At 34.8% G+C, this 72,089-nt stretch overlaps 1 protein-coding gene and 1 long non-coding RNA gene across 2 annotated transcripts; both read left to right on the top strand.

Moving 5' to 3' along the window:
- Positions 1 to 50,097: 50,097 nt before the first annotated feature.
- On the top strand, positions 50,098 to 52,029 carry klf17 (Kruppel like factor 17). Its single transcript, XM_030159585.1, has 3 exons — positions 50,098 to 50,237; positions 50,342 to 51,428; positions 51,538 to 52,029. The coding sequence occupies exons 1-3, from the start codon at positions 50,178 to 50,180 to the stop codon at positions 51,711 to 51,713; spliced, it is 1,323 nt and encodes a 440-aa protein (XP_030015445.1). The 5' UTR covers positions 50,098 to 50,177; the 3' UTR covers positions 51,714 to 52,029.
- Positions 52,030 to 52,267: 238 nt separating this feature from the next.
- Positions 52,268 to 71,368, top strand: LOC115436680 (uncharacterized). The gene is made up of 3 exons (XR_003937862.1): positions 52,268 to 52,889; positions 62,790 to 62,797; positions 71,359 to 71,368. It is a non-coding gene; the product is annotated as an uncharacterized LOC115436680 (long non-coding RNA).
- The last annotated feature ends 721 nt before the right edge of the window (positions 71,369 to 72,089 follow it).

Raw genomic sequence — 72,089 nt, 5'->3', positions numbered from 1 at the left:
AGTTTTCTTGAACTATTACAGTGGAAAGGTGAAACACATATACATTGTTGAGTATTCAACCTTGCGATGAATCATCATGTCCTTGATGTCTGGTAGTAGAAGAAATGGTGGTGGCGTCCTCTTTTCTATAATTTGTCCATTTTTCCCACTTGTTATCAAATTGTGACTCTTGCAGCCTCAGTTTGTGTGTAAGTCTCTCCATAACATAGATCTCTTTCACAGCACACGCCCACTGGTCCATGGTCGGGGGTGTTAGTTTATACCACAATCTTGCGATGGACTTTTTACTTGCAAATAACAATATTTTAACTAGAAGCACTCGGAGAGCGCAGACCGCTGCCAAGGCTGATCAGTGGCGCCCCCCGTGGGCCCCCCCACCCCCGATCACCACCAAAATTTAATCATTTCTTCCTTATCCCATTTCCAACAAACCCTGAAAATTTCATCCAAATCTGTCCATAACTTTTTGAGTTATGTTGCACACTAACGGACAGACAAACAAACAAACAAACAAACAAACAAACAAACAAACAGACAAACAAACCCTGGCAAAAACATAACCTCCTTGGCGGAGGTAATTAGGTACTGATCCTCTTTTTGTACTACCTCATATTTTGCTTTTTTTTAAAATGGAATTATGCATTTTCAAACATTTCCCTGTGGTCTCCATAAACTGTAAATGCTCTGCTTGGGTCTGAATTCTTCATTAATTCAACTCCACAGGTCCATCTTCAACTCTATTTCTGAGTAATGACACCAGAAAGGTGGTTTTGAGCGCTGGCCCTTTAAATGCACATGAGCCACTTCAGGCCCCGCCCCCTCCAGATTGTTGGCTGTGCTGCTCTGTCCTGTTCAACCGACAACTAAACATTTTAGGTAATCGGCTCAAAGTTTGGACATATTATCATTTTTTACTACAACCAATGTCGTACTTGTAGAAATGTTCGTCAGAAGTCTTGACCTTATATGTGCAAATGTCGTGACGTAACTAGTTATAAAACATAACAAATTAAGCAGGAATTAAAACTGGTTGTAGGAATCCCCTCGAATTTTGCCAAAATGAATATAAAGATTACTATTACTATTACTATAAAGAAAACTATTAGGGTCCAAATACACAAATAAATGAACCAAGGACTAATAAAAGTGGGTTTAGCAAAATATGAGCCCTTTAATACCTGTTGATCCACTAATCCTATCAATACGTGTAAATAATTGGTGTAAAATACAGTTTGTCATCTTTTCATGGTCATCAGATATGATCCATTTGGATGTTCAGAGGCTCCGTAGTTACCATGGAAACACCGTCATCTTCTACAACATTGATTCACCAGTAAAACCCATGGAGTTGGATCAATGACAGTGGATAGAGACACTTAGTTTATGTTAGGTTAATGATATATTTTCCTAAAAAAGTCACGTTTTCTTCGGGTTTCTCTGTTTTTTTATATAATAACCCTAAACTTTACTCTGAGCTTTAATGAACATCTATGTGATCAGTGAATTAAATGTAGGAAAATATATAATTTATAATTAAAAATGCCAAATACAGAGTATATTATTAGAAGAAATGGTGATAAATCAGTTAAGAAAGGTTGAAAATACAGAAAAAATCATTTGGGAACTACCACAAAAGTATCACTGGGTCTTGATGAGTTAAGTGTAATGTGAATTTAACCATCACTGACTGTTTGTGTGTAAATGCTGGTCACTGTACATCAGAGGTGTCGAACTCATTTTAGTTCTGAGGCCACATACAGTCCAATATGATCTCAACTGGGCCACATCAGTAAAATAATAACAGTAAAAAGTAAAATTATGTAATGCAAATAATTACATTTACAACATATCTTTTAAAAAAAATACAAACAACCATGAACAACCTGAAATTTTAGAGGAAAAACAAGTGAAATTTAAATGATATTATACCTCAGCTTGTCATTTACACATGTGTATTACAATCTACAAAGGTACAAAACATTTAGTAAGAGACCGAATATTGTTAAAATTACATTTACTTCTTTTAAGACATTTCAGGTCGTTCATATTTGTTCCGGCTTTTCACATTTTTTGTGAAAGGATTCTTAATGCGTACATTTTTCACACTAAAACAAAGTGAAAAATTTGAAGTTGTCAGTATTTATGGGTTATTATGATAGTATTTTACTGGTCTGACCCACTTGAGATCAAATTGGGCTGCATGTGACACCGTAACTAAAATGATTCTGACACCCTTGATTGTTAACCCTTTAGGCGCCCGAGTTTTTTAAGCAAAAATATTCAGTTTTGATATCAAGATTTCAAAAAGCTGTATCTTCAAAGTGTTTAGAGATAGTCATACTGTAAAGGAGAAAAACATGAGATATGACTCAAAGTTTATGATGGAAGTAAGTTTACTCATTTAATTTGCATATTGTGGTGTCATTGGGTGGCGGCCATATTGAATTGCATAACTTTTGGGGAAACTGAACTTTGAACATATTTACATGGAACTTTTCTTTGTGTTTTTGTTTTTTTCCATCTCATCCTCAAAATAAATGAACTTAAACATTAGTAGGAAGTAAAATACAGTAAGTTTTAGTAGCTTTTTATCCAAACAGTAAATCTGTCCTTATGTAGCCAAACTAAAACTAAATCATCTTTACTTAACTACGTTCTAAACCAGCTCTGGACCACCTCTTTAAACTGGATTTTCTTCTTCACTTTGAATGGAAACATGTCCTGAAATGGTGTTAGGATTAAAGGGCCACATGTCCACTGTCTATTAACGGGAGGTGGTAACAATATTTGGAGCTGTGGTCGGTTTAATTCACGTATGTTACTTGTTGGAATATTGCAACGTTAGCGCTTAAAAGGTTAATATCTTGTGTAATTTTTGCATTTCACAAATTCATCCCACGGGCTGTTTTGGACCCTTATGCCGTGTTTCCGCTACGTGGAACCAGCTCAACTGGGCTCGGCTTGACTCGGTATTCCTGGAGAGCGTTTCCATTACAAGATACTACCGACTTTATAGTACCTGGTCGTCATAGTGATGCAGCGCGTTACTTCCGTGTCGTCTGTTCAGAGAGTTGCTGATAAACCCGCTCATTGCGTGTTGTCTCGTCCGAATTTTTACATCGGCACCTAAGACTGAATCTCCTCGACCGACCATGATGTAGTTTTGGGCTGTTATCATGTAGATCAGGGGTGTCAAACTCATTTTAGTTCAGGGGCCACATTATGCCAAATTTGATCTGCAGTGGGCCGGACCAGTGAAATAATAACATAATAATATATAAATAATGTCAACTCCAAACTTTCTTCTATGTTTTAGAGCGAAAAAAAGTAAAATTATGCAATGAAAATGTTTACATTTACTAACTATCCTTTAAAACAATGTGAATAACATGAACAAACTGAAATTTCTTAAGAATACTAAGTACAATTTTAACAATATTATGTCTCAGTTTATCATTTACACATGTAAATTGCAACGTACAGATCACAGTGGATCTACAAATACACTAAGCGTTAAATAACAGTTAGAATATTGTTAAAATTACACTACAGACATTTCAACATGTTCATATCTGTTGAGGTTATTTGTTTTTGTGAAATATTGGTTTGTTTTAGTGTAAATACAGTAAAATACAATGAAAATGTTTACATTTACGAAGGGAAAAATTTGGAGTTGTGAGTATTTATAGGCTATTGTGATTGTATTTTACTGATCAGACTCACTGGAGATTAAATTGGTCTGTATGTGGAGCCTGAACTAAAATGATTAATACAGTCTACTCTCGTTATACCGCCAACTTCCATTCACGGCCAAATTGGCGGTATAGCGAAAATGGCGTTACAACGGGTTGCGTCCATAATGTGCATGTCTTTACTATATGATGTCTACGCTGCCTCCGTTAACCCGTTCTAATTGCGTTTCTAAATAAATCTTGATTCTGTTATGTTGTAAGGGATCATTTAAAGTGGGGAAACATTTTAAGCATTATTATACCGTGTCGGGAAATGACACCCCATCATCTTGAGGCTTTGGCTTAATCCCACGTCCTCTTCCCGACATCCTGACCTACTGAGTGTTCTGCGATAAATGAACGGTGGCCGTTCCGTAGACCTACTCGTAGCTTGTCGCGATCAGCGTCTGGCGCGTTTGTTTCAGTGCATTGTTAAAATTTATGTGTACTCGATGGCAATCACGCTGGCGGTATAACGGTCGGGAAATCAATGGTATAAGTGTTGTTTGTGCATGGAACTGGGCTGGCGGATGGCGATAGGCGGAAATGGCGGTAGCTAATGGAATAATGCATTGGGGATTTTTGTGCAATGGTTTTGGTCGGCGGTGAGCGAAAATGGCGGTATAACGGCGGGCGGTTTAACGAGAGTAGACTGTATCTTCAGTGTAATTTTTGCATTTCACAAATTCATCCCAGGGGCTAGACTGGACCCTTTGGCGGGCCAGATTTGGCCCGCGGGCCACATGTTTGACACCTGTGATGTAGATTAATGTACCGCTATATTTACTGTCCACTTCTGCATCTGTTTTTTGTAAAACGGCGGGTCACAGAGAAAACTGTCTAACCAATCAGTGGTCTGCAGTGTGTACCCATCACATTTTAGTATCTGGTCCCCAGTCCTGGAACCTCGGCGGAGGTGATACCAAAAAAAGTAGTACAGGGTACCAGATTCCAGGTCCTTTTTCGTAATGGAAACGCAAAAAGGCCGAGCTGAGTTGAGTCAAGTTGAGCCGATACCATGTAGTGGAAACGGGGCAATAGTGGGCCAGATTTGGCCTGCGGGTTGCATGTTTGACACCTGTGTCTTACATGCTGTGATTATATATTAGAGAAAAAAAAAGAAGGAGATGAAAAGCAGGAAGGTTTATCTTGGCAAGAATTGTTAAAAGAAAGAAAAATTATTCAACATTCACTTCAGACCACATAAATTACCTGGTTATGCTTTTTAATTTTGTCCTCAGGGTTAATGTGCGATCACACGTTCATTCCTGTGTTGTCATGTTAACATATTCACATGCTTTCATTACCACGGAGAAGAAGAAGAAGAGCATAGATTTGCGTCCAAACTTCAGTGTGAAATGGCATAATGTGATATGACGCCAGATGACACCAGCATCAAAACCAGATCACTGTAGCTGTGTTTAACAGTCTGTAGTGGAGGTGTTTGTGGGCAAGTCTGAACCTGCTCCCACACCTGTAGGCAGATATAACTGTCAATTAGCCAAAATGATCCTCCCCGCAGCACAAATTTATCCACACATTTGGGATTCCAAAGGTGATACAACCCATTAAACATCTTACGTGCAGAATAAAGTGCTGATTAAATTGTTGTGTCAAGACGAAGCAGCTGAAATCGGGGTTAAAATGGCAGAAATTGCAAATACACACCTTTCTTCTTCAATTCTGTTTCTCCAGTCTAAACTAAAAAACTTAATATAAATATAGATGTGGAAAAGTGACGCTATTCTTCCTACTTCAATGTCAAAGTCAGTAGAGAGTAGATCTGGCTGAATCTAAACACCGATTGGTATTTGCAGCTGTCAATCATGCATTTAACACCTGTACCTGTCTGAAAAGAACTGGAACTGGAACAAACTATGTATATTGTTGCAGCAACAGTCCATGGACATGGGTAGAATTCATTTCCCCTCCAATGACACCACGTTGAAAATGTGCAGTAAACCATATCCCTGTTCAACCTGTAGCATAATCAACATACGCACAACCGTAAATAGTATATATAGCTTTTTCGATTTGTCTTTATTTTTTGATTTTGCACTTTGTCTCTTCTTGTGTGCTTTTTGTGCTTTGCTGCTGTAACCTGGAATTTCCCCTTGTGGGACAAATAAAGACTTATCTTATCTTATCTTAACACTGGTAATTTAATTCTGGTTGGACAAATACATTGTTGGGAATTTTTAAAAATTTATTTATTTATTTATTTATTTATTTATTTAGACATCCTCTGCATTTGTGATTTATTTTGTTAATAATCGCTCTCAAGTCATTGAATTCTGCCAAGCATTGTTCTATTCTCCAAACCTACACGCTCCCTTCTGCACATGCTCTGTTGCGCTGAGGTCAAAACTAGATGTTTCAGCAAGATAATGAAACATATCCAGGACATGACACATTGAAACTGCCAAGGAGTTAGTTTAGTTTTTTTTTTTTTTAATTCTTGTTAACAATGAACAAAAAAAACATAATTTGTTTGTGTCTGATTCAACCATATTTTCATATTTTAAAACACAAAAAATATCTGCAAATATTTAATGGTAATAACAGACACTGTGTAAATATTTAAGGGTGTTTTTAATACTGTGTACAGGAAAATGGTTTGTCGTTTGTCAGTGTTGAGTACCGTGTTACAAAAGGATTGTATTACAGTAGCAGATTACTTTTTTGCTGTAATGCAGTAGTGTAAGGCATTAATAATTCATTTTCAGTCATATTTTATTTGGTAGATTTTCAATCGCGCTTGTGTCACAACACACTTTTCACCCATAATTTAATTGCTCAAATTAAAAAAACAACAACAAAAACTGCAAGGAAAGTAAAATAATAATATAAGAATATATATTTAAAAATATATATATAACAACTCCAAACTTTTCACTATGTTTTAGGGTGAAAAAAGTAAAATTACACCAAGAAAATGTTTGCATTTACAAACTATCCTTTAAAGAAAATGTGAAAAACATAAACAACCATGAACAAACTAAAATGTATTAAGAAAAATAAGTGCAATTTTAACAATATTATGCCTCCGCGATCTACAAAGGAACAAAACATTTAATAACAGACATAATATTATTTTTTTATTTTTTTTTTTTAAATTGCTCTCATTTCTCTTAAAACATTTTATATTGTTCATATTTGTTCAGACAAGGACTGTAAATGTAAACTTTTTCATGTAATTAAACGCTTTTTTTTTTTTTTTTTTTTACCTAAAACAAAGAGAAAAATTTGGAGTTGTCATTATTTATGGGTTACTATGATATTATTTTACTGTTCTGACCTGTTTAAGATTGAACTGGGCTGAATTTGGCTCCTAAACTAAAAATGATTGTTAATATCTTAAGTGAAATTTTAACATTTCACAAATTCATCATATGGGTCAGCCTAAACCCTTTGGGGGGCCGGATTTGGCCCCCAGGCCGCATGTTTGACAATTGTGTTGTAAGGTAAAGAATTTCTTTGAAATTCCTTTTTTTTTTTTAAATTACAGTTTGGAAGTAACTTGCACAACACTGTGTTTTTTCATCTAAAGTGAAACCTGCGACTCTGATCGAGTTTATTTGCACATCTCATTGTTCGCCCCTCCTCCAGTGACAGGGATCCTGGCCTGGTTCCAGTCACTCATCCCACTCTGCTCCCCTTTGTCTCTGCTCAAGGGGGTGGGGGGTGGGGGGAGTTGTGGGGGTAATTGGCCGATCCTACTCAGGTGAAAGCAGACCTCTTGTCTGGGGACACAAAACCGTCTCTCTGTGTGTCTGCAGCGCTGCAAGGTCAAAAGGACACGCTGTGCTCGGACACACACATACACAGAGCCCCCTTCACTCATCCTCCAGCCCCCAACAATCAGCAAAGCTACCTGGGAAAGGTAATTATTTGCTCTCCTGTCTGTCTTCCAGCTTTTCAGAGCATTCAGCTGCCACGTCTGAGAAGAAACAGAGACTGGAGAAAAAAAAAAAAAAAAAGGTTTGAAGCTAGTCTTCACTTCCCTGTTGCATTGTGGATTTCTTTTTGTAGAACTTTCTTTACTATATTGGGGCGATAGCTGTAATCATACTGTCAGTGAACTTGCAGGATGCACAGGTCAACCGCTGTAGGCAGCTCAATGTCAAACAGAGCATGATGTAAAATACCAGCTGATGCTTGTGCAAACAAGAAGCAGAGGCAGAACGTCTCTGCGGGCAAAATGCATCCCATTTATTAAACTTCAAGAACCTGCTCCCTTTGAACTAAGACACGGCAATGCAGCGACTTTAGCTTGTTAAAAATGTGAACAACCCAGTTTCTTTTCTTTTTGCTGATTTATAGCCATGTTTGTATCAAGGTTATTATCGTTAACAAAAACTAATGAAATGACGAAAATTGAGAATTGACAAAACATTTTTGTTAACTGAAATAAATAAAAACTAAAATTAAAGAAAAAACAATAACTAACTGAAACTGTATTGTGTGCTTACAAAACGAACTAAAACATATAAAAATGATGGCTCCAATTCCCTTCGTTTTCATCTTTGTCAATGTCGGATTGATACGAAATCAATTTATTTTGCTCTAGCAATTTTAGCTCGTGGCACCATGTGACACTTCACAGTCACTTCTCCTCGCTTGTCGTTTAGTCGTCTTCTGGTCCCCACTCTACCTGGAAACATGGAGACTAAAGTTGAGAGAAAGCAGCTGAGTCCTATCTGGGATTTATTTGAATACAACGGTGAGGAAGATAAAAGATATGTATAAAAACTAAACTAAACTAAAACTAAGCATTTAGGGAAAAAAATGAAAACTAATATAAACTAGCAAACCTGCTCTAAGAATGAATTAAAACTAACTGAATTAGAGGAAAAAAAGGTCAAAACTAAATAAAACTATAATGAAAATTCCAAAACTATTATAACCTTGGTTTGTATCACATTACTTGGAAAACCATTATACGCTAAAGGATGTATGTTAGTTCCTAAAGACTATAACATAAATGTCACTGCAAAACTAGTAAAAGTTTAACCCATTTGTAGTTGTTGCTTTAACCCTTTATAGTTCACTCATAGAAATATTCTGAAATTCAAAATTTCAACCATAGTGTGTTATTGGAGGACATAATGCTGCGTTCAAGGCCCCCCAAAACTCATGTTTTTCCAACCTTCTACTGGTGAAAATGCACCGTGACTTCCTACTTGTGAATTTGTACTAGATCAATGTACTCCCAGTTCTGAGCTCTGACGTCACAACAATAGGAGCCCCCATGGTTGTGGTGTTTAAGTTAAATTGTTTATTAAAACAAGGTATTGCTCTGATGTTATTTATCTGCAAATGTGCATAATTACGGAAGCGTATTGCATTCACAAAAAAAAATAATTTCGGCTCTGTTTTTCTGAATTAATGAGATAATTATCGCATAATTACGAGAAAAAATAAGTTTAAAAAAAAATCGGCGCTGTTTTTCTGAGTTTATGAGATACTGTTTCCTGAAAAAAAAAAAAAAGCTCTGTTTTTCTGAGTTTATGAGATACTGTTTTCAAAAAAAAAAAAAAAAAAAAAAAAAAGCTCTGTTTTTCTGAGTTTATGAGATACTGTTTTCCAAAAAAAAAAAAAAAAAAAAAAAAGCTCTTTCCCTCAAATAAGTAAGGAACGAGCACTTTTGTGATAGAAATGACTGTAAATGAGCATTACATATGGTCCCTCATGCTGGTTGGTTTACATCTGCCACACTTCCTTGCGCTCAAGCAGTTTGGCGCGACTTGCCTGGAACGCTAGAAAGTCGTGAGTCGAGGTTTGAAGTCGTGACTTACAGGCTCAAAAACCTGCCTGGAACGCAGCATAAGACTTCATTGCTTTTGTGAAATTTCTTACTTTTTTATTTTCATGTAGAAAATGAAGATCATTGAAGTTACCGTATTTGGTTCCTTGCCCATATGTGGCAAATAAATAAATACTAGCAATACACATGTAATATGATAGGAACATGTATTTTAGAACATTAGAACATTACTTTTAGAACATTAGACCAACATAAGTGCTGATCCAGACCCCTGTCCACATCCACATGATCCCTTTGAACATCATTCCTTACATTAGTACCATTACTTCATGGTACCTAATAAAGAAGGTACACTCACTGTTCCTGCAGAGGTGGACCTTACAGAACCTGGAGACCACATTTTGGCCTGGGATTGTTGCTTTGCAGGAACTATTGCTCTCACTGTCTTGTTACAGTCACGGAAAAAATTATTAGACCACCCTGGTTTTCTTCAGTTTTTTGTTCATTTTAATGCCTGATACAACTAAAGGTACATTTGTTTGGACAAATATAATGATAACAACAAAAATAGCTCATAGGAGTTTAATTTCAGAGCTGATATCTAACCATTTTCCATGTTCTTTTTTGTTTTTTTTGTTTTTTTTTTTTATAATAACCAAAATCACTTCAGTTCTTACATCAATAACTATGGCATTGTACTGACAAAAACAGTGCTTTTAGACATTCCATGTTTTCTTTTCTATTTTTTTTGTTTGTTTGTTTGTTTCATATTTTTTATTGAAGTGTATACAAGAGAAACAAAGATACACACACATACCAGGGCACACTGATGTCAACATTAACCATGTTTGTATACACCATTAGATTTAGATTTGCATATTTTTAATAACAAATGACAATGAAACCTGACCAACAATATAATGAAAAGAATACCAAGACAGTCTGTATGAAATAATTAAACTGGTCACATAAATATAAGACAAATAAATTAACTAATTAAAAAAAAAAAAAAAAAGGGAATTACGTTGTCTCAGAAAATTGATTTTTTGTTTGTTTTTCTGTTAGCAAGATAACTCAAAAAGCTGTGTAAGGATTTTGATGGAAATTTTCAGGAAATGTTGATATTGGCACAAAGGACAAATGATAAAATTTTGGAATTTTGGTAGTGGTCGGGGGGGAATTTTCAGGAAATGTTGATAGTGGCACAAGGAACAAATGATTACATTTTGATGGTGAACAAGTAATTATTTCATACAGTCTGTATGAAATAATTAAACTGGTCACATAAATATAAAAACAAATAAATTAACTAATTAAAAAAAAAAAAAAAAAAAGGGAATTACATTGTCTCAAAAAATACATTTTTTGTTTGTTTTTCTGTTAGCAAGATAACTCAAAAAGCTGTGTAAGGATTTTGATGGGACTTTTCAGGAAATGTTGATATTGGCAAAAAGGACAAATGATAAAATTTTGGAATTTTGGTGGTGGTCGGGGGGAATTTTCAGGAAATTTTCAGGAAATGTTGATAGTGGCACAAGGAACAAATGATTACATTTTGATGGTGAACAAGTAATTATTTCATACAGTCTGTATGAAATAATTAAACTGGTCACATAATATAAGAAAAATAAATTAACTAATAAAAAAAAAAAAAGGGAATTACATTGTCTCAGAAAATTGTTTTTTTGTTTGTTTTTCTGTTAGCAAGATAACTCAAAAAGCTGCGCAAGGATTTTGATGGAAATTTTCAGGAAATATTGATATTGGCACAAAGGACAAATAATAAAATTTTGGAATTTTGGTGGTGGTCGGGGGGGAATTTTCAGGAAATTTTCAGGAAATGTTGATAGTGGCACAAGGAACAAATGATTACATTTTGATGGTGAACAAGTAATTATTTCATACAGTCTGTATGAAATAATTAAACTGGTCACATAAATATAAGAAAAATAAATTAACTAATTTAAAAAAAAAAAAAAAAAAGGGAATTACGTTGTCTCAAAAAATACATTTTTTGTTTGTTTTTCTGTTAGCAAGATAACTCAAAAAGCTGTGTAAGGATTTTGATGGAAATTTTCAGGAAATGTTGATATTGGCACAAAGGACAAATGATAAAATTTTGGAATTTTGGTGGTGGTCGGGGGGGAATTTTCAGGAAATTTTCAGGAAATGTTGATAGTGGCACAAGGAACAAATGATTACATTTTGATGGTGAACAAGTAATTATTTCATACAGTCTGTATGAAATAATTAAACTGGTCACATAAATATAAGAAAAATAAATTAACTAATTTAAAAAAAAAAAAAAAAAAGGGAATTACGTTGTCTCAAAAAATACATTTTTTGTTTGTTTTTCTGTTAGCAAGATAACTCAAAAAGCTGTGTAAGGATTTTGATGGAAATTTTCAGGAAATGTTGATATTGGCACAAAGGACAAATGATAAAATTTTGGAATTTTGGTGGTGGTCGGGGGGGAATTTTCAGGAAATTTTCAGGAAATGTTGATAGTGGCACAAGGAGCAAATGATTACATTTTGATGGTGAACAAGTAATTATTTCATACAGTCTGTATGAAATAATTAAACTGGTCACATAAATATAAAAAAAATAAATTAACTAATTAAAAAAAAAAAAAAAAAAGGGAATTACATTGTCTCAAAAAATACATTTTTTGTTTGTTTTTCTGTTAGCAAGATAACTCAAAAAGCTGTGTAAGGATTTTGATGGAAATTTTCAGGAAATGTTGATATTGGCACAAAGGACAAATGATAAAATTTTGGAATTTTGGTGGTGGTCGGGGGGAATTTTCAGGAAATTTTCAGGAAATGTTGATAGTGGCACAAGGAACAAATGATTACATTTTGATGGTGAACAAGTAATTATTTCATACAGTCTGTATGAAATAATTAAACTGGTCACATAAATATAAGAAAAATAAATTAACTAATAAAAAAAAAAAAGGGAATTACATTGTCTCAGAAAATTGATTTTTTGTTTGTTTTTCTGTTAGCAAGATAACTCAAAAAGCTGCGCAAGGATTTTGATGGAAATTTTCAGGAAATATTGATATTGGCACAAAGGACAAATAATAAAATTTTGGAATTTTGGTGGTGGTCGGGGGGGAATTTTCAGGAAATTTTCAGGAAATGTTGATAGTGGCACAAGGAACAAATGATTACATTTTGATGGTGAACAAGTAATTATTTCATACAGTCTGTATGAAATAATTAAACTGGTCACATAAATATAAGAAAAATAAATTAACTAATTTAAAAAAAAAAAAAAAAGGGAATTACGTTGTCTCAAAAAAATACATTTTTTGTTTGTTTTTCTGTTAGCAAGATAACTCAAAAAGCTGTGTAAGGATTTTGATGGAAATTTTCAGGAAATGTTGATATTGGCACAAAGGACAAATGATAAAATTTTGGAATTTTGGTGGTGGTCGGGGGGGAATTTTCAGGAAATTTTCAGGAAATGTTGATAGTGGCACAAGGAACAAATGATTACATTTTGATGGTGAACAAGTAATTATTTCATACAGTCTGTATGAAATAATTAAACTGGTCACATAAATATAAGAAAAATAAATTAACTAATTTAAAAAAAAAAAAAAAAAGGGAATTACATTGTCTCAAAAAATACATTTTTTGTTTGTTTTTCTGTTAGCAAGATAACTCAAAAAGCTGTGTAAGGATTTTGGTGGAAATTTTCAGGAAATGTTGATATTGGCACAAAGGACAAATGATAAAATTTTGGAATTTTGGTGGTGGTCGGGGGGGAATTTTCAGGAAATTTTCAGGAAATGTTGATAGTGGCACAAGGAACAAATGATTACATTTTGATGGTGAACAAGTAATTATTTCATACAGTCTGTATGAAATAATTAAACTGGTCACATAAATATAAGAAAAATAAATTAACTAATTTAAAAAAAAAAAAAAAAAGGGAATTACATTGTCTCAAAAAATACATTTTTTGTTTGTTTTTCTGTTAGCAAGATAACTCAAAAAGCTGTGTAAGGATTTTGATGGAAATTTTCAGGAAATGTTGATATCGGCACAAAGGACAAATGATAAAATTTTGGAATTTTGGTGGTGGTCAGAGGGGAATTTTCAGGAAATTTTCAGGAAATGTTGATAAGGGCACAAGGAACAAATGCTTAAATTTTGGTGGTGAACAAGTGCTTTTCTCATTTTTTTTTTTTTTAATTCAAATTTTTATTTGGTTTACAATACAAGATTTACATATTTTATACTTTGATAGTTTTTTTTTTAATATAAAAGAAGACAAAAAACAAACGAACAAAAAAACGGACAAACAAACAAAAAAACAAACAAAGAGAACAATTGAGTAGTAATTGAACAATGGGCATCAAGTATGTTTTTTTTTTTGTTTTTTTTAAGTATTTATAAAGTCTATCCACGGTCTCCAGCATTCCTTGAATTTGTCATGGTCCAGTCTTAGTGTAAAGGTGAGTTCTTCCATTTGAGCGATTTCTTTAACAAGGTCCTTCCATTCATCCAGCGAGGGTGTCTTGTCTGTCAACCATTTCCTAGTGATCACTTTTTTGCCGGCAATCAACAAGATATTCCACATATATGTTTTACAAAATCCTTTTATACCACCTGGTCGTTTACCTAAGAACATATTCTCAAAATTTAAAGGCGTTTTTATTTTCATGACCTTGTCAATACTATTCCTGATTTTTTCCCAAAAGGGAGATAATTTGGGACAGCTCCAAAAAAATATGATGGTGATGAGCTTTTTTCATCCCACACTGTCTCCAGCATGATGTATCTACATTTAAACCTTTTTGTGCAGGTGTTCTAAAAAAAAGCGAATCACACTTTTCTATGCAAATTCTCTCCAACTAAGTGAAGATATACTTTTCCATATATTTTCTTGTATTTTAGTCCATTCTTCCATAGTCAATTCAAAACTGCCCTCCTTTTCCCACTTTTCTTTGATATAAACCATATTTTCAGCCCTAATGTTTTGTAATTTGGTGTACAGTCTTGATATTAGCTTGTTGTTTGGGTATGATTTATAGGATTTCAGTAAAATTGTCATTATTCCACTAAGTGGTTTGTCGAGATCTACTTTGTTGCTTTTCTCATTTTTGATGACTTCTGATGGTCTAACAATTTTTCTTGTGACTATATATGTGCGGAAATGACCAAAAATAGTCACTTGCCTGAGAAAGGGTTAAATTAATCATCATTAATAATATTTCAGCTTGGACTCATTGTGTCACCACTATTCCCCAGATGTTTTAGAGTCATTCAGTGGAAATCTAACCTCAGATCTCTAACACAATGAGTTTTACCCTTATGACGACATGACTTCTTTACACATATTGAGAGCGCAACGTAAGTTCTACCTTCTTTTGTGTAATCTAACCCTAAATCTAAGTCTGTCATAAAAGGCTTTTCTGTGGCTCACATTTGTCTGAATCAACCTGAACCTCAGTATTAGTAAATGTACAGGAAGCGCATAGGCAAATGTGTGAGTAATGGCTCATAATCCTCTGTTTGAACTGTAATGCTTGTATTAACAGTTTACCGTTTAAGTGCGGCGGAAGGAGCAGTCGAAATGCAGGTTTATGCAAATATTACGCAACTGTCAAATTTACACATTAAGAAGAGCAATGGGGCACACAAAGCCGATGCAAATGTAATCCCCTCTGTCGATTTACAACGACTGCAACGCTGAAAAGACTCGGATATTTTAAGCAAAGTCAGCGTTTTAGTTGATTTAAGACGCCTGTAGATACATATCAGCACAACAAACAACCGCCAACCTCGAAAGCCTCACACCTTTTGTAGTCACAGAATGGATTTGTTACTCATCCTGGGACTAGTTTGACACGTTTAACTACAAATAATATAAATACTATTCATAGGGGACTGGGAGCTGGGGCCGTTTTTGCATATTTTATACAGGTTTTACATTTAAAATAACAGCATTGAGGCTCTTTAAACAGATAAACCTGCTAAAAATAGTTGATTGATTAGATAGATTGCTTTGCTGTTTTGCATTTCACTTTGTCATTTGATGCCTTAAATGCACCGGAAAACTCTGAACTGTAGGTTGTCCCCAGATTTCTCACCTCACTGTCTTACCAGTGTTGCAACTCACATAAGAAAAAACAAAAACAACTTTAACCCATAAAGACCCAAACCTCCATCGGCGACCAAAACCATCTTCTGATCTAAAATGTTCAATACCTGTCAATCCATTAATTCTATCAATATGTTGAAATAAATGGTGTAAAATACAGTTTATCATCTTTTCATGGTCATCAGATATGGATATAACCCATTTGGACATTCCGAGGCTCCATCGTTACCGTGGAAACACTGTCATCTTCTAAAATATTGATTCACCAGTATATGGAGACACTTTACTTTATGTTCAGTTACTGAAATTTTTTGCTGAAAAAGTCACTTTTTATTGACTTTTCTCTGTTTTTTTTTTATATAATAACCCTCAACTTTAATCTGAGCTTTTATGAACATCTACATGATCAGTAAATTAAACAAAGGAAAATACCTAATTTTCACTGAAAAACTGCAAAATACAGAGGATAATAAATAATAAATGGTGATAAATCACTTAAGAAAAGTTAAATATAGAGAAAAAAAAGTATTTTGGAACTGCCACAAAAGTAGCAGTGGGTCTTTATGGGTCAATGCAGATAATAAAATAACAATCAGTAATCTTATTTTTCCTGGATATTGACAGTGTCTTTCATGGTAAAATTCTAGAAAAGGTGTGAAAAAATAGTGTGTACATCTAAGTGTCATGTTTCCATCCTTGCTGTTTGTAGCTATAATGAATTCACACTTGTGTCATTGGTCATTTAAGATGATGAATCACACAGATGGCTTGTTATTAATAGGTTTGTGTGTCCAGTGTGATATGTGTTAGAATCACCTATAAACATGCACATTTTTGGGCATACAGTCGCAGAAAAAAATTATTAGACCACTCTTGTTTTCTTCAATTTCTTGTTAATTTTAATGCCTGGTACAACTAAAGCAGTGGCGGCTGCTCATCTTTCAGAGAGGGGAAGCTCATTGTCGGCTTACATCAAAAAAATTGTCAAGTTATTTAAACATAAATTCGGCCCTCCGTTCCTTTTTAAGAAAATGGTCAGTGACCTCATCGTACCAAGTAGGCGTCTTTTCCAAGGACTTGATAGCTAGTTCACGCCAACCTAGCTGACAGTTTGATTGATTTAACTATCTACAAAACGATATGAAACTCGAACAAGAAATGATTAAATTATGTAACTGAAACAAGAAAACATTGAAATTATGTTAAATTGAAACAAGGAAGTCCAATGAGTGTGTTTTATTTACAGTGCAAGAAATGAACGAGTAATTTCATAGTGGTTTCTCTCTCGATTTCACAGCAGAATGCGCGACGGTATTAAACTGAACTGTGTCAAGTGATTTTGAGTAGATCTCAAACTAGCTGTCAATCAAATGGGATTCAGCCTTTCGACTGATCCTCCAATCAGCACGTGGAAGCCCAGCGTCTAGCCCGGCCGAGCTCCGCCCACAGCTCCATTCACCCCCAGAGATGCCGAGCGTTTGGGGGCGGGACAACATCGTGGCATTTATCCAATTACCGTCCAGTTTTGAGGCGATGAAAAAAACTGTTCCACTCAGTCCCATTGAAGTGCATGGACGCTGAGCGTCTACGGACAAATGCACTGAGCAGCGATCGAATGAGAAAACAGCGCAACAGGAATGTATGAGAAGTGAACAACATCGAGTCTGATGATTTGTGATAAAGCTGATTCTGAACGAACTCGTCTGTGAGATGAACGTGTTCCAACACATTTGTAGTCAATGAAATGTCAACACAACCAAACATATTTAACCATTTAATTTTAGCAATTTTAGGGGAAGCCAAGGTTCCCTTGCAGTCTTTGAGAAATCACCTCCGAACTAAAGGTACATTTGTTTGGACAAATATAATGATAACAACAAAAATAGCTCGTAGTAGTTTAATTTCAGAGCTGATATCTGTCCATTTTCCATGTTTTCTTGATAATAACTAAATTACTTCAGTTCTTACATTAATATCTATGGCATTGTACTGACAAAAACAGTGCTTTTAGGCATTCCATGTTTTCTTTTCTGTTTTAGTCACATGATACACACAGGAGTTGGTACTTGATTGAATAACCATTATTTTTGATGACTTTTGATAGTCTAATATTTTTTTCCACAACTGTACATAGAATTTTGTATATTTACAGATTATTTTTTGACAAGTTAGAATCCAGTCCATTTCATTTTTCATGTATAAGAATGGATTGTACAGTTATACACTGCAATTATGAGAAACAATCTTGTAAATATGCAATATTCTAAATTAAGTCTTTCAGTAATCCCTCCCATGCTACAGACAGTATGGAATATGTTGTTAATGTGATTTTATTTTTCTTGAAGACAAGGAAATATTAATGTTTCTTACTGAGGATGGCATTAATATTAGTTTGTTGACACCATGCAGACATGTCAGGTCTGTGGATTGTTCACATGAAGGCCTACGCTGATGTCATACCCCGTGGTTGTACCCGATCACCACAGATTCTGTTGTGATTTATGAGATCTGGATTTCAAAATCGTGACAGTGCATCATTTTTTTTCTCCCCTGAATGCAGTATGCTTACAAAAGCGGTGTTACCTGTGTATCTCTCAGTGAAAACATCTCCCCAGATAGATGTGTGGGGCTGCTTGGGTGGCCCCCGTGGGATCTGATCTCCTAACCCTACCATGAGACACCGTATTGACACAGAATACACTGTGTGTTCAACACAATACATCACCCACTGGCCTCTCACTCACCCATGTTGTGCACCGACTTTCTTTAGCTTCTACATGGCCCGTGACGAAGGCAAAGACATGAAGTATTCCAGAAAGGACTACGTAATCGAACATCAATCAACAATATATGAATTCCTCTTGATTGCTACACTCCCAGTCTGCCTATGGTTGAACTGGTGGAATGAATTACACTGTTTTGTCTGTAAAATTTCATAGAACATGTCCTCGTATGACATGTCTTGAGATGTTCGGTTCCTATGTTTTCTGTTTCTCAGACTTGTGTGCAAGTGGTGTAAAAACTGTTATTACAGGCACGTGTAATATGATCCATGCAGAAATGAACACCATTATGTGTTAAATAATAACCCAAAATGTCAAGCATCATATGTTTTCCTTATGCCTCTGACAAAAGCTTGACAATGGGTGTGATTTTGTCCCTTTGTCATGCGTCTATCTAGAGTATCACGGCTGGTTTGGAGAGTATCACAGCTCAGCCACTGTAAAATGAGCTAAGTGGAGCAGCCAACATGGATGATGAGCTATCGCTTATTGCCCAAGAGCACAAGGATTGCTCCTAAACAGATCATATGGACATTCGGCTACAAAAGTAACCCTACACCAGCTCCCTGTTTTAGCACACAAGTTTAGTCCTATTACAGTTTTAATGGTGCGCCTATTGTCAGTCATTTTCTGTTAACAGCAACCCACTTGTAATGATATAAGGTGGCTATTTATGGGATGTAGTTGGACGGCTAACAACGGTGTCAAATCCCTGACTTTTATGTGCATTCTCCATCTTAAGATTGAATGGACTGTATATTTATTTACATACAAAACCAGATTAGTTATAGGATATCTTTGAATACACACCTTTATTACATGAAATGTTTTTGTTTTTTTTTTTGTAGTTCAGCCTAATCTTTTCCTATTAATTGCTTTACGATTGATATTCTCTTAATTTATACCAGTGGTTCCCAACCTCTTTTAACCCCATTTTAACATCACAAATTTCAGACATTCAAAACGGGACTTTTTTTTATTTGCTAAAATTCATTTGTTTTTGATCATGTAATAGTTTGCAATACTATGTTGCAAATAAACGTTAATTTTAGACAACATTTAGTCTATATAATGTATATTATTATGGATGGAGGTAGAAAATCCGGGTGTAGATTACTGCACAAAGTGAGAATTTGGTTTTCCTTGGTCAGGATATGACTGACTAGTCCAGCTTGGATTTACAAGGCTGACAATTAATTATTAAATTAAATATTAATTATGAAAGAGCTGCAGCTTCTTTAACCGACCACAATGAACATTTGACAGATAAACAGAACCACAGTACTTCAGTTTCAGCTTCAGTTTGTCATGTCTTTTATGTATTGGGATTGTCTCACTCAACTCACCATATATTTATATTAGTAATTTTTTATTTTGTTTTTATCAGTTATTAGAAAATTCAGGCGACCCCATTTGAATTCCAGGTGACCCCATGTGACCCCAAGGTTGAAAAACATTGATTTAAACATTTTAAGTATTGTCTTTAATTTAACCCTTAAAGACTAGAACTATTTTTGTATTGACTTGCAAATACTTTCTCTATGTTTAACTTTTCCTACATGATTTATTACTTTTTATTCTAATATTGTCCTCTGCAATTTGTATTTGAGAGAGAGCTATTTTCCTACATTTTTAATATAACGACCATATAGATGTTCATAAAAGTGTTAATTCAAAGATTATATCACTGCTGAGAAAACTGCAGCACAAGTGACTTTTATTACACTGAACAAAAATATAAACGCACCACTTTTGTTTTTGTTCCCATTTTTCATGAGCTGAACTCAAAGATCTAAAACTTTTTCTATGTACACAAAATGCCTATTTCTCTCAAATATTGTTCATAAATTTGTCTAAATCTGTGTTAGTGAGCACTTCTCCTTTGTCCTTTGCTGAGATAATCCATCCACCTCACAGGTGTGGCATATCAAGATGCTGATTAGACAGCAGGATTATTGCACAGGTGTGATTTAGGCTGGCCGCAATAAAAGGCCACTCTAAAATGTGCACTTTTACTGTATTGGGTGGTCCAGGGGGGTCAGAAAACCAGTCAGTATTTGGTGTGACCACCATTTTCCTCGCACAGTCAAAACTTGTGACATCTGTGGTATTGTGCTGTGTGATAAAACTGCACATTTTGGAGTAGCCTTTTATTGTGGCCAGCCTAAGGCACACCTGTGCAAAAATCATGCTGTCTAATCAGCATCTTGATATGCCACACCTGTGAGGTGGATGGATTATCTCAGCAAAGAAGAAGTGTTCACTAACACAAATTTAGACAGATTTGTGAACAATATTTGAGAGAAATAAACCTTGTGTGTACACAGAAAAAGTTTTAGATCTTTGAGTTCAGCTCATGAAAAATGGGAGCAAAAACAAAAGTGGTGCGTTTATATTTTTGTTCAGTGTAGTTAAATGTATCATTAACTAAAAATTTAAAACAATTTACCACCGCTGTCATTTCTAACACTATATGGATTTTATTAACCATGTTCCATGTTCACTGCTGAGCCTCTGAACGTCTAAATGGGTTATATCTGATTTGATGGGTCATAAAAACTGTATTTCACCTGAATTATTTTAATGTATTCATAGGATTAGTGGTTGAAATGTCATTAATGTAAGACTTTTTAGGTCTTAGAAGGTTAAATGCTGCTCATTTCTTTATGTAATTTGATATTTTGCATGTACTTTGCACAGATACGAGGCTGTCCAAGTTCAATTTATGTCCAACTAGAAGCACTCGGAGAGCGCAGACCTCCACCAAGGCTGATCAGTGCCCCAAAGCAAATACAAATTACACACATAAATAAATGATAATATACATGAATATGGACTTTAGCTAACAAAGGTAGTCACCAGTACTACAAGATTAACCCTTTCATGCACAGTGGTCACTACAGTAGACAGTAATTCTCCAGCTGTTCTCTTGTATATTTATGGATTTTGTGGTTTTACATGCATATCAACCAACACAGTGGATACTTATGCACCATCCCATAATACACTGCAATTCATACCGTGACTGTAACATTCCTGTTCTTGATAAACCTGATCTGCAGCAACATATTTGAGTGTAAATCAATTGCTAATTGTTATTAGACTGTAATTAACAGTTTTTGGTTGTTGTTGTTTTTTTTTTTTTAAGTTGTTGTGTTTTGTTGTTTTTTGCATATTATTTGAGCGAGTAATAACTACAATTATAGACAACATCGTGGCATTTATCCAATTACCGTCCAGTTTTGAGGCAATGAAAAAAAAACTGTTCCACTCAGTCCCACTGAAGCCCATAGACCGCCGGCGTCTACGGACAAATGCACTGAACAGAGATCGAATGAGAAAACAGAGACACGGGAATGTATGAGAAATGAACAACTTCGCGTCCCTTGATTTGTGATAAAACTGATTCTGAACGAACTCATCTGTGAGATGAACGTGTTCTAACACATTTGGAGTCAATAAAATGTCAACACAACCGAACAGATTTAACCATTTAATTTTCATAATTTTAGGGGAAGCCGGGCTCCCCTTGCAGTCTGTGAGAAATCGCCACTGCTCATGACACTTTATATAGAGAGTTGGTCAAAACCAGACTCTAAGCCAATTTACAGAAACTCAACAGAATCCTTTATCTTAAGTACTATGAACTGTCTAATACATGAAATGTGCTATATAAATAAACCTGCCTTGCATTATTGTGCATTTGAACTAGCCAATAAACACAAATGTACTGTACTGAAAGGGACATTATTTGTTATTTTTCCTGCCTTCATCCATTGTATGATACACTTGTTTTACCAATCTGTAGTGGAGAGTGTGTTTTTCTACGCTGCATTCTGGTAGAGAGGCAACATGTAAAACAAAGACGCTAGACAGTTGGAAAAATGGAGGGGAAAAGCTGGGCAAGTGATTGGAAGGAAGTTGAATTCACTGTGGGATGTAGTGGAGAAATGCACATTGAATAAGGAGGAGGACATCATGGACAATTCAGAACAGAAGCAGCTAAAGGCGGCCATACACTGTGCGATTATTTCGATCGTTGCACGCAGCTTCATCTCAAACTGTGCGAATCATTCGTAAGGTCAGACTCACGATTCATGTTCTCACACTGTACGAACTGATGCTCGTACGCGACCTGACTGCTCACACTGTACGATCATACACCAGAGGACGCACGACACGCTCCAGTGTTGTATCCGGAAATACAACGTTAAAATATCAAGGAATCCGAAAGTGCATAGACGTTTGTGTATTGGCGTGAGTCACGAAATGGTAGTGCTAAACAAAAACCAACGAGCTGTTTTGGCAATATGTGCCATTATCTGTGAGGAATCAAAAAAGAAGAAAAGACGGTGACGTGTTTGGTGCAGGAAGTGGTTTGCCAGACGTGGACAGTATGGGCTGTCAATCCTACAGTGGGAACTAGAGGGAAGCTGCTAAAGCTAAACTGTACTAGGACAATAGCCAGCTACTGTTAGCTTAGCATTAGCTTACAGTAGCTGGCTATTATTGTATTTGCACCTGCACAGTGTGAGAATTTGAGGCACATCGGCTCGTGGCACTGCTTTGACAGTACGATACACTCACGAGGAGCGAGCAGGATTTCAAACAGCTCTGTTTTCCTTGCGAACACACGATTGCTGGTCGTGAGGTGGTCGTGAGGTGTTAATCTCTTCTCCTTACCCCATGTACACTGCATGAAGCACGACACACAAAGAGAGGCACATCGGGCCCGATCCCAGAAATAGTCGCACGAGTGAAAAATCATCTCTAAACTCGCACAGTGTACGGCCGCCTTAAGAGGACATTAAAGTACAGTCTACTCTCGTTATACCGCCAACTTCCGTTCACGGCCAAATTGGCGGTATAGTGAAAATGGCGTTACAACGGGTTGCGTCCATAATGTGCATGTCTTTACTATATGATGTCTATGCTGCCTCCGTTAACCCGTTCTAATTGCGTTTCTAAATAAATCTTGATTCTGTTATGTTGTAAGGCAGGGATCGGCAACCTTTAACACTCAAAGAGCCATTTCGAGCCGGTTTCCACGCCGGTTTCTGCGGCGCACCTCGGAGGTGCCGCGGCGCACCTCGGAGGTGCCGTGCCGCCGCGGCGCTGGCGGTATAACGGTTGGGAAATCAATGGTATAAGTGTTGTTTGTGCATGGAACTGGGCTGGCGGATGACGATAGGCGGAAATGGCGGTAGCTAATGGAATAATGCATTGGGGATTTTTGTGCAATGGTTTTGGTCGGCGGTGAGCGAAAATGGCGGTATAACGGCGGGCGGTTTAACGAGAGTAGACTGTATATTCATTCATACTCAACAGAACTAAAATGAAGTTCATCAGGCGGGTTTTATACTTATTAAAATCAATATTAAAAATCAAAATAGGGACATTTTATTCTTTATTTCTGCATCGTCTCCAACATGCATGAGCTTTTGTTGCTCACTGAGTGTCCAACTTTCTCCCATTCATCTGCAGTTTCATCATGCAATTTTTTTTCACCCAAAAAGTGAGAGTAATTCAATTTTCATTTCTGCTTTAAAGACTCACAGTAGTGAAGAATAATGAATCATGTTGCATTTCAGTGGAATCCAAATAATTGCGACACATCAAATGGGTAGAGAACTTCCCTGTTTGCAGGATATTATAGATATACCTGGATTCTACTGGTTCTAAGGAGAATTAAAATGAGTTTCACTTGACTTTGAGCTCTTCAAATGCTAATTTTTTTTTCTTTCTCGTGCCTGCATATCAAAGCTAACAAAGACAGCACAATCTGTATTTACATGTGAGATCTGGACATCTTTTATGTGAATTGTTGTTGCTTAGTTTGTGCTTTTTGTTTGCATTTGGGTGCTTTAGTGAAACTGGGTTTATTTTGGTACCTGGCACTTTTTAGACCCAGTAATAAAAGAGAAATTTAGACATATTTCCCCCCAGGATGGACCTAATAATGACCTCAGATAAATGCAAAAAAATTATACTCTTGCTCTGATCCATCCTGAAATTAATGAATTTTTAATAATAATTTGGAACCAAAATTGGGACATGAAAAGCTACGTAGGTGTCAGTGCCTCTTATCTGGAAAACATGGCTGTAAATGGTCTTATATACATCTATAAATAAAGACACTATGTTAAATTTGTCGATCCTAATGTTTTTTCTAATCCAGACGTGGGTTTTTCATGAATCTCAGTCTCATTCCAGGTTTCGTGTGTAACCCATCGTGTCCACTGGCGTTACATGCAGAACCTGCCCATTTAAACACATATACTATAAATTGTGAATGATTTTGCAACAGTGGTCATTTTTGTGAAACGCTCTGCCTTGCAGAATTGGTTCAATTCCAAAAACGTACCTGTGAGAGAATAAAGAGATAATCGAAAAAATCGTAGCATGTAATTTTGGAAAAAATGCCCTTCTAAAACCAAGTTTAAAAAAATTAATACAAGATACTTGTGCTTGAATTAAGTAAAAAAAAATCTGCCAATGGAACAAGTGAAAATTATCTTGGTAAGATTTCTTGAAATAAGATTTTCAAGATCTATTGACTGAAAATAAGTTCTTATATCTCACCAAAAAGTTACTTTTTAGGTGATTATGTTTTATTTTAAGTGTGATGAGATATTTTGACTAGAATGATTTTGCAACAGCGGTCATTTTTGTGAAACACTCTACCTTGTATAATTAGTTCAATTCCCAAAATGTACCCCTGAGAGAATAAAGAGATATTCGAAAAAAACAGTAGCGCTTAATTTTCGTGTCCTTTTGACCGTGCTACATGCAGATTTTTGTATTAAATATAATGTAAAATAATATAAAAATATGTTTTATCTGAAAAATAGTTTCTCTTTTATCTCAGTAAGTATTTATTTTTAAATACATACACTTATTCTGCTCCTTACTTGTGGAAAAACCTTCCTGTACAGGGTGGGGAAGCAAAATTTACAATATTTTGAGGCAGGGATTGAAAGACAGTGACCAATTAGTTTATTGAAAGTCATGAGAATTTATTTGCCACAAGAAAATTGACATAATAGAAAATGTTTTTATTCTATGTGTCCTCCTCCTTTCTCAATAACTGCCTTCACACGCTTCCTGAAACTTGCGCAAGTGTTCCTCAAATATTCAGGTGACAACTTCTCCCATTCTTCTTTAATAGTATCTTCCAGACTTTCTCGTAATAGTTTTGCTCATAGTCATTCTCTTCTTTCCATTATAAACAGTCTTTATGGACACTCCAACTATTTTTGAAATCTCCTTTGGTGTGACGAGTGCATTCAGCAAATCACACACTCTTTGACTTTTGCTTTCCTGATTACTCATATGGGCAAAAGTTTCTGAAAAGGTATGGATAATAGTGTTAGGTATGATTATGACATCAATATATGTTTGGTTTCAAAACAACTGACGTAGTGCCTGCTGAGAAAAAACAACTAAATGTTCATTGTAAATTTTGCTTCCCCACCCTGTATACCTAAAGTCTTCTCAAACTGTCAACTCCTCATTTAAATCAGTAAACATTATTGTTTACAGCAGCTTTCACTTAAACTCTTAAATAATGTCTTTTAAATGAACTTTAAAATCACATTTTATCGCTGACGATTTTAATATCTATTTGGATTTTAATGTTAATGGTTTTATATTTTAACTTTCTCTCACCTTAAATGTATTTTTATGCCTCTCTTGTGATACTTTTAGGTTTTATGTAAAGCACTTTGAATCGTCCTGTACACAAAATGTGACAAAAATAGACCCAAAGTGCTTCCAAACTTGCTTCATAACATTAGTCTCCATGTGGTTTGAATTTTTAGCCCCTCTGTCCTGTTTTTAGGAACCAGTTTCATCGACGTACCCATTTAGATTCCTTCCTTTTTAGTTGATTTCACTTAGTTTTACCATGTATCATTTATCACTGAATAGTTATGGTGGCCCTAAAAGCACAGATTTATGCAAACTAAAAATATTATACAAATGCCACATCATTAAAGTGTATCGTTAACACAAACGGTGGAATTAAATGAGAGAAAAAGACAACAGGTCGAAGTCGTTACAACAGGTAGAACAGGTAGCTAAACGTCAGCTAATGGCTGAGCTGGTCGCAGATGCTCATCTGCTGCTACAGGCTAATGTGGAGAAAGGAGAGACGAAACTGAGACCAAAAGAAGAGGGACCGGTTCTTTCCACTGTCTGAATAAAGTGGTAGATCAGGTACTGTAGTTTAACAGCTGCCAGCCTTTAAGCTGATATTCTCATCTGGGTGCCTCTATGAACCCTTATGAAACAAAAATATATGGCAATATATTGAAAAATATAATGCATTATATTAAAAAATACATTTCCATATATGGGAAAGTAGTGCATATGTTTTCCAATATACTGCAATATATGCTTTAATCATATATTGATACATATAAAACATATATTGCAATGAAGACAAAAACTGCCCTATATTTTTACATATACTTTTATTGAAACTCAATTTCTTTCCATTGACACAAGTTTACATAAAGCAGATATTTATCAACACTTACATTACTTGGTATGCATAATAACATATTTCATGAAAATATGCATCGTGATATACATGAAAAAAGTGTTAACTGGAAAAAGATGCCTTCTTAGTCATTTTGGCAACATAGGATGAGAAAGATGTACATAAATACATGCATATTTTTTGAAGTGTATATAATATATGAAGTGTATATAATTACATACATTTTGTAATACACTAGACAATATATGTATATATGCATACATACATTATGAAGTGTATTACTAAATATATAATGACATATATTTACATATATAAGTAAATATATTGTCATATATGTTTCAACATATGGAAAGCAGCAATTCCTTATGTATTTTTCAATATATTGTAATATAATACAAAATATATTGACACAATATATTATTCTGTATATTTTAAACATAAATATATTATACAGTAATATATTTTTCAGTCAGTAATATATTGACAGTCAATATATAGAGAAATATATTTTCTTTGCATAAGGGAAAACAGGACATGGGGGCTAAAAATTCAAACCAGATGTAGACTAATGTTATGAAGCAAGTTTCATGGAGATAAAAGAGAAACAATTTTTCAGATAAAGCACATTTTTATATTATTTTACATTATATTTAATGCATAAATCTGCGTGTAACACTGTTAATAGGACACAAAAATTATCTTTTTATTCTCTCACAGGTACATTTTGGGAATTGGACTAATTATACAAGGTAGAGTGTTTCACAAAAAATGAATGCTGCTGCAAAATCATTCTAGTCCAAATATCTCATCCCGCTTAAAATAAAACATAATCACCTAAAAAGTAACTTTCAGTGAGATATAAGAACTTATTTTATTTTGACAATAGATCTTGAAAACCTTACTTGAAAAATCTTACCAAGATAATTTTCACTTATTGCATTGGCAGATTTTTTTTTTTCTCTTTGCTTAATTCAAGCACAAATGTCTTTTTTTTTTTTTTTTTTACTTGGTTTTAGAGGGGCATTTTTTCCAAAATTATGAGTTCCTTTTTTTAATTATTATTATTATCTCTTTATTCTCTCACAGGTACATTTTGGGAATTGCATTAATTATGCAAGGCAGAGTGTTTCACAAAAATGACCACTGTTGCAAAATCATTCACAATTTATGGGTTTAAGTGGGCAGGTTCTGCATGTAACACGAGTGGACACGATGGGTTACACACAAAACCTGGAATGAGACTGAGATTCATGAAAAACCCGCATGTCTGGATTAGAAAAACCACTAGGATCATCAAGTTTAACACAGTATTTTTATTTATAGTCTATATAAGACCATTTACAGCCATGTTTTCAGATCAAATGCACTGACACTTGGGTAGTTTTTCATGTCCTAATTTTGGTCCTACTTTTGGTTCCAAAATATTAATAAAAATTCATTAATTTCAGGATGGCTCAGAGCAAGAGTTTAATTTTTTTTCTGCATTTATCGGAGGTCATTATCACATCCAGGGGGAAATATGTCTACATTTCTCTTTTATTATTGAGTCTAAAAAGCTAAAAAACAAAACCAGGTACCAAAATGTACCCAGTTTTATAGAAGCACCCATCTCCAAACTCAGATCTTCTACCCTTATATCGAACTTTGAGCCATTTTACATAAACGACCGGTTAATCAAGTTTTCCCCTTAAATTCATAAACGCTTGCATTACATGATCAAAAATCACATCTCACAAAATCAATATTAAGAAAAATAAATCTGTGTGACAAGCTCCGTGTAAACATCTGCACTGGCTATGGCTGTGTGATCTACAGGTGCATCTCAAAAAATTAAAATATCATGAAAAAGTTCAATATTTTTTGTCACTCATTTCAGAAAGTGAAACCCATTTATTATATAGACTCATGAGACATAAAATATTTCAAGCCTTATTTCTGGAAATTTTGATGATTATTGCTTATAGATAATGAAAACCCAGAATTCAGTGTCTTGGAAAATTTTAATATTTCATAAAATCAATTTAAAAAAAGGATATTTGAACAGAAATGTCAGGCTTCTGAAAAGTATGTTCATTTCTATGTACTCAATACTTTTTTAAAAAAAAATAAATATTAAAATCGACTCAATTTTTATGTCTTAGGGTGGATCCGAAAACTCCAAAAATGTACCGTTTATATACTTTTCCAAACTTTATTCCTCGATCTTAATGCAATGGAATGGAAAACTCATAAGGACGTAAGAAAACATGCCATGGTGCTGAGAGAATCTGACTGCACTTACAGTACATTATGGCTGTCATGTGAGAAACTCTAATATCCTGAAGGTAGACTGCAAAAAGCACATACTGAATGCATCATCCTATACATTACTGTGTTTAATGCAGGCTATAAACATGTCAACCTGGTGAAAAGCGAGGATTCATTGCCATGGTTGCAATGGAAACAAATACAGGAATATGGGTTACCACTCGCCCTCAGCATCCATTGACATTTGTCTCTTAATCGTAAATTACAATTAAAATATGCAGTCGTTCTTAAGTATACATAATGAATTAAACGTATGTACTCAACCCATAAAGACCCAGTTCTACCTCTGTGATGTTTCCCAAATGATTTTTTCTCTCTATTTAACCTTCCTTAAGTGATTTATCATTATTTATTACAATATTCTCCTGTTTATTTTGTAATTTTTCATGTGAAAATCAAGTTTTTTCCTATATTTAATATACTCATCATGTAGATCATGGGTGTCAAACTCATTTGATCTCAATTGGGCCGAACCAGTCAAATAATAACATAGTAACATATAAATCAGTGGTTCTTAACCTGGGTTCGATCGAACCCTAGGGGTTCGTTGAGTCAGTCTCAGGGGTTCGGCGGAGGTCAAGACACACGCTCGACTCATTAGTCGGGTGTGTGTGTCGGGCTAGATCTGTGTATGTAAACAAACGGCTTCGAAGACTCTTTCTATGATTGACATCCAACATACGCGGTGTATTGTTGTTGCTTATAGCACTACAACACATCCGGAAGTGTTTATAATCTCTTCCACTCGTCTGACGATGAATTATTTGAGTATTTTCCACATCGTTGTTATGACTTTTGCTACTTCCTGTTAACCGCGGAGGCAGCCATGTGTAGCGTTTGTTTACATTTTTCGGTCACCACACTGGTCAGTTATAATCATGCGACGACCGACACACCGTCGCGGATGGAGAAATTGTATTACGCTAAAGCCGTCAGTCACGCTGATTTGCAGTAAATATTCATTATTATTGTAGCCTGATGGAAATTAGGTGATGGGTGTGTGTTAAAATGTTAAAAATGATAAATAGCATAAATACAATAAGTTCTTTATTGGAATACATAGGTTAAAAATTAAAACCATTTCAGTGTGGTATTATTAAAAAAGGTCGTGTCTTTGTGAAAAGGTATGTAATTTGTTGTGAGTTCATGCACTGTATTGGTTTTGTTCTTTAAAACACAGTGATGTTAATGCACGGTTCATTTTGTGCACCAGTAAAACATATACCTGTGTCTTGAATTTGAAAAAAAATCATATTTTATTTTTTAATAAAGAAGGGTTCGGTGAATGCGTATATGAAAGTGGTGGGGTTTAGTACCTCCAACAAGGTTAAGAACCACTGATATAAATAATGTCAACTCCAAACTTTTCTGTGTTTTTCAGTGAAAAAAGTAAAATTACATTATGAAAATGTTTACATCTACCAACTATCTTTTCAAACAATGTGAATAACATGAACAAACAGAAAAAAAAAAAATGAAATTTTAACCAAAAATTTAAAATATCCTTAACTTTTTGTTTGTAGTGTATTTATGCAAAAATGTAGGGAGTGAAATTAAAAAGTTGACAGAAAAATAAATACTCAAGTAAAAGTACAGATATCTAAAAAAAAAAAAAATCTACTTAAGCACAGTAACAAAGTACTTATACTTAGTTACTTCCCACCTCTGAACTACAGTCGCCTGTTTATGGTACAAAACTGCAGCATATTAAACAGTTCATTCATTCATTCATTTTATTCATACACATATTAAAAGATCCAAGTTACATTTTGCATTTACATTATGTAAAAAGGGACACCCTGGGAAGCTGAAGAGCTTTTGAGAGGGGCCCAGACACAAAGAATAAATACCACATGTAACTATAACGCAACACATTTTAGAGTAAGACAAACCCAAAAATGCCCCCCCCCCCCCTTCAAGCATCCACACTGTCACACAGTACAGGTTTACATGATAACCACATTGATCCACAGTCTCACTCACACACACTCACATACACAAAATAAAATAATGTTAATATTAAAAACTAGAAGCACTCGGAGAGCGCAGACCTCCGCCAAGGCTGATCAGTGGCCCCCCCTGTGGGCCCCCCCCCACGCCAAGGAGGTTATGTTTTTGCCAGGGTTTGTTTGTTTGTCTGTTTGTCTGTCCGTTAGTGTGCAACATAACTCAAAATGTTATGGACAGATTTTGATGAAATTTTCAGGGTTTGTTGGAAATGGGGCCCCCCGTGGGCCCCCCCACCCCCAATCACCACCAACATTTAATCATTTCTTCCTTATCCCATTTCCAACAAACCCTGAAGATTTCATCCAAATCTGTCCATAACAAACAAACAAACAGACAAACAAACAAACAAACAAACCCTGGCAAAAACATAACCTCCTTGGTGGAGGCAATAATGTTAATTCCCCTAACCTAAAACTAATCTAAGCCCTACTCCTAACAAAGTCCAAGTGGTCATCACCAACAGTCTTCAAACAAGTTACATATAGGCAAAGAAAAGGATTACAGCATGAATTCATATTTGAGCATATTCCAGTAGCTGTTGCCTCCTAAAGCTCTTTTTAAAAACATGTACAGTTGGAGACATTTGTACGTTTTTTTCTACGTTATTCCATACCTGCGGACCTTTGCAAACTATACTGAGACTAGTACAGGGTGGGAAAGCAAAATTTACAATGAACATTTAGTTGTTTGTTCTCAGCAGGCACTACGTCAATTGTTTTGAAACCAAACATATATTGATGTCATAATCATACCTTTTCAGAAACTTTTGCCCATATGAGTAATCAGGAAAGCAAACGTCAAAGAGTGTGTGATTTGCTGAATGCACTCGTCACACCAAAGGAGATTTCAAAAATAGTTGGAGTGTCCATAAAGACTGTTTATAATGGAAAGAAGAGAATGACTATGAGCAAAACTATTATGAGAAAGTCTGGAAGTGGAGGAAGCAACAAAAACGTACCAAAGCTTTTATTAAAGCTCTCAAATCCAAAATCCTAAAGGATCCAACCAAATCCATGAGAAAAATGGCAATTGAACTTAAGGTAGACAACAAGACCGTTAGAAATGCAGTAAAATATGATTTGAAGATTTAAATTCTCATGACTTTCAATAAACTAATTGGTCATACACTGTCTTTCAATCCCTGCCTCAAAATATTGAACATTTTGCTTCCCCACCCTGTATATTTGAGTTTCCGTTTTATTCCCTTAATATGATGCTTCTTTTGTATATTCATGGGTTTTGTTGTTTTAGTTCCATATCAGCCAACACAGTGGACACTTACGCACCATCCCAAACACTGCAATTCATATAATTATTGTAACTTTGCTGCTCTTGATAAACCTGATCTGCATCAACATGTTTTAGTGTAAATCAGTTGCTACTTGTTATTAGACTGTAATTAACAGTTTTCTGAAACAAAAAGTTGATTTATTTTATTTATTTATTTATTTATTTATTTTGCATATCCTCCTAAGACCCAGCAATGCGTTTTGTCCTCTGTAGGAGACAAAAGTTTGACAGTTTTACTTAAAAAATGCTGTACATTACAAAGGACATTCCATTAAAAAATCAATCAATCAATAAAAATTATTTTAACCCTTTCATGCACTGTCCACTCCAGTGGACAGTTCTTCTCCAGCTGTTCTCTTGTATATTCATGGGTTTTGTTGTTTTAGTTCCATATCAGCCAACACAGTGGACACTTATGCACCATCCCATACACTGTAATTCAGATCATTACTGTAACTTTACTGTTCTTGATAAACGTAATCTGCAGTAACATGTCTGAGTGTAAATCAATTGTTATTTGTTAGACAAGAAGGGTTTTTTTTGCATTTTATCTCCATGAAGTGAGTAATTACTAGCATTAGAATATGTTAAAATGTGAGAAGACATCAGATTAGCAGCATTAAAAATGTTTTTATTTCATTGTTTTCAGATCACTTTCTGATATTGGGTTTTAAACACATGTTTCTTTACTTCAAAAATTAAATGCATGGATATTTTTGTAACTCCATAGGAAAAAAAAAAAACTTGAGTGCATTGTTTTTTTCATGGCTAAACACTGAAGAAAAAAATCTTGACTAAGGTTCTCATAATTCGTGCATGAAAGGGTTAAAAATGTATCTGAAAAAACTGTTCCCTTATGCAGTTTCCAATCAAGACAATTTTTTAATGTAAAAAAAACTAAAACTGTCAAATTCCTGGGTCTCAGGAGGATATTATCTCCATGAAATGAGTAATAACTAATATTAGAGTATGATAAAATGTGAGAAAACATTAGTGATTTGGCAATTAAACTTGTTTGGCATTTATGTGGCATTAAAAATGTTTTTATTTCATAGTTTTCACACAGTTTTATCACTTTCTGATGATGAGTTTTAAATACATGTTTCTTTGCTTCAAACTTAAATAAATAGTGTCCAGCTGAGTGGACATTTTTGTGACTCCACAAAAAATAGGTTCATAAAAAACAAAAAACAACTAGAAAAGCACTCTGAGAGCGCAGACCTCCGCCAAGGCAGATCAGTGCCCCCCCCCCCCCCCCCCCCCCCCCGATCACCACCAAAATTTAATCATTTGTTCCTTGTGCCAGTATCAATATTTCCTGAAATTTTCATCCAAATCTGTCCATAACTTTTTGAAAAGATCCGGATCAGTCTTTGCCATTTGATAGAACACCCCATTGTAAATCCCTGAGTCAAATTGTATTAGATTTGCACAATTCCCCCATATTGTGATTTCCACCATAAATATTAGTCCCATATTTATTTGACCTATATTTTAAGATTCCTTGACCATGAAAACATACCATTAGCAACTGGATTCATAATTATATCCTTATTAGTTCAGTAGTTATTCACGAAAATCACATTTCTCGTAATGGCGGTTTTCTTCTGGATCTAGCTCCTTAAGTATTAAAGCTACATGAAATCCGGTGGCATACTCCCGATGCGGAACTGACTGAGCTACACGATGGCGCTTGTCAGAAATTTCTACCTTTAATATTAAAGGCACAGTAGGCCAAAAAGTAAGGGCACCCCCATTTTTTATATAAATTGAGATAAAATCCGCTTTCTGGATCAGATCCGGATCAGCCTTTGAAATGTGATAGAGGACCCCATTGTCAATTCCTGAGTTAAATTTCATGAGTTTTGGTCAATAATTAAGCGAGATATTGGGAAACGAAAATTTTGGCCCCATTTACCACAATGTTAACGAAAATTTCAAAGTGATCCAGAATCCAGGATTTCTTCCGGATCACCCCCCAAAGTTAATCATTTCTTCCTTATCCCATTTCCAACAAACCCTGAAAATTTCATCCAAATCTGTCCATAACTTTTTGAGTTATGTTGCACACTAACAGACAGACAAACAGACAAACAAACAAACCCTGGCAAAAACATAACCTCCTTGGCGGAGGTAATCATTTGCATTGTTTGTTTTTTCATGCCTAAAGAGGAATAAAAACACTAAAGAAAAAAAATATTGACTAAGGTTCTCATAATTCATGCATGAAAGAGTTAATCTGATAGGCATGTGAAGGAAGAGAAATTGAGATTAGGTCACAAAGTCTGCTGTTGAGCATCTTGTCTCATGGGTGGGTGTTGCTGCTGCAGTGAATTATGGGATGGCATTCTCTCCTCTCCTGTTTGAAGCTTCTTTTCTTTGCATTTCTTTGAATCTGTACAGCTCTTGTTCTTCTCCTTCTTGACCCTGAGAATTGTCCTGGTGGTTTCATTTTAGACACCTTAGGCCAGGGGTGTCAAACTCATTTCCTTTCAGGGGCCACATTCAGCCCAATTTGATCTCAAGTGGGCCAGACCAGTAAAATAATAACAGTGAAAAAAGTAAAATTATATTATGATCAGGTTTACATCTCCAAAGTTTCCTTAAAAATCTGAATAACATGAACAACTTGAACTGTCGTAAGAAAAACAAGTGCAATTTTAACATTTTAACAATATTCTGCCTCATTTTTATCAGTTTATCATTTACACATGTGCATAAAAATCGCACAGAACATTTAGTATCAGGCAGAATATTGGTAAAATTGCATTTACTTTTCTAAAGACATTTCCATTTGTTCATATTTGTTCAGGTTATTCATGTTTTTGTAAAAGTATAGTTAGGTAATGTAAACATTTTCATGTAATTTTACTTTTTTACACCAAAAAAACAAAGAGAAAATTTGGGGTAGTCGTTATTTATAGATTATGATAATATTTTACTGGTTCTGACCCACTTAAAATGTAATTTGACTGTATGTGTCTGTATGTGGAACCTAAATTAAAATGATTTTGACACTATTGATTGTTAATATCTTGACTGTAATTTTCCCACCTCACAAATTCATCCCGCGGGCCGGATTGGACCCTTTGGCGGGCCGGATTTGGCCCCCGGGCCGCATGTTTGACATGTGTGCCTTAGGCAAAAAGCAATATTCACATGCGTCCTAAGTCTGGATAAATAACTCTTTAAGGCATTGGTGACAAACTCTTGGACTAACAATGGTCTAATGATGATGAGGCTACGACCGGACAGTGGTTAAAATGATGCTGTAATGGTAAAGAATGCATCAGCTAAATAAACTGAATGTCCTTCCGACTGCCTCTCAATGGGTCATCGTCCTCCATCTCCTAATTCTATGTAAAAGCACATGTAGTGAATGTGCTGCTCAGGCCTGGTAGGTACACAGCCTCCTGATCTCATTAGGATAACAACCAGCCGCTAATGGCTCATTAATGCTGAATGCTTCTAAACCATTTACCCACTCTGAGCCGTCTGCATTAGCACAGTAAACCTCCAGCAAAGTTTGTTTGACTGATGAACAGACTGACTTAGCATAAATTAATTACCTCCGCCAAGGAGGTTATGTTTTTGCCAGGGTTTGTTTGTCTGTCCGTTAGTGTGCAACATAACTCAAAAAGTTATGGACAGATTTGGATGAAATTTTCAGGGTTTGTTGGAAATGGGATAAGAAAGAAATGATTAACTTTTGGGGGTGATCCGGAAGAAATCCTGGATTCTGGATCACTTTGAAATTTTCGTTAACATTGTGGTAAATGGGGCCAAAATTTTCGTTTCCCAATATCTCGCTTAATTATTGACCAAAACTCATGAAATTTAACTCAGGAATTGACAATGGGGTCCTCTATCACATTTCAAAGGCTGATCCGGATCTGATCCAGAAGGCGGATTTTATTTTAAACTAGAAGCACTCGGAGAGCGCAGACCTCCGCCAAGGCTGATCAGTGGCCCCCCCCCCGTGGGCCCCCCACCCCCGATCACCACCAAAAATTTAATCATTTCTTCCTTATTCCATTTCCAACAAACCCTGAAAATTTCATCCAAATCTGTCCATAACTTTTTGAGTTATGTTGCACACTAACGGACAGACAAACAAACAAACAAACAGACAAACAAACCCTGGCAAAAACAGAACCTCCTTGGCGGAGGTAAAAATAAATGTAGGATTTGTATCACCGATTATGTGGGGAATTTTTGCGCTTGGCGGAGGTCTGCGCTCTCCGAGTGCTTTTCTAGTTTAATTTATAGTATGCATGATGGAGAAAACAAAAAAATCTAAATTAACCCTTAAAGACCCAGTGCTACTTTTGTGGGTCTCCCTCTATTTAGCCTTTCTTAAGTGATTTATTCAATTTCAATTCAACTTTATTTATAGAGCACACTGCAAAAATCCAAATCTTACCAAGTGTATTTTTCTCATTTCTAGTCCAACTAGAAGCACTCGGAGAGCGCAGACCTCCGCCAAGGCTGATCAGTGGCCCCCCCCGTGGGCCCCCCCACGCCAAGGAGGTTATGTTTTTGCCAGGGTTTGTTTGTCTGTCTGTTTGTCTGTCTGTCTGTTTGTCTGTCTGTTTGTCTGTCCGTTAGTGTGCAACATAATTCAAAAAGTTATGGACAGATTTGGATGAAATTTTCTGGTCTGCGCCCCCCCCATGGCCCCCCCCCACCCCTGATCACCACCAAAATTTAATCATTTCTTCCTTATCCCATTTCCAACAAACCCTGAAAATTTCATCAAAATCTGTCCATAACTTTTTGAGTTATGTTGCACACTAACGGACAGACAAACAAACAGACAAACAAACAAACAAACAAACAAACAAACCCTGGCAAAAACAGAACCTCCTTGGTGGAGGTAAATATCTCATCACACTTAAAAGAGTAACTTTTCAGTGAGATATAAGAACTTATTTTTAGACAATAGATCTGGAAAATCTTATTTCAAGAAATCTTATCAAGATAATTTTCACTTGTTCCACTGGCAGATTTTTTTGGCTTGAATTAAGCAAAAAAAAAAAATCTTGAATTAAATTGAATGAATTGAATATATGTCTGTTTAACTATCACCATTTACAAAGAAATTTGAGTTTTTCTGATCCTCACTTTGATTTGTCTAAGTTCTTCACATATTTTAAGGAACATTGTTATAATTTTAGTACCTGGTGATGTTTTGTATGTATGCTCTTATCTAGTGTTTTATGGTTTTCGTACTGACTTTTATTGTGTTTTATATGTACTTTTTATGTATATTTTTAATGTCGATGTATGGCTGTGATTTCAACACTGCAAAAATCTAAATCTTACCAAATGTATTTTTCTCGTTTTTATTCAAAATATCTCATTACACTTAAAATAAGACATAATCACCGAAAGAGTAACTTTTCAGTGAGATATAAGAAGACAATTTTTAGACAATAGATCATGAAAATCTTATTTCAAGAAATCTTACAAGATAATTTTCACTTGTTCTATTGGTAGATTTTTTTTTTTTTTTTTTTATTCCAGATTTTTTTTGGCTTAATTCAAGCAAAAAATCTGCCAGTGGAAGAAATGAAAATTACCTTGATAAGATTTCTTGAAATAAGATTTTCCAGATCTATTGTCTAACTAGAAAAGCACTCAGAGAGCGCAGACCTCCGCCAAGCGCAAAAATTCCCCACATAATCGGTGATACAAATCCTACATTTATTTTTTAAAATAAAATCCGCCTTCTGGATCAGATCCGGATCAGCCTTTGAAATGTGATAGAGGACCCCATTGTCAATTCCTGACTTAAATTTCATGAGTTTTGGTCAATAATTAAGCGAGATATTGGGAAATGAAAATTTTGGCCCCATTTACCACAATGTTAACGAAAATTTCAAAGTGATCCAGAATCCAGGATTTCTTCCGGATCACCCCCAAAAGTTAATCATTTCTTCCTTATCCCATTTCCAACAAACCCTGAAAATTCATCCAAATCTGTCCATAACTTTTTGAGTTATGTTGCACACTAACGGACAGACAAACAAACCCTGGCAAAAACATAACCTCCTTGGCGGAGGTAAAAAAAAAAAACAGTTCTTATATCTCACTGAAAAGTTACTCTTTAGGTGATTATGTCTTATTTTAACCTCCTGAGACCCAGCAATGCATTTTTGTCGTCTGTAGGGGACAAAAATTTGACAGTTTTACTTTTAAAAAAAATGCTGTCCATTGCAAAGGACATTCCATTAATTAATTAATTAATTAATTAATTAATTAAGAAGAATAATTTAAAGATTTTCAAGATCTATTGTCTAAAAATCAGTTCTTATATCTCTGAAAAGTTACTCTTTAGGTGATTATGTCTTATTTTAAGTGTGATGACATATTTTGACTAGAAATGAGAAAAATACACTTGGTAAGATTTTGATTTTGTTTCCAGTGCACATTTCATGCACAAGGCAGACTCAGTGTGCTTCATAATAGGTATATAACATCAAAAAAAAACAATCGTAAAAAAGAGAGCGCAATTGCAAGTAAACAATCATATGTATACACACATAAACTCGCACAGACCCACACATGCACACACACACGCAACTCAACAAAAACATCTCAATTTCTCAGAACTGCACAGATACACACACACACACACACACACACAACACACACCACACACACCACACACACACACACACACACACACACCACACACACACACACACACACACCACACACGCTCTGAGACCTTGACTACTTAATTACATTGATAGGATTAGTGAACCAACAGGTATGAAACTGTGTAGATGGGTAGATGATTTGGGTTTTATGGGTTAAAAGACAAACCCTCGTTCCTCATACCATCTAATCTGCTCTGGTTCCTTCCAGACTGTAACACTGGTCCAACCTTGCAGACTGTTTGACCCAACAGGCGTCAGACTCTGGCCTCAGGAAGAGCAGAATTACTGATTACAAATACTCAGGCTGATGTTGTTGCTGTTTAGTTTTTTTCCCCATGTTTCTTTTTGGCGGGTTGCATTTGTTCTTATTTCCTCTCTTCCCCCTCCTCCTTTTGATATCTTTCTGTGAGGTATAGCCCGTTTCTGTGTTGTCGTTTTACTTTCTTTTTTCCCTCTTTAATCACTTTGTTGCTTTTTCATGCAATGCACGGCAGCGTATTTATCCTAGATAACAGTTGGGTTTCCCCTCACTTTGTGTGTGATGGAGGATAATTGCTGCAGTTGGTGTGTGTGTGTGTGTGTGTGTGTGTGTGTGTGTGTGTGTGTGTGTGTGTGTGTGTGTGTGTGTGTGTGTGTGTGTGCGCACGCCCCGAAACAAGTCCCCACTCCTTCCTAAGTAGTTCCTGACTGCTCTGAGCAGAGTCTGGAACACAAACATAATCTGTGTACACGGATGTGTTTGTCTCCAAATGACAACAACAGTGACTGTGCATGTGTCCGAGCATCCCAGCACACATTAGCATAGATGACAAGAAGTGGTGCATCGAATCAGTACATGTGTGTGTTTCAGGCTTTAGTGTACTGTGTCCACATGTAGGACAGGTGAGTGAGTGAGTGAGTGAGTGAGTTTTTATTTTATTGTTTAGTTAGTTTTTTTATTGTTTAGTTAGTTTTTTTTTATTGTTTTAATTATTTAGTTATTTAGTTAGTTGTTTAGTTAGTTATTTGGTTATTTTTAAAAAAAATTTTATTATTTAGTTATTTATTCAGTTATTTATTTATTAAATAATTTAGTTATTTAGTTAGTTATTTAGCTGTTGTTTTTTAAAAATTATTTAGCTAGTTATTTAGTTCTTTTTTATTATTTAGTTATTTAGTTATTTAGTTAGTTATTTTGTTATGTTTTAAATTATTTATTTATTTATTCAGTTATTTATTTAGTTAGTTTTTTTTTTAATTATTGAGTTATTTATTTAGTTAATAATTTTTTATTTTATTTTTGAGTTAATTTATTTAGTTAATTGTTTAGTTTTTTTTGTTTTTTTTTTTAATTATTTAGCTAGTTATTTAGTTGTTTTTTTTATTATTTAGTTAGTTATTTCGTTTTTTTTTTTTTAATTATTTAGTTATTTATTCAGTTATTTATTTATTTAGTTTTTTTGTTTTGTTTTTTTTTTAATTAGCGAGTTATTTATTTAGTTTTTTTCTAATTATTTAGTTATTTAGTTAGTTATTTAGTTAGTCATTTATGTATTTATTTACTTATTTTTTGTAATTTAGTTATTTAGTTAGTCTTTTAAATTATTTTTTTATTTACTTACTTATTTTTTTTATTTAGTTATTTAGTTAGTTTTATTTTGCGCACATTGAATTATCAGATAACAAAGAACCATACAACATGGTGAAATCAAATTTTTTGGTGCTCAAATAGGAGTGAGAAGAAGTATAACTTATAAACTCCCACCCCCTTTTTACAAACTAATAATTAAATTATGTATGCCAGCCTTGTGATGAACTGGTGACATGTCCAGGGTGCACCCCCCCCCCCACCCATGAGTAGCTGGGATAAACTCCAGTGACCCCTGTGACCCTAGTGAGTATAAAGCAGATTCAGAAAATGAATGAATGAATGAATGAATTCCACTTCCTTTGCTTTGTTAACACTTGTTTTATGTATATATTTTACAATTACACAAAGCATCCATACAAACCATTCACATACACTATTTTTAGTCACTTCACACACAATCACATTTACATCAACCTATTTTTTAATATAAACTACAATATTTATATGCACTTTAAATATTTACTCCAAATACAATCATTAATAAATGTAATAATATCTCCTTATCATGATAGTCTGTGTTAATTAATTACAAATAGGCAACACACAATAATATCATATCTATATCTATATCTATATCTATCTATCTATCTATCTATCTATCTATCTATCTATATATATATATATATTTTTTTTTTTTTTTTATTTCTAGTGTTGTATGAAGAGGAAATAATGAAGATAAACATTTTTTTTTAAACTTAGTTTTTATGAAATTCTTTTTCATCAGTGCAATACAATGTATACATTTAAATACAGTTCAGTAAGTTTATTGTCCTTTTACTCATGTGTATTGTATGTATGTGTATTTTTATAAATCTCCACAGGTGATATAGAATGGAAATTAAAGAAAATAATCACAGTCATAATACATAAATAGGTAATGTCCACTCCCGAATATAAGATTATAGGTATACAGTTACGGAAAAAAAATTATTCGACCACCCCTTGTTTTTTTCAGTTTCTTCATTTTAATGCTAACAACAATATAATGATATCAACAAAAATAGCTCATAGTAGTTTAATTTCAGAGCTGATATCTATCCATTTTCCATCTTTTCTTGATAATAACCAAAATCACTTCAGTTCTTACATCAATATCTATGGCATTGTACTGACAAAAACAGTGCTTTTAGGCATTCCATGTTTTCTTTCTGTCTGTTTTAGTCACATGATACACACAGGAGTTAATACTTGATTGCATAACCATTGTTTTTGATGTCTTTTGATAGTCTAAAAAAAATTTTCCGCAACTGTATGTCCATGTTGGCCCAAGATAAACCATTTTAATATGAAGGTAAAAGACAAAATAAGCAAACTAAAAATTACTGAGGAATACTTATTCAGGATGCCTAAACAAAGAGCAAAAAGAAAAGATACGCCTTGAAAAAAATAAACTTAGAAACACAAACAATTGAACAAGATAAAGAGCTTTTTTTTTTTTTTTTTTAATCTTTTATCTTTGAGAACATTTCAGCGTGTTCAGGATGAGATGTCTTGGCTCTTTCTGTCTGTCTGCCGAACTGTAATCTTAAGTAATTGTGTTTAGAAAACACTCAAGCTGGAAGACTTCCTCCCTGTAAGAAAGAGAAGTACAAAAGAGGAAACCTGAGCCCTGGGCAATTCTTTATCTGGATCTGTCTCTGTCTCCCTATTCTTGGCAGGTTGGTTTTTGCATGACCTGAGTTTGATATTACCTTTGATGGAACAAGATAAAGAAGGGCTTTCTCTGGAGGAAAACACACGTAGATGTTTTGGATGTCAGATTTGTTATTTTAGCACTTTTAACGGTAAAAGATTAAGGATGCTGTGTCATAAAAGCTTGTCTGTACAGTTGAATATGGAAACATAGTCAGTGGTTTGAGTGGGCCTGGTGTATTTGTGCATCCTTTAGTGGTTAAAGGTGAAAGCAGAGTGAAAGTAGAGGAAGCAAGCGTCTAGTTTTTCCTGAGGAAGTCCAGTCCATTTCCACTTGGCTCCAAGACAGAACAGGAATTTAATTTTGCGTAAGCGGAACAGGTTAAAAATAACAGAGTATATAACCAGAGAGCTGCAGGACGTAGGCTTCCACAACACCTGCACGAGCAGAGACTGAAACACAGCACATGATCAACTGTGGAGAGGACGAAACCAGGAACAAACTGGAAAAAATCGAAATGTTCCCAAGTGTTTTTGTCTCATTTCTAGTCCAAATATCTCATCACATTTAAAACTAGAAGCACTCGGAGAGCGCAGACCTCCGCCAAGGCTGATCAGTGGCGCCCCCCGTGGGCCCCCCGTGGGCCCCCCCACCCCCGATCACCACCAAAATTTAATCATTTCTTCCTTATCCCATTTCCAACAAACCCTGAAAATTTAATCCAAATCTGTCCATAACTTTTTGAGTTATGTTGCACACTAACGGACAGACAAACAAACAAACAAACAAACCCTGGCAAAAACATAACCTCCTTGGCGGAGGTAATAAGACATAATCACCAAAAGAGTAACTTTTCAGTGAGATATAAAGGACTTCATTTTAGATAAGAGATCTGGAAAATCTTATTTCAAGAAATCTTACCAAGATAATTTTCACTTGTTCCATTGGCTGATTTTTTTTACTTGAATTAAGCAAAATTGAAGACATTTTTATTTAACTATCACCACTGCAAAGAAATTTGAGTTTTTCTCATCCTTTAATTTGTCTAATTTCTTCACATATTTTAAGAAACATTATACTTTTAGTACCTTTTAAAATATTGGTGATGTTTTATGTGTGTGTTCTTATCTAGTGTTTTATGGTTTTCATACTTTTATTGTGTTTTATGTATATTTTTCAGGTGGATGTATGGCTCTGATTTCTACACTGCAAAAATCTAAATCTTACTGAGTATTTTTCTCATTTCTACTCAAAATATCTCATCACACTTAAAATAAGACATAATCACCTAAAGAGTAACTTTTCAGAGAGATATAAGAACTTATTTTTAGACAATAGATCTGGAAAATCTTGAAATTATTCTTATTTATTTATTTATTTATTTATTTACTTAATGGAATGTCCTTTGCAACGGATAGCATTTTTTTTAAAAGTAAAGTTGTCAAATTTTTGTCCCCTACAGACGACAAAAATGCATTGCTGGGCCTCAGGAGGTTAAAATAAGACATAATCACCTAAAGAGTAACTTTTCAGTGAGATAGAAGAACTTATTTTTAGACAATAGATCTGGAAAATCTTATTTCAAGAAATCTTACAAGATAATTTTCACTTGTTCCATTGGCAGATGTTTTGCTTGAATTAAGCCAAAAAAAATCTTGAATTAAGCAAAAAAAAAAAAAAAAATCTTCCAATTGAAAAAGTGAAAATTATCCTGGTAAGATTTCTTGAAATAATATTTTCAAGATCTATTGTCTAAAATAAGTTCTTATATCTCACTGAAAGGTTACTCTTTAGGTGATTATGTCTCATTTTAAGTGTGGTGAGATATTTTGAATAAAAATGAGAAAAATACACTTGGTAAAATTTAGATTTTTGCAGTGTAGAAATCACAGCCATACATCAACATTAAAAATATACATAAAAAGTACATATAAAACACAATAAAAGTCAGCATGAAAACCATAAAAGAGAGATATAAAGGACTTAATTTTAGACAATCGATCTAGAAAATCTTATTTCATGAAATCTTACCAAGATAATTTTCTCTTGTTCCATTGGCTGATTTTTTTTTACTTGAATTAAGCAAAATTGAAGAAATGTTTATTTAACTATCACCATTGCAAAGAAATTTGAGTTTTTCTGACCCTCGCTTTAATTTGTCTAAGTTCTTCACATATTTTAAGAAACATTGTTATTATACTTTTAGTACCTTTTAAAATATTGATGATATTTTATACGTATGTTCTTATCTAGTGTTTTATGATTTTCGTACTTTTATTGTGTTTTATGTATATTTTTAAGGTGGATGTATGGCTCTGATTTCTACACTGCAAAAATCTAAATCTTACTGAGTATTTTTCTCATTTCTACTCAAAATATCTCATCACACTTAAAATAAGACATAATCACCTAAAGAGTAACTTTTCAGAGAGATATAAGAACTTATTTTTAGACAATAGATCTGGAAAATCTTATTTCAAGAAATCTTACCAAGATAATTTTCTCTTGTTCCATTGGCAGATTGTTTTGTTTGAATTAATTAAAAAAAAAAAAAAAATCTGTCAATGGAACAAGTGAAAATTATCTTGGACCAGAAATGAGAAAAATACACTTGGTAAGATTTAGATTTTTGCAGTGTAGAAATCACAGCCATACATCCACACTAAAAATAGATGTAAAAAGTATACATAAAACACAATAAAAGATAAGAACATACACATAAAACATCACCAGGTACTAAAATATAACAACAATGTTCTTTAACCCTTTCATGCATAGTGGTCACTACAGTGGACAGTTCTTAAAAACTGTTGTATATTCATGGATTTTGTTGTTTTAGTTCCATATCAGCCAACACAGTGGACGTTTATGCACCATCTCATCCACTGTAATTCATACCATTACTGTAACTTTCCTGTTCTTGATAAACCTGATCTGCACTAACATGTTTAAGTGTGAATCAGTTGTTAATTGTTAGACTTTTTTTTTTTTTTTTGCATATTATCTCCATGAAGTGAGTAACAACTAACATTAGAATATGTTAAAATGTGAGGAAACATCAGATTAGCAGCATTAAAAATGTTTTTATTTCATTGTTTTTGTATCACTTTCTGATATTGGGATTTAAACACACGTTTCTTTACTTCAAAAATGTAATGCACGGACATTTTTGTAACTCAATGAAAAAAAAAAATCAATTGCATTGGTTTTTTCATGCCCAAGGAGGAATAAAAACACTTGAGAACAATTTTTTGACTGAGGTTCTTATAATTGAAAGGGTTAAAATGAAAGGGTTAAAATATGTGAAGAACTTAGACAAATCAAAGTGAGGATCAGAAAACATCACATTTCTTTGCAAACGGTGGTAGTTAAATAGACATTTATTCAATTTAATGCAAGATTTTTTCGCTTAATTCAAGCAAAAAGAAAAAATCTGCTAATGAAACAAGTGAAAATTATCTCGGTAAGATTTCTTGAAATAACATTTTATAAATCTATTGTCTAAAGATAGGTTCTTATATCTCACTAAAAAAGTTACTCTTTAGGTGATTATGTCTTATTTTAAGGGTGATGAGATATTTGGCCTAGAAATGAGAAAAATACACTTGGTAAGATTTAGGTTTTTTTTCCAGTCCTAGAAGAAAAAATGCCATCAAATCAACAAAGACTCTAGTTTCTAGTGAAATAATTTGCATTGCTTCAGTCAAACTTTGGAAAACAACAAGTGTAACGATCATTAATCAGAATCTTATAGATAGTGACACAATGGTCAAACACAGTAGATAGTGTTTGCTCTTATGTGTATCTGTCTTTACTCATGTTTGCTGTGGTTTTATATTGTTATTGAATGTGTGTCATGATGCTGCTACACTATCTATCTATCTATCTATCTATCTATCTATCTATCTATCTATCTATCTATCTATCTATCTATCTATGAGCACTGGACAAATTACAGACACTTCCATGGAATATCATAGACTAAAAAAAAAAAAAAAAAAGAGGGAAAAAAGTGTGTTTCCATGTAGGGTGTATGTTTGTATATGTGTATGTATGCAGATGCTTGCATGTTAGTGTAAAAAAAAAAAAAGGCACATGGAGATTACTTTGCTTTTTAAGGATTCATTAAGATACAGTCGAGCATGAATATTTAAGTGTAATATTACAGTTTTTATTCACTGATTTAAACGGAGAACATTTGAAGCCTTGTGGCAGAATTTAAAAAAAAAAAAAAAAAAAAGGACTGTAAAACTGTTGAGGACTGTAGAGGTGATAATATTGTCCTAATGGTGCCATCTTTTCATGCATTCTTTCTTTAAATATGTGTCAATTGGTCATTTTGTCTGACCTCTTTTCTATTAAAACCAGTCCAACTGTACATTACCATAGGAATGACTGTGGGGGTGCCTTGGGGGTGGGGGTGGACCTTCAGGGAAGATGTAGGCTTTTGTTGACTCCTAGATCAACAGGTTGTTTTGATGACCCACTGCTTGACTTTTTTTTTTTTTTTTTTTTTTTTTTGTGTTAAATATGCAGGGATCAAGTCTGGGCACATTAATTAATTATGGAGGGGTGGGGCGTACAAGAAAGGGTAAACGTCTCCACTTTATTTCCTATAAATGTAAACTGATAACACTGGTCTACAAGGAAAATGCTTCCAGAATAAAAGTAATGAAATTTTACCACATGAGAGTCACTGATAAAGACAAATCAAGTCAAAAATGTTGGTTGGCTGAACTTTCCAAGATACAGCCTTGGGTCAAAATGTGAAATTCAAGAATTAACGAGAGAATGGGTTTGACTCAAAAGGAATATTTGTCTCAGAGCTACAAGATCTACTTCAAAACACTGTCTGCACATTAGAATACATTCACTTTACAGGTTCTGTTTAGTGGAAGATTTCTAAAACTATTATATAAATGTACATAAACCAATATATTTGTGTAATAACACTTAATCATATACCTTGAAAACATCAGCAAACCGGCACTTTTGTCACTTATTTTCCAATTAATCTAATTAAAATACGTAACATTTAGCACATTTAATGTCTGAAGTGAATCATTTCTAAAAAAAATTGTAGACCAGTGTAATCTGTGTGTGTTTATACAATTGCGGAAAAAAATTATTAGACCACCCCTTGTTTTCTTAAATGTCTTGTTTATTTTAATGCCTAGTACATTTGTTTGGATAAATATAATGATCACAACAAAAATAGTTCAATTTCAGAGCTGATATCTGTCCATTTTCCATGTTTTCTTGATAATAACCAAAATGATTTATGGCATCGCTCTGCCAAAAACAGTGCTTTTAGGCATTTCATGTTTTCTTTTCTACCTGTTTTAGTCACGTGATAGACACAGGAGTTAGTATTTGATTGCATAAACCATTATTTTCGATGAATTTTGATATTCTAATAATTTGTTTCTGTATATTATCCTCCTAAGACCCAGGAAATATCAGCAAAGTACAAGCTTTTTTGTTTTTTTTTTTATTAAATAAGTGCCTTTATTGGAAACATCATGATGCAACAGTTTTTTCAGATGCAGTTTTTTTTTTAATTTTTCATGGAATGTCCTTTTGTGGTGGACAGTTTTCTTTCTTTTTTTTTTTTGTATAAAGTTGTGAAACTCTCGTTCACAAATGTGGACAGAATACCCATAGCTGGGTCTTAGGAGGTTATAATAACTACATGTTTGGATCAATGTTTTGTTTTTGTTTGTTTTTTTTTCCCCATACTTTATTTATAAAATATCGTATACACATAGACCAGAACATGGCATGGAGAAAAAAAACATAATGCTGGAGGTGAGGCAGGAAGAAATTAAATTCAGTTACATAAATAGGTAAGTAAATTAAATAAAATAAAAATAAAGGAATAAACAAGAAGAGAAAAAACAACAATCAAACAAACAAAAAATAATAAGAAGAAAATAAAAAATAAAATAAAAATAAATAAGTTACAACTTAAATTTGTCACGTAAGGCTTTAGTCTTCACAGCTTTAGAATTAGTGCAAAAGTTAAGTTTGTCTAGATAGGATTTCAAATAAGATTTAAAGACCAATAAGCTGGGTTTCTGATTGGCAAATTTGCTTGTATGTATATGAAATTTACCTAATGAGGAAATGAGATTAAGATTAACCCTTTCATGCATACTGGTCACGACAGTGGACAGCTATTCTACAGCTGTTCTCTTGTGTATTCATGGATTTTGTTGTTTTTTGTGTTTGTTTGTTTTTTTTTTTTTTTAACACATATCTTTATTAAAGTTTTAAGACACTACATATCTTTTCTGACATGAATCGGTAACCTTGTGTAGATCTCCCCTGAGCATAAACCCCCAGAATCACCCCCCCCCCCCCCCCCCCCCAGAGTTTTCACACAATTTATCAGTAAATACATGTTTCTTTGCTTCAAAAATTAAACACATGGTGTCCAGCTGATTATTCTTATTTTTATTCTTATATTTTATTGTGTTACTTTTTTATGTTTTTTGTTTTTTTTTTTTTTATCTTTTTATTTATTTTTATGACATTTTTCAATTACATTGTTTTTTGTTTTTTTTTCATGTTTAAAGAGAAATGAAAACACTCAGGTAAAAAATCTTGATTAAGCTTCTCATAATTCATGCATGAAAGGGTTAAACAATTTCCGAACAGGCAAATCAGTAATAAAGAAACCAAATAAAATATCTTCAATTTTGAAGTTAAAAGAAATATCCAGCTTTCTATTAAAAAAAAAAAGATTGATATCACACCAAAAAAATTTGACAAAAGGCACATTCCCAAAACAAATGAGTTAATGTTTCATCCGAATTATGACAAAATGACCAAAAAGAGTCGACATTGATCTTATATTTAATCAGAGCTGAATTAGTTGGATAACACCTATATAACAGTTTTAAAGATACCTCTCTCACGTTATTCTAAAAAAAAAAAAAAAAACTTCCTTGGTAATAACCATACCTTTTCTTCTTCCGTTTGGATTAATGTGCGCTTTTACGCATCTGGAGTTGTGACGTCATCGCCGTTGCATTGTGTGACTTTTGCCAGGTTTAATATCGCCCCCTGTATCTGCCTTAAAGGAAATGTCTCGATTCCCATGAGAGATGAGTAGCCAGCCCCAGGTGCAGATGCATTCACTGTGCCTTTTTTTTTTTTAACATCATGTACATTATGTTTTACGCAAGAAAATGAAAATAAAACGCAGGGTAAGAACACGTGTTAATGAAAACCCTCTGGCAGTGTTGGAAAAGTTACATGTGAGCGCAAGAAAAACCTTTACTTAAGTCTCCCAAAAGTTGTCAGAATCAGTTCAAGCTTTATTTCTTTATTGTGTGCATGAGATAGTTATGAAATTAAAACAGTTGCTTTATTTTTTCCTTTATGTACATCGCTGTTTGTTTGCTCCATGTTGATGTGTGTGTGTTTGATGCAGTGGGGGGAGGTGTGAAACATACTGCGTGTGCGTGTTTGCACGAGAGTTTCTGAGGTCTGTGGAAGCCCCGCCTCCCCGTGTGGGTTAGGCAGGTATAAGAGGTTCCACACAGCTCTGTTGATACTCACATCCTGAATCCTGGAACGCTCCTCGGCTGTCAACGTAACCAAACAGGTCTTTTTTTTTTTCTTTTTTTTTTTCTTTTTTTTTTTTTTTTAAATCCATGGACTGAGAGGAAAGTCTCTATTTGCTTTTTTAGTCGTAGAGAGTTTTTTTTTTCCCTCGGAGCTCTTGGTGAGCATGGCTTTGGCTGCGGCTTTTGACTGCGTAAGAGCGATGGAAGGAGCGCAGTTCGACAATGTGAGTATATGTTTAAAAGCAGGAAAGATGTGACGTTGTGGTTGCGTTTTATATTTTTTTAGCTGTTTTAACTTTTCCATTCATTTTTTTTTTTTAAATTCCAGTTGTGTAAAATAGATCCGTGTGGAAGAGGGAGCGCAACAGGTGGCGCAGATAACGCGCTCATCGAAGTGGAGTTCAGTATTGTCCAATCTCCTCTTGTTCAACCTAAAGACGACGACGAGCTGGGGAAGCTTTTGGATTTCGAGTTCATATTGTCTAACAGCATCGGTTTAGAGGCTGGAAACAACAACAACAAATACAGCGGCGGTGACGGTAACATTTCCCCCCCGCAGCAGTGCGCATATTCCTTACCGGATTCCCCAGATAGCTGCGGGGGTAGTTCTGTGCCAGACTGCACCGATCACCCCTCCTCTCACCTGGCCGCACAAAACTACCAAGGATCAGTGTGTTTCTCCCCCGTCCAGAGTCTCATGGCTGAACTTCTCACTCCAGAGATGAGCTACCCTCCTGAGGCGTCACCGGACAAAGTGAGAGACGCGCGAGAGTACACGGAACTGCGCTCGCTTAACCAGGTCCCGATGAACCCCGCTCACCATCCGACGCTTGGATACAAAATCAAGACCGAACCCATGAGCCAGTCGTGTATGATGACGGCTGTTAACGGGAACTTTATGGGGCAGATGTACGAGAAACAACACCAGCTGCGCGCGGGGCCTCCATCCGCTTTTACGCACCACCAGGCGACAGTTCCAGTGGCGCTACCGGGGTTCGGTGCGCACTCCATGCAACACCCTCCAGCGCAGGGACGCACGGATTGCCATATGACACAAATGAACTCTCCTCACCACCAATCTAATCCACACCATGTCCAAAACCAGTACGTGAACGCGCACTACCAGCCTCAGTACGCGCCACAGTTTCACGGACAGTATAACGTGCACAGAGAATCCATGCGCGTTCACCAGCAACATCATCCGGCTTCTATGCAAGGAATGATGCTCACCCCTCCCTCGTCGCCGTCGATGATGGAGTTCTACGCGCCCGATGATGTTGGCTCCATCAAGCAGAAGCGGGGGCGCAAGTCGTGGGCTAGAAAACGCGCCGCTACGCACAACTGCGAATTCCCAGGATGCGGGAAAACTTATACTAAAAGTTCTCATCTTAAAGCTCATATGAGGACACACACAGGTGAGTCCATCATATTATAAAGCTTCTATTAAGTATCAACTAATAAATGTTGCTTATTACGCACCAACTTTACGCATGATATTAATCTGTTTTTGCGCATTTCTTCCAGGTGAGAAGCCTTATCATTGCAACTGGGAAGGCTGCGGATGGAAGTTTGCAAGGTCAGATGAGTTGACCCGTCACTTCAGAAAACACACAGGCCATCGTCCTTTTCAGTGCCATCTTTGTGAACGCGCATTTTCACGCTCTGATCACTTGGCTCTTCACATGAAGCGACACATGTAGACCATCTCAAACCGCCATGGGATGATGAAGCGCACTGTTGGACATTTTGTGCATCTGGCCAAAGCTAATGGAACAGCATGTTCATCTGTATACTACTGTTCCTACAGGGTGTTGTACAGAGACTGAAGCATTACATGACACTTTATGGTATTCCCCACCAGCACCACGGTGCCTATGTGTTTTTCAAAGGGTTGCAGTGTAGCTACCAGTGTGTCAAGTGCCTCTAAAGATGTATTTTTTTCTTTTTTTTTTTTTTTTTTCCTTTTGAATTTTTTTTAAACATAGCTCTGCATATGGGCTACACTGCAAAAATCAAAATGTTACCAAGTGTGTTTTTCTAATTTCTAGTCAGAATATCTTATCACACTTAAAATAAGACATAACTTTTCAGTGAGATATAAGAGATTTTCATTTGTTCCATTGGTAGATTTTTTTTTGTTCTTCCTTAAGTTAAGCAAAAAAAAAAAATAAAATAAAAATCTGCCAATGGAACAAATGAAAATGATCTTGGTAAGATTTCTTGAAATATGATTTTCAAGATCTTTTGTGTAAAATTAAGTTGTTATATCTCACTGAAAAATTACTCTTTAGGTGATTATGTCTTATTTTAAGTGTGATGAGATATTTAGACTAGAAATGAGAAAACATATTTGGTAAGATTTCGATTTTTTGCATGTATGGATCAACTTTGCTAAATTATGTAGACTAGTAAGACAATTTCTGGTTGTCTTTTACATAAGTTATTGTTAGTGCCTAACACAACTGTCGATTTCCAAATTGAGAAGCTCAGTGGGCAGGACCCAGCATTTTGTACATATATCAAATGTTTTTTGTTTTTTTTTTTCTAATCGTTTACATCTTGTATCTTTGATACTGCTTAGATCAGTTCAGGGTTTCTCGAGGTTGTGAATGAAACGCTTACCTGTTACCAATGTTTTTACATCGTAGGTCAGGTCATTTCTCTCTCTCTTTTTTTTTTTTCTTTGGTAATTGTGAAGGTCTGCTTAAGCAACATAAACAAAGTCAGGTACTGAACTATTTTGTAATTGTACAGCATTATGCCAGTTAATTATCAGGATCACCGGCATCACTCGAGCTTTATTTTTTTCAAGCCAAATGTCTTTTACAACCCAGTGTTTAAGGGATACACTTTTTTTTTTTTTTTTTTTGGTTTTTGTGAAAAACATATCGTTTTTACAAATGAAGAAAGCCACTGTAATGAATGGTTAAACTGTGTACTTGAACTGAATGTTGACACTGATGTATAATTGTTCATAGATGAGTTTTTTTTTTTTTTTTTTAATGTGCTTAAGGGCTCAAAATAAAACTACAAAAATCACTAATTTGTCTGTTGTCTGTTAGTGACACAGATTTTTTTTTTTTTTTTTGGGGGGGGGGGGGGGGGTGACTTTCACACATTTTTCAGTTTTGTTTTTTTTTTTATATATTTTTTTATGTGCTTAAGGGCTCAAAATAAAACTACAAAAATCACTAATTTGTCTGTTGTCTGTTAGTGACACAGATTTCTTTTTGGTTTTTTGGAGGTGGGGGGTGACTTTCACACATTTTCCAGTTTTTTTTTTTATTTTTTTTTTTTTTTATGTGCTTAAGGGCTCAAAATAAAACTACAAAAATCACACATTTGTCTGTTGCCTGTTAGTGACCCAGATATTTTATTATTTTTTATTTTTTGGAGGGTGTAACTTTTACTATTTTTTCTGGTTTGGAGCATAAATCCTCTGCTCTCTCCTCATTTTGTTTTTTGTTTTTTTCCTAAACATGTGTCCTCAGTGAATGTATGGTCACATGCTAGTACAGTTCCATAGGAAACATTGTCCAACTCCCTATGGAAGACTGCCCTCTAGTGTTCACTCAGGTAATAGCCTCTGCCTAATTAGTTTTTGAGGTAGATGATTTCTTGTCTGCAACTCATTGATGTAAAGTGTAAAACTTTGCCCAATTTTTTTCCAGGCATATTTTTAATGTAGTATTGTGTTGTAGAAATAAAAATGACAAAAACATGCAACATCTGTACAGTGCATTCTGTATTATTTATCCAGCTCTGATGACTGAATCCAGCCAAGTGTTGGATCTACAGTACAGTTAAAAAATCTTACACCAACATTAGATTTGTTGGTTTAGTAAATGGCCCCACATATGCATTTCTCAGTCTTTGTATTAAGATACAATATGTGGAGAACAGCAGGAAAAACAGAAGTTTTGGGGTAAAAACAGCTTCTATAAAACAAAGTGATCATATGAAATGAAGAAAAAAATAACTAAACAAAACAATAAAATCAAGAAGTCAATTACATACGCACTCATCAATGGTCATTAATTGCAGAAAAAGTCACAAAATACAATGAATTTAACATAAGTGTAAACATGAATCAACTCATAAACCCAGTTTGAGAAGGGATAGAAAGAAGCAAAGGCTTTTTATTTAGTGTTTACTTAACATGTCTTGTTTAGGCAATATGGGTTTTATTGCCTTAATTTTCTTATGTTTTATATCAGGTTTCCTTCAACACATGTCAGATATTTCTAATCGTTTGTGTTATATCTTGTCGTGGCGTTAGGGATCACATTAAATACTGATTTTAACCTTTAGAACCCTTTTTTTTTAGTTAGTTTTGCATCTTTTCAAAGTGAACATTTCCTGTATGTGATGAAAAGAGAAGAAATAAATACTCAATTTTAATCCTGCACAAAAAAAAAAACCACAAAAAAAAAAACAGGTGGCCTTAGACTTTTACACAGTATATTCACTGCAAAAACCAACATTTTTCCAAGTGTACTTTTCCTCCTTTCTAGTCAAAATATCTCATCACACTTATAATAAGACATAATCACCTAAAGAGTAACTTTTTAGTGAGATATAAAAACTTATTTTTAGACAATAGATCTTGAAAATCTTATTTCAAGAAATCTTACCAAGATAATTTTCACTTGTTCCATTGGCAGATTTTTTTTTTTTGCTTGAATTAAGCAAAAAAACATCTTGAATTAGGGGGCAACATAAATCAGAATGCAAGGCTGGTCTTTTCTTTTAAGTGCAAAACAGGGGGATCAAACTGGGGCTGTTGACCCCTCTGGAGGTCTCAACTGAACTGAACAGTGATCGTCAGCCTGTGTATGTCCACACCCACTCAGGACAATCACCCTAAGCTGTGGTGGAACCAAAAGCGCAACCATTCACACCTAAAATCAACAGAACCTGAAGAAAGGATCTGCTGGAAATAAACAAAAAACAGTGACACAAAAGAATGGGTTTTTAAACAGGCTCAGAGATACTGGGTTCTGTTGACTTTGATATACATTTAAGTGTCGGGTGGGGGGGGTGGGGGTGTATTGATACAATCACTTACTTTACTTTGTTTCCACAACTTTGACAATTCTTGTAAAAAAAAAAAAAATCAAATAACAGTGTCTCCATTGTTGAAAACAATAAAAAAAGGGGAAACGTCCATGAGGTGAACACCTTTTATAGTCATTTTTAGTTTATTATATTGTGGACAGTCCCAATTAACCCTATAAAACCAAACGTATCATATTTGATACATGAGTTTTTAAGCCCTCTACATGATCACTTTGATATTTTTTTTTCTTGAAAAACCTGATGTATACAATTAGATACATGCAATACACACATACTCCACCGGGGGGAGGAATTTGTTCATCAGAGGCCTTTCTAGTAACACTACAAGACTGTCATTAATGAAGAAGGAGGAAGAACTTTGTAAATTTTGAAAAGGAGTTACCAATTTGTTTGACATTTTGTGTTCCATTATTATTATTATTTTTTTTTTTTTGTTAAAAAATAATAATATTAGAGCATTGAGACCCAGTGTATCAAATATGATACAAAATTGAAACTCATACATGGAAATTGATATTTGAAAAAAAAAAAAAAAGTTTTTGGTTGTCCAGAAGGACCAATAAAGGCTCCAGTTTCAAAGAACTGGAATTTTGTGTCAGTGATTTAATGTTTCAGGCTTTACATGGTTAACTGTATCAATAAGTTGTAGTAGTGGTTTATTCGATCGTTAATTACTTTAAACAACAAACAAAAACAACATATCCATTGTTCCTTATACAATGCTACTGGAAGGGTTCAGGCTGAAGTTGAGACTTATTTTGCTGAACCCTATTTACAGTTAACACAATGTTTTCACAAGAAAACAAATATAAAAAAAAAAAAAAACTGTTAATCTAATGATTGCTAAATATACAACAGAAGAGAATACACATTTCATTTTAATTCAGGTAAATCTTGTCCTTATCTCAACTACCAATATTGATCCTAGTCTTTTAAACAAACAAATAACAGTAATAGCAGTAATAATGGTAAAAAGGGCAGCTTTAGTCAACATGGCTAGTATCCTGCTGTAGTTCCCGGCCTGATGACAATAGGCACCTTAAAAAAAACTATATATTACAGCACATTAACTAAAAAGAGAGAGCTAAGACAGCAAAGAGACAAGATAAATCAATAAAGAAAAGAGAAAAAATATAAAAGAGAACAGTGAAACATCAGTACAATCAAACAAAGACAGCAGACATAAGCAGCACATACAATAAAATCACACACAATACATCAGCACATAGTCACTTTACACAGAATACACCTTTGTTTAACCCATAAAGACCCAAACATTCACTGTTAACCAAAAGCATCTACATATCTAAACATTTTAACACCTGTTGATCCATTAATCTTATTTATACATGTAAATAATTGATGTAAAATACAATTTGTCAGCTTTTCACGGTAATCAGATATGACCCATCTGGACATTCAGAGGCTCCGTAGTTACCATGGAAACACCTTCATCGTCTACAACACTGATTCACCAGTAAAACCCATGGAGTTGGATCAACGACAGTGGATGGAGACACTTATTTTTACATTCAGTTAATGATATCATTGCTGAAAAAGTCTGTTTTTCTTCATTTTTTTCTGTTTCTGATATAATAACTCAACTTTAATCTGAGCTTTTATGAACATCTATATGATCAGTAAATTAAATATTAGAAAATACTTAAAAATACAGAGGATAACATTACAATAAATGGTGATAAATCACTTAAGAAAGGTTAAATAGAGGGAAAAATTCATTTGGGAACTGACACAAAAGTCACACTGGGTCTTTATGGGTTAAATCTGCAACAACACAAGGAGGTTAATTCAAAAGCGAAAATATTGAAGACTTAATTTATCACATGACACTGCTGTTGTCCATTTCTGCACCATATAATTGCTTAAAAACAGAACCACACACACACCTCAGCTCCTCAGATTTTGACCACTCTGATACATTATATGTTATGTTGTAAACCGTCCACTAGATGTCCTCGTTGATTTAGTTTCTCCAACTGTGCTGCCCTTGAACGTCACATTTCACCACATTTCATGATGTTTCTCTACGTAGATTTATGACCTTACCTCTTTAACCTCCCCATCCCTTTTCTACATTTGATCTGAATTATGTTGATTTCTTCATTCTTAGTCTGATTTTATTGATTCATATCCACGTTCTCCTGTATATCTTAGTTTAACCCAATTTAAACCCGCTGATTTTTTTTTCCTCTAATATCTCATCTGCCCTTTTCTTCATCATTAACTAAATAATTTACATCTGCTGGTGAATATAAGTCACTCACACTAGTTGGCACTGGAGAAGTAGGCTAATACAGTTTTTTTTCCCCCAACTTTATTGAAAATATGCAGTATATGTATACAGAACAGAGAAATTTTGAACAAAACATCAAGATGTTGAAAGGAAAAAAATCATTCAAACAAATAAATTCATACAATGCAAAGACTTAGACACAAAAAAGACAGACAAATATATAATAACAAACAACAACAACTTGAAATATAAAGATCTAAGAAAAAAATACAGAGTAAATTAATTCCATTTTAAAGAATTCTTCAGAAATTGTCAGTGTTTGTGCTTTTTTGTTAAAGATTATATATATATATATATATATATATATATATATATATATATATATAGATAGATAGATAGATAGATAGATAGATAGATAGATAGATAGATAGATAGATAGATAGATAGATAGATAGATATATATATAGATAGATAGATAGATATAAAAACAACAACAGCAACAACATAAAATATAAAGATCTAAGAAAAAAAAATACAGAGTAAATTCCATTTAAAAGAATTCTTTGTAAATTGTCAGTGTCTGCTTTTTTTTGTTAAAGATAAAAAAAAAAAAAAAAAAAAAAAAAAAATCATAATAGTCATAATAATACATTTTATTTGGTGGCGCCTCTCAAGTCAACCAAGAACACCTTACAGACAATAAAAAGCACAAGATAACAACATGAAACAATGAATTCCAGTGATTTAATGTATTTGTCAAATTCAATCCTAAAAACTTTAGAATTTGGCAGCGTTTTGGCATATTTACTGTTGTGTATGTGAATTTTTAAAAATAAAATGATCAGATTAACAATAAATTCAAAATTACATATGTCATGTTCAAAATATGTAAGTATATTTTGGGATGTTACAACTATATTTTCATTACATTTAGATATACGAGTTTTCAGAAGAAGAATGCACACAAAGAAAAAATAAGTGTAAAGCGGTTTCAGGATAAGAATTACAAATGTTACATATTTCTTCAATGTTACAAAATCCAGATAAAATAGTGTTGGAGGGATATATATTATGTAAAATCTTGAGATGTATTATTCTAATTTTTCATAATACAGTATTTATATGTTAATGTCCGTGCTTTTGTCCACTTAAGTATGCTAATCCAGTTGGTGACCAGAACCTGCTGTTGATGACATATACACTCCATTTGACCCAATTACAGACATAATCAGGTCTGAAGTGGCCACGGTTACATCTGAAGTAGTGTGAATAATGGTCGAAAGGATGAAAAATCAACTCCATATCCTGTTACACCATTAATGACAATACTTTGGCTGAAAAAAAATTGCTCTTTTTTTCTGAGTTTTTTTTTTTTCAGAAAACAGTATCTCGTAAACTCCGAAAAACAGAGCAAATTTTTTTTTTTTTTCAGAGAACAGTATCTCGTAAACTCAGAAAAACAGAGCAAAACATTTTTTTTCAAAAAACAGTATCTCATTAATTCAGAAAAACAGTGCTGATTTTTTTTAAACTTATTTTTTCTCGTAATTATGAGATAATTATCTCGTTAATTCAGGAAAACTGAGCCGAATTCATTTTTTTTTGTGTGAATGCAATACGCTTCCGTAGATCTATGTAACACTTATAATCTTTACATAAACTGATGTATTATTTCTGCCTGCATATTTTTTCCCCTGGCTATGTTCTGTTCATGTTATATAAATATTGTACTGTATTATTTATGTTTCCATTGTATTCTATATAACTGAAAATAAATACATATGTTTAAAAAAAATTTAAAAAATAAAAAATCCTCCCCCCTGGTGGATTATCTGTGTATTGCATGTATCTAATTGTATACATCAGGTTTTTCAAGCCAAAAAATATCACACTGATCATGTAGAGGGCTTCAAAACTCATGTATCAAATATGATACATTTGGCGTTATAGGGTTAAGGAGCATATATGATATAGACATACCGTACTTTCTGGACTATAAGCCACACCCACCCCGTCTCCAACATTTCACCATCAATTCATTGATGCCAAACTTGCGTGCAGCAGCTCTATTTCCTTCTTCGTTAGCCGGATCGATCGTTATCCCAGAAAACATAAATTAGCCGCATCATTTTTAGAGCCGCGGGTTCACAGTGTGTAGAAAAAAGTAGCGGCTTATAGACCAGAAAGTACGGTACACGGAATATATGAGCAATACAACAAACCTGTATTGTTCTCCCTCCACTAGCTGCCTGTTGATTCTAAAATCAAGTTCTAAATTTTACTTTGTTTTTAACCCATAATAATAATAAACTTTATTTGTATAGCACCTTTCATACAGAAATTGTAGCCCAAAGTGCTTCACATTGATTGAAAAAAATACAATATTAAAATACATTAAGATTTGATTAGAAATACAATAAAATAAAAATAAATATAAAAACAGCGCACATTAAAATATTTGATTATGCATAGAATTTTTGAAATGCAAGAAATAAGATGAAATTTGAGAGAAATACAATAAAATAAAAATAAAATAAAAATAAAAGCAGCGCACATTAAAATATTTGATTATGCATCGAATTTTTGAAGTGCAAGAAATAAGATGAAATTTGAAATACAATAAAATAAAAAATAAAAACAGAAATAAAATAAAATAAAATAAAATAAAATAAAAAACAAAACGCACATTCCTGGTTCCTGAATTATGACCCCATTTTTATCTCCTTTCAAAGGCTAATGAGAATAAAAATGTTTTTAATTTGGTTTTAAATATATTCAGTGAACTGGCTTCTCTAATGTCTTTTGGAATTGTATTCCATAACTTTGGTGCATAGTTAGTAAAGGCTGCGTCCCCCATTTTCTTTGTAATATTTCTGGGAGTCGCTAGTAACCCTGCGTTTGATGACCTCAGTGTTCTAGTTTGTACATAATTGATCAGTGAGTTTGCAATGTAACTTGGTCCGGTTCCATTTAGAGCTTTATACGTGAGGAGTAGTATCTTAAAATCAATTCTGTAGGTTACCGGTAGCCAGTGCAGGGAAACCAATACTGGAGTAATGTGCTCTCTCTTCTTGGTTTTGGTTAATAACCTAGCTGCAGAGTTCTGAATCAACCCATAAAGACCCAGAGCTACAATTGTTTCACTTCCCAAATACATATTTCTCTGTATTGAACCTTTCTTAAGTGATTTATCACCATTCATTATAATATCGCCCTCTGTATTTTGTTTTTTTTTTTCAGTTAAAAATAAAAAGTTTTTTCCTATAATGAATTTACTAATCATGTAGATGTTCATAAAAGCTAAGTTTAAAATTGAGGGTTAATATCAAAAACAGAAAACTTTTTTTTCTTTAAAAAAGCAAAACAAAAACTGGCAACAGTGCTGTGATGACAAGGTGAGGCAGCAGGAGCAGTTGGATCTAATGTAGATAAATTGTGCTTTTAATCACATTTGGTTATTTTCATTTATTTACTTATTTATTTTTGTTGGCCCCCCATTTTCTTTTTTTCCTTTCTCCTTTTCCTTTCTGTTCTTCTCTTTTAGTTTCAGTTACCTAACGATTATCTTTGGTCATATGACTAATTTTTTTTTTTTTTTTTTTTTGAGAAGCCCACATCCATGCTATATAATTAAATAAACCTTGACATGTTGCATTTACCATTGTTTTGAGATAAAATTGTTCAGTCATGCAGTTATGCACTGTACTTCCCTCTTCAATTCCTTTCTTGATGTAACCTCTGTCCTTACAAACAAACCCTCATGTTGTGCAACATGCCATGCAGTTAAAATAAGTTTTATCAGATGAGAAACATAAGATGACGTAGGGCAGTTTGGCTTGTTGAGCAGGTTACGCTACATGCAGATGTACAAAAACCTTAAATCAGTCTCTAAATTAGCATCTTGGATATAAAGCACCAAACACGTGTTGCATTGCAGTTCATTTAACCCTTAATGACAGAACTGTTTGACTTTCAAATGTATTTTCCCTGACGACATCCTTTCCCTAGTGATTTATCACCATCTACATCAGGGGTGTCAAACTCATTTTAGTTCAGGGGCCATATTCAGCTAAATTTAATCTGCAGTAGGCTGAAGCAGAAAAATAATAACCTATAAATAATGACAACTCCAAATTTTTGTCCATGTTTTAGTGAAAAAAAACCCTATTAAATTATGAAAATACTTACTTTTATAAACTATTACAAAAAAAAAAAAAAAAAACCCTGAAAAAATGAAATTTAAATTATAAAATGTAAGAAAATTTATTGCATTTTAAACAATATTATTCCTCCACTTCTCATTTGTCCATGTGCATTATGGATCAGATCTACAAAGACACTAAACACTGAGGAACAGGAAGAAAAGAGTTCAAATTGGGCTGAATTTTCTTTACACATTTCAGGTTGTTCATATTTGTTCAGGTTATTCACATTTTATTGTTACAGGATAGTTTGGAAATGTGAATATTTTCAAAATTTAATGTTATTTTTTGCACTAAAACAAAGAAAAAAAAAAAGTTGTTAATCTAGATTTTTTTTTTTTTTTGGGCTTAATTCAAGAATTTTTTTACTTAACTGAGGAATTTTTTTGGCTTAATTCAAGATTTTTTTTAACTTAATTGAAGATTTTTTTTGGCTTAATTCAAGATTTTATTTTTTTACTTAACTGAAGATGTTTTTTGGCTTAATTTAAGATTTTTTGCTAAATTTGAGATTTTTTTTGGCTTAATTGAAGATTTTTTGGCTTAATTGAAGATTTTTTGGCTTAATTGAAGATTTTTTTTTTTTTTGGCGTAATTCAAGATTTTTTCCTTACTTCAAGCTAAATTTTTTTTTTTTTTTTTTTTTTTTTTTTGCTTAATTCAATTCAAAACTGTGGAATTTTTGCACTCGGCAAAAACATCCCAGGGGCCGAACTGGACCATTTGGTGGGCTGCGTTTGGCCCCTGGGCCACATGTTTGACACCCCTGATCTATATTATAAAAGCCAAGTGGCCTCTGTGTGTGCGTACTTGTGTGTGTGTGTGTGTGTCTTGGGGATCACACAAAATCCAGAAAGAGCTGATACCTGCAGTTTGGTATATGTATGCAGTTTTAGTCAAGGAAGACAGTAGTGAAAACAACAAGTTGATAGGACCAATATTTCGGGAGATATTAGTAATTTTGTAATACGATAGCCTTACAATCACATTGCTATGGCCAGAATGCATTGGTGGTGACTGCTGGACAAATGCAGTACAGCACGCATGAATGCACAACAGTATAAAAACATCTGCATTTTTGCATATTTTCCTGTATTTATGTCATAGAATATTCAAGGGTTGCTACATCAGAATACAGAAAACTGAAGAAAACAATGACACATTTAGCTGAAAAAGTCACCAACTAAACATAAATTCTGTCAAACTACATGAATTTTAGTGTTGAATCAAAGTTACAGAAGATGCCAATGTTTCCACGTTCGCTATGGAGCCTCTGAACGTCCAAATGGGTCATATCTGATGCTGCTGAAAACCCGAGAAGCTGCATTTGAACTGAATTATTTAATGTATTGATAGGATTAGTGGTTCAGTGGTTATTAAATATTCTAGATTCGTCGATGCTTGTGGTTTCCAGCAGCTGTTCAGGTCTTAAACCTGTAAAGCCTGAACCATTAAATCATTGACAGAAAATTCCAGTTCTTTGAAACTGGAACCTTTATGGGTCCTTCTGAACAACCCAAACATTTTTTTCTTTTTTTCTTTTTTTTAAATATCGGTTTCCATGTATGAGTTTCAATTTTGTATCATATTTGATACATCAGGTCTCAATGCTCAAATATTATCATTTTGCATTGATCTGACAGCATCATGTTATGTTATTTCTGCCCTCTCCACTATGATGCATTCAAAGTTAGTCATGTTTTCGTGTTTGCTGTGCTTATCTCTTTTATTGTGTTGTGTTCTTTTCTATGTTTTTATTCTGCTGTTGTGTCCTTTTGCTTTGTCGGTCAAAGCACTTTGTAAACTCAGCTTTTAAAAGGTGCTATATAAATAAAGTTATTATTATTATTATTATTATTATTATTATTATTATTATTATTATTATTATTATTATTATTAATAATTTATTTAACCCTTTCATGCATGAATTATGAGAGCCTTAATCAAGATTTTTTTTCCGGAGTGTTTTTATTCCTCTTTTGGCATGAAAAAAAAACAACAAAAAAACAATGCTATTGATTTTTTATTAACTTATTTTTCATGGAATTACAAAAATGTTCACTCAGCTGGACACCATGCATTTAATTTTTGAAGCAAGGAAACATGTATTTTCTGATATACTACGTGAAAACTATGAAATAAAAACATTTTTAATGCTGCTAATTTGATGTTTTCTCACAGTTTAACATACCTGCATGGAGATATGCAAAACAAACAAACAAACAAGCAACTTTTGTTTAAAAAAAACAAACAAAACAAAACTGTTTATTTCAGTCTAGTAAGAATTATCTTTTTTTTTTTTTTTTACACCCAAACATGTTACTGTAGATCAGGTTTATCTAGAACAACAAAGTTACAGTAATGGTATGAATTGCAGCGTATGGGATGATGCACAAAAGAACAAATCCATAAATATACAAGACAACACCTTCGATCAGCTGTCCACTGTAGTGACCACTATGCATGAAAGGGTTAAACAAACGAAAACATAAACATGTCTAACAAACTGGTAATTCCTTTTCAAAATTGTCACAGTTCTTCCTCCTTCCTCATTAATGACAGTCTTGTAGCGTCACTGGAAAGGCCTCTGGTGAACGAATTCCTCCCCCTGGTGGATTATCCATGTATTGCATGTACCTAATTGTATACATCAGGTTTATCCAGACAAAAAAGAAAATATCACACTGATCATGTAGAGGGCTTCAAAACTCATATATCAACTAGAAGCACTCGGAGAGCGCAGACCTCCACCAAGGCTGATCAGTGGCCCCCCCCCCGTGGGCCCCCCCATGCCAAGGAGGTTATGTTTTTGCCAGGGTTTGTTTGTCTGTCTGTCTGTCTGTCTGTCTGTCTGTCTGTCTGTCTGTCTGTCTGTCTGTCCGTTAGTGTGCAACATAACTCAAAAAGTTGTGGACAGATTTTGATGAAATTTTCAGGGTTTGTTGGAAATGGGCCCCCCCACTCCTGATCACCACCAAAATTTAATCATTTCTTCCTTATCCCATTTCCAACAAACCCTGAAAATTTCATCCAAATCTGTCCATAACTTTTTGAGTTATGTTGCACACTAACGGACAGACAAACAGACAGACAGACAAACAAACAAACTAGAAGCACTCGGAGAGCGCAGACCTCCGCCAAGGCTGATAAGTGGCCCCCCCCGTGGGCCCCCCCACCCCCGATCACCACCAAAATTTAATCATTTCTTCCTTATCCCATTTCCAACAAACCCTGAAAATTTCATCCAAATCTGTCCATAACTTTTTGAGTTATGTTGCACACTAACGGACAGACAAACAAACAAACAGACAAACAAACAAAAAACAAACAAACCCTGGCAAAAACATAACCTCCTTGGCGGAGGTAAATATGATACATTCGGTGTTAAAGGGTTAACAAAACATAAAATCCATCAAACTATATGAATTTTAGTGTTGAATCCATGGTACAGAAGATGACAATGTTTCCACGTTCACTACGGAGCCTCTGAATGTCCACATGGGTCATATCTGATGCTGCTGAAAACCCGAGGAGCTGCATTTTAACTGAATTATTTAATGTATTGATAGGATTAGTGGTTATTAGATATTCTAGATTAGTCGACGCTTGTGGTTTCCCGTCGCTGTTTAGGTCTTAAATGCCTCCAAATGGTGACAATCTTGTTTGTATAGTGTATTTTGAGGCACCGTTAAAGTTCAAGTGGTGCAATGATTATCATATGCATTAGCTCTGACATGCAAGGAGCTTGTAATGACTCTACACTGTACTTAGCGGTCGTACGGAAGTACGAGTAATCAAGTCAAGTAGAGAAACATGAAAATACTCCGGTTAGGACTGTGTCTTGTCCAGATAAACACAGACCAAAATGTAGCATCGGAACCTTTAAAATGAAAGTAATTACTGCATGTTTGGTTTTCTGCATTTTCCAGTGATATTGTAGATTCAAAAAGAGGATAGAATACTTTTAATTGGGGGTATTTTAAAAATCAAGCTAGCAGGCACATATTTGCACACTCATCTGTTGTAAGAAAATTGAACAGCCTTTGGGGAAATGCCAGATTAAATGTGTTTTGCTGTGTAGTAGAGTCCTTAGTCCTTATCTATTATGCTGTGCACAAATCTGAGCACAAGCGTTAGAATTATCTTCCAAGAAACATTGAGAGGATTGTCATTAGCAACAAATTAATCATCTGTGTTGAGTTACAACAGTATGATCAAGAGACACAAGTGAAGTAGAAATAGACAACTTATACCACATGCCCCATTAACAGGGTCATATTTACAGTGGCGGCACCAGGATTTTAAAAGTGGGGGGGCAACTGGAGGGCAAAGAAAATGTTGGGGGGGGCGGACAAAAAAATTTCGTGCATAGTGCAAAATTAACCCATAAAGGCCCAGTACTACTTTTCTGTCAGTTGCCAAATTAATTTTTCTCTCTATTCAACCTTTTAAAAGTGATTTATCACCATTTATTGCAAAATGATCTTCTTTATTTTGTATTTTTTCTGTGTAAATCATGTATTTTCTTGTATTTAATTAACTGATCACGTAGATTTTCATAAAAGCCCAGATTATAGTTGAACGTTATTATATCAAAAACCAAAAAAACGGAAGAAAAAGTGACTTTTTCTGTAAAATATATCGTTAACTGAACATAAACCCAGTGTCTCCATCTACTGTCATTGATTCAACTCTATGGGTTTTACTGGTAAATTAATGTTGTTGAAGATGACGGTGTTTCCATGTTCACTATGGAGCCTCTGAACGTCCAAATGGGTCATATCTGATGACCATGAAAAGATGACAAACTGCATTTTGCACCAATTATTGACATGTATTGATAGGATTAGTGGCTCTAAAGTTATTAATCATTTTAAATCAGCAGGTGCCTTTGGTCACTGGCATATATTTGGGTCTTTAGGTGTTAACACTTTGTGCTTTAGCGGCTGCTATATATATATATATATCCTATCTGTTACACTTTATATAGAGGGCAATTTTAGGTAAAATCAGGTAATACTTAATGTATTCAAGGTATTTGTTAAAAACTACAGCATGAACAACTCAGACTTTATGATTTTTTTAATAGGTACTTTCTACTTTCACATATTTCTCTAGTGGGGCTTTGGACAGTGACCAGCTGGCCTTTGAGAGAACCCTCTATAGATGCATGCATGGAGGGGGGGGGCGGACGGGACTGGCTGGCTGGTTGTATTCTAAGTGAATCAAAATGTGTTATGTACGCTTTCATTGACGGATTTTTAATATTTCTTCGTTGTTAGAACCAGAGACACAAGACTTGGACCCAAATGCACAACCCACAGACAGGAATACAGTTAATGAGTGTTTATTAAACACGGACAGGAAAAACAGTTCACAAAAAGGCTTTTTGAATGAATCCTCGCTGGTTATTCTGTGTGGATTCGTCACGACGTCCGAATCCAGTAAAGGGAGCTCTCTGCCCAGGTCGGGAGCACACGAGGGGAACCCGACTAGAAACAAGCAGAGAAGTGTCAGGGGACAGACCAGGTCATACACGGGAAGTCCAAAAAACAGGCAACGGTACATGGGGGAAAAGCAAAAGCACTAACCGTGAGTCCAGGCAAAAGGTCGAATACCAGTGTGGCAGAATCAGGCAGAGGTACCGATGAGGGGATCAGGCAGGCTCAGGAAACGAGGAACAATCCAGGTCAGGAACGAACAGACAGGCAGACGAACAGGTTCAGAGAAACGCTGGTAAGTAGACACAACACAAGGAAGGAATACGAACTGGCACAGGACAGGGGAAAACACAGGGCTTATATACACAGAAGGGAGGGAAGACAATGAGACACAGGTGGAACAAATCAGGGCGGAGACAGGTAATCAACACAGGTGAAACAATCAGGGAGAGGAAGCAAAGACACCAGACATGACACAAGAGGAGGATTTAACAAAATAAAACAGGAAAAGACACACAAGACAAACAAACATAAAAGAGTCCAGGTACTGATATGACATTCGTTGCCTGAATTTTCCCAAAGATTTGCCCAAATCTGGGTGGGGGGGCTTCTGGGCGGGGTCAAAGGTTGTGACTGGGGGGCATTTGCCCCCCCATGCCCCCCCTTGGTGCCACCACTGCATATTTAGCCCAACTCAGTTTTATTATTAGTCTTTGGTTCATTTATTTGTGTATTTGGACCCTAATAGTTCATAAAGTTTGAATTTGAACCCTCCAGGTGCTGCAAAGCTATCTTTATATTAATTCCAGCAAAAATCGAGTGGATTTCTACAACCTGTTCTAATTCCTTCTTAATTTGTCACGTTTTATATCTAGTTACGTCATGACATTTGCACATATTAGGTCAAGACTTCCGACGAACATTTGTCCAGATACGACATAATTGTTTGTCAGCAGCAGCGGTTGTAGTAAAAACTGAAAATATGTTCAAATTTGAGCCGATTACCTAAAATGTTCAGTTGTTGGTTGTATTAACAAACACAAGTGGCTGAACGGGAGGGAAAGCATGGTCAACAACCTAGAGGGGTGGGGCATGAAGAGGTCCATTTGCATTTAAAGGGCCAGCGCTCAAAATGACAAAATGATTACAATACCCCTTCGGCCAACTTCTGGCTTTTGACCAAAGCATCAGAAAAAACTACTTTCAATATCAAAGAAAGTGAGAAACTGATAAGACTGTTTTCTCCACTGGACACAGTTTTAAATGACAAGTATAGAGTTTGATGCTGAAATGGCAGCGTTTCTTCCACACGAGTGAATCCTTATGAAGGTAGAATGTTATTATGTTTGCCAAGTTGCCGTTTGTTGATCCAGTTCTGACCTTGTTCATTGGATTCCAAACACATCTTTAGTTCAGCCATTGACAACACAAACGATACAGAAAACAGATGCGATTTGTGGTTTTACTGTGGTTGTTTTCTGTCTAAAAACAGAACTAAGCTAACAGAGCTATAATGTAAGCTATCAGCTGATGTAGCACATGAAGATTAGAAAAAACAGTTATCTTGAGTCAATAAGCAGCCAGTGTGAAGTGTTTCAGTGTGAAGAAAATTTGATGATACCATAATATAGATGTGTCTAAACAATGCACTATATACTTTATTCATTGCGTGACACAGTTTGTGGATGCGCAATGTGATATCATGAATTGCGTACTGATAACACGCCACTTTTAATTGGCGTTTTATTTGTACACATTCTATACTTTCAGCGTGTATATTTACGCCACGTAAAAAAACATTAGCGGTTAGGGTTAGCGATTAGGGTTAGCGATTAGCGGCCAGTGCATTGTCACACCATAAAGTGGCATTAAATAACATGCGAAAGGGATGGAAATGCATATGTGTAGCACGCCAAATGCAATAAACTGACGTCACATACAACGCGATGGTGGCAGCCCATGCCCTGCCCATGCCCTGTGAGTGGGTTTAACCTGTGACCTTTGTTCTCAGGCTCTGGGCCTGGTTCTGGGTTGGAGTGACAGGGGGAGCATGGGTTTGGGGCCTGCTAGCTTAGTTGGTCTAGTTTTGTTTGTTTCTATTAATCATATTTTCATTTCATATTTATCATTTTTGCATCCTTAGAAATAGTTACATAATGGGCCCACAGATTAAAACATATTTTGCGTAGCTTAGTCTGTTTCTTTTGTTCCTTTTGTTACCTAACTGTTTGATGCTCTCTCATCACCATCTCGTCACCAGATCCCAGGCCTGACAGACAAACAGGAAGAGGGAGGTTCCCAAAGCTTTTATAGTAGAGGGCATCAGGAACTTACCAAGGGTGGCAGCCATCAGAGGGGAGTTTTGTGAGTTGGCCAGTAGTTAACCTTAAAAATGCTCTGAACTAGGTTTAAACTGTTAGAGACTTTTTGGGGAAGTATTAAATAAAAGTAGTGAAATGAGGTTTAGGTCAAGATATCAGTAATATTCCAGTAAATGTTAACTGAAAGGTAAATTGAACATTTGTGATTGGTTTGTTCATGTGGGAGGGGCAATGGGTATAAAAAGCCTGGAGTAGAAGCTCCTCGAGGAGAAGTGTGGCTCTGCTTGAGTGAAGCAGGTCACTGAAGCTAGTTGCCCTTAGCCGTGGGCTGAGCTTTATTTTCTGTTGTAGAAGACTGTTTTTCCTTATATTTTGTCAAGCTGTTTTTCATCAGTGAGTTTAGTTTTTTTTTTTTTTTTTTTTTTAGTTTTTTTTTTCCACTAACACAGCTCAATCGGCGATGGGCAAACACTGTAAATAAATCATACTGCGGTGAAGATTATTCCAGCCTCCTGGTGTGTTTCCTCCTCCACATGGTCAAGCATCACAGTGGCATTAAATACCGTCTACTCTCGTTATACCGCCAACTTCCGTTCACGGCCAAATTGGCGGTATAGCAAAAATGGCGTTACAACGGGTTGCGTCCATAATGTGCATGTCTTTACTATATGATGTCTATGCTGCCTCCGTTAACCCGTTCTAATTGCGTTTCTAAATAAATCTTGATTCTGTTATGTTGTAAGGGATCATTTAAAGTGGGGAAACATTTTAAGCATTATTATACCGTGTCGGGAAAGGACACCCCATCATCTTGAGGCTTTGGCTTAATCCCGCGTCCTCTTCCTGACATCCTGACCTACTGAGTGTTCTGCGATAAATGAACGGTGGCCGTTCCGTAGACCTACTCGTAGCTTGTCGCGATCAGCGTCTGGCGCTTTTGTTTCAGTGCATTGTTAAAATTTATGTGTACTCGATGGCAATCACGCTGGCGGTATAACGGTCGGGAAATCAATGGTATAAGTGTTGTTTGTGCATGGAACTGGGCTGGCGGATGGCGATAGGCGGAAATGGCGGTAGCTAATGGAATAATGCATTGGGGATTTTTGTGCAATGGTTTTGGTCGGCGGTGAGCGAAAATGGCGGTATAACGGCGGGCGGTTTAACGAGAGTAGACTGTAACACGCGAAAGGGATGAAAATGCATACGTATAGCACGCCAAATGCAATAAACTGGCGTCACATACAACGCAATTTAATGAGATCAGTCTGGGATATGATTCGTTGGTAGTTTTGGTCCGAAGTATGTTCTTGTACATGACTTCTCCTGCTGGTGAGAGTTTGGTACTGCATAGAACCACTTTAAATATACTGAAAATTATAATTCAGATGAAACTGGTATGCATTTCTGTAGAAATAACTTCTTTTTTTCCTCTGGTCTTGTCACTGAATGCTGATAATCCAACTTGTCATCAGGATCAGAGGTGAATGCCTAAAAGCTTCACAAAGATCTAATCAGTAGAGTTGTAGACCAAACTTTTCCATGTAGTCTCTAAGTTAGACAAAAAAAAAAAAAAAAGGATTACTTAACGTTGTGGAAGGTCATGTGTGTGTTAGAGGCCGCTGTCTGACACTAGGACGTAAAAGCTACATAGGGAGCAGAAAGAAAAACAGGGCATTGAACTCATTCAAATGTGGACCAGATATGTACAAGAGAACCTGAAAAACTAGTGGCAACCACTGACAAAAGGGATGCAAATATAGTCCATAATTTGTGGTTTGTTTGTGTCTAATAATATGGTGGAACAAGAGGCAGAGTGGAATAATGTGAATATGGTGTATATTGGGTGGGAAATCTGTATCACCACCAGAGACTGAATGCTAAACAATTAAATCTAGCCTCTCTCTAAAGACACAGAACATCCTGGGGTAATTAGTATGATTACTAAAGTTTTTTTTTTTTTTTTTTTTTTGTGCGTTTTGTGACCATGTTGCCTAAGCTGGAGAATGACACATTGGTATTCTGTATGTGTGTGTATGTGTGTTACCAAGGAAGCAAAGCTATGCATGCCCCATATAGCCTTGTTTACCTAACCCAAGGGTTTCTGGGTCTTATCATTTGTCACTAGGTCAGAAGTCAAACTCCAGACTCCAGTGTGTTTTGGGTAGAAATGATTAAAAAAATAATTAAAAAAAAAAAAAAAAAGTATAAATACATAGTCTCAGTCTTATCTTAGTTATACTAACACTCTGGCAGTCACATCAGCGTATGGAACAAAAAAGAAAAAAAAAAAGTATAAAATCTATATGATAAATTCCATGTTGAGGAGTGTTCTCTGACATGACACTCCAACACTGAACTCTCTTTTCAGGCCAAATAATGGGCTGGTGTTAACTGTAGAGCTTTCATAACACTGGTCAATAACAAATTTATTGTTTAAGTTTTTTGAGCTGATTTAGGATAATTTTGCTGTGCTGAATCCAAAAATCACATTAATTTTGCTCAATCAGGTCAACTTTCTGAACTATGCTACATATTGGCTTTTTAACAGTTTTGCTGACATTTATGGGCATTTTCACATCATGTGATACAAAATTCTTTCATATTTCTTGCAATAAACAAGTTCTGAAGATTTTACTTTTGCCAATTTATGATTAATGTTATTTTTAATATTACAGGTGAATGAAATGGCTTCGACTAGAAGATCTTGCAAAAATAAGGCTGACGTATTCTGCAACATCTGCGGTGAATACACCATTGTACCTAACAGGAATCAAGTCAC

Source organism: Sphaeramia orbicularis, chromosome 17 (genome assembly GCF_902148855.1).
Source record: "Sphaeramia orbicularis chromosome 17, fSphaOr1.1, whole genome shotgun sequence".
NCBI lineage: Eukaryota > Metazoa > Chordata > Actinopteri > Kurtiformes > Apogonidae > Sphaeramia > Sphaeramia orbicularis.
This window is presented reverse-complemented; position numbering and strand designations above follow the sequence as displayed.

Bases quoted from the DNA above. Each gene is read 5' to 3' on its own strand.
- klf17 (XM_030159585.1), top strand. From the start codon at position 50,178: ATGGCTTTGGCTGCGGCTTTTGACTGCGTAAGAGCGATGGAAGGAGCG. The intron at 50,238-50,341 runs GTGAGTATATGT...TTTAAATTCCAG, and splicing joins AAGGAGCGCAGTTCGACAAT to TTGTGTAAAATAGATCCGTG. The intron at 51,429-51,537 runs GTGAGTCCATCA...CATTTCTTCCAG, and splicing joins TCATATGAGGACACACACAG to GTGAGAAGCCTTATCATTGC.